A 72,089-nucleotide genomic window follows, 5' to 3' on the forward strand; every position below is an offset into this window, starting at 1 on the left:
TATATAGTGAATGCTGAGGTCAACTTGTGAGACAGATTGATGTACAACGGTCATGTATCATGCGTTGTCCAGAAAGGTATACAAGGCCGCCTACAATAGACGGAGGCACTACTTATCATGGAAAATTTTCTTTGCATATACCATTCATAGTGAAACTAATTAAAAGAAGCAAGTTGTGGACATATTTCAAGGAGTTCAAAGATCCCACTGTCCATTTCAAGCCTTTGCATTGTGTATTGTGTTTATATACTTGTTGGATTGCTTAGTTCTTTGTTCTTATAAAAACAAGGCATTGGAAGAGAACTTAAGAAGATGACATACTGGATTGCTTAAATCTTTCAATTTTATAGGTGGTTTCATAGTGTTTAAGTGAAAAGAACTCTATATGGTTTGGTTGGTTTTCTTTGAGTTGGTTGTGAGATTACAACTCTAATTGTAATCTTATATATGCAACATTATGATTAAACTCTATCTAATTGAAATCACGTAGTAACACTAGTTCGGTCCCAAAACAGGACACTTTAGTGTTCCTTCTTCTCAATTTTGTATAAAGTACTAAGTGAAACCCAGGAGATATCTCAAGAAATGCTTTTGTGAGGTTGTAATATCGAAGCAATAGTATTTCTCAAATGACATCATTAAACATTCGACCTTAAATTCATATAGAACTACACTCATCAAGATTCCGTGTGCACAACAGTAGTTGATGTTCTAAAATAGTTGGTATCATAGGCTTTAAAGAAAATGAATGGGATTTGCACAATATTTTGTGCTAAGTACTTCTGCTATGCATTTGTGTAAGTGCTACATGAGATACATTTCATGTTGCTAGTACATTAAATTATGTGAATCTGTGTGGGTCTAGAACTTGACTTGCATGTATCTAACCTTAGGCCAACTAAAACATGATCTTTATCAATATTTGCATATTTTCCGTCACATAACCGTACATTCTACCCATTTAGTACTTAAGATAGTAACACTTGACATGTTTTCAAGCTAGAAGTAATAGATTGTATTAGGTTTTCAAAATTTCTACATTTCCCTTTTCTCTTTTTCAACTCATTAGACACTTACTATAGATTTGGACATAGATGTACAAAATCCTATAGATATCAACATGACCTATCCAAATGCTTCCTATGAATGCAATTGTGCTAGGAAATGTTAAATTTTCGAAAGATTTCAAAGGAAATTTTTTTAAGATGGGCTTTGATTTACAAGATGTGACTTTGGAATCCCAACAAATATGTAATTTCTTGGTTTTGAACTATAGTCACTTTATTTCATAATTTTACACTATAACATCATCACTCATTGGCAAGGGGCCTCTGAGTCCAAATTTTCAAATTTTAGATGCTTTGTTCATAACGCATTATAGGCTAGAAAACTATGCTTCAAAACGTATAGTATTGTTTTCTCACATGTGTTTCCACCATTACAACTACAAAGATGTACAAAATATCAATTTTCTAAAAAGCTATAAGCACTTTATGAATTTTAAGACAAAACAACTTAAATTTTTGATGAATTTTTTGCTCTCAATATAGGATCAAATTCTAAAAACTTGTTCCTAGCTCAACAAAAAAGTTTGTAGGAAAACAAGAATGTCCAATTATAGAACTAGTGTAAATAAGAATCATGACAAGCTATGGCTTTTACCCCACATATATCCATCTCAATTTATGTGACATTTATTTTCAAGCTAAATAGACTTAGCCACATGCATTAAAATGTTACCACCCCAATCCTTGTAGCAATTTGTTGTGACAACACGTAGTATATGTATATGTGAAAGTTTGTTGGGAATAGTGTTGTTGCAATACACTTGAAGGGGGACTTACCAAATTCCCTAATAAGCCTTAATCTACACAAAGCTTTAACATTATTGTAATGTGCATTTTTCCAAATTACCTAACAAGTTGAATCATAATTAAGAACACCTCAAAGGTTGGGTATTTGTAATGGGTGTGTTAGAGAGACATGTCTTCTATGTAAGAAAATACCTTCAACTAAAAATCACAAGGAGACCACTTGTTATTGAGAATCATGAACGCACACAACATTTACTTTAAAATGGTTTGAGAACAAGCATAACATGTTTTTATGCTCACATAAGTCTGAGAATAGCTTTGAGAATATGATCACAACAAGAAACTCATAAACCACATGCACATCAAGAGATGTAATAGGGTTATCTAAGATTACTTGAGTCATTCAAAGTAGTGTAGCCAACATTGAATAGAATCACATTATACATGCTAGATGTTACGTGGTCAAATCTTATCAAATTAATCCCACATTTTAGACTAATAACATAGATATCTCAAGTCAATACACTACATCACATAATTACAAACCAATATGCAAATAACTAAATAGCACGCATAGAATCTTGCAAAAAAGAATATGAAAGTTCCATAGGAAACATACACGTGACAAGAAACACATTCGTTAAGAACAAAAACTCAAGCACTCTCTTATGAAGATCCCAATCTTAGAGAAGCTTAGAGAGAGAGAGAGAGAGAGAGAGTTTGTCTTCCAACACGAAGCTATAGAAGTGAGTAGGATAGTAAAGACACCAGAGGGGAGAGGGGGTGGGGGTGAGTGTAACAGCTCTTGCACATTGAGACAATTACATTGAGAAATCTTTCTTGAACAGAAATTTAAAAAATGAGAAAAGAATGAGCAATGACCATTAAAAGAATCAATTTTCTCATATTAACACTTTGGATCAAAGGTAAACAAGGTATAGGTGTATTTAATTATTCCTAAGTCATCAACATGTGCATTTATTGCTCCTCTAAATCAAGTACAAATCACTGAGTAATATAAGAGCCTCTCAAAGTTGCAAAACATAAAGCACCGACACAAGCAACGTTCAATTGCATCCTATTATGCTTGCTTCTGTAAAGATTGATGTAGATGAAGCCCTAGTTGGGCTAGGTTAACCTCCTCTCTCTCCAAGGTGGGCCCACTTCTATTATATTACATCTTGTTCCCTGCCCTGTCTCATCAACACACAATTACGCTTTGTAAAGCATTTGTTGTTGCTAGCTGGATTACGACAACTCAGAAGGCAAACAAGAAAAAGAGAAAGAGATGATGGTGCCTACAACACTTGCTAAACAAAGCTTCTTGCAGTTGGCTAACATCAAGCCTCTTCAATCATTGCCACCTTGTAGCATGCCCATCTTTCCAAGACCTTCATGCATGTCTATAGTGTCCCCTCAAGATTAAGCTTAGCCTCTTTTGCACACAGAGCCTCAGGTTGAGAGAGATGATTTTGACAAGCCTCATGCTTGCAAAAATTATCTTCGAATTGCAAAAGAACTCCAAGAGCCAGCTCTTCTTCCATCGGGCTAGGGACATGCATACTACCATTCTTAGACTCATGTAGTCCGGAGAATTCAAGACACGAAGAGTGTGCGCCACAAGGAGTGAGCACAACACTACCATGCTGAAGGCCCAGCTGTAGAATACCAAAAAACACAGCAGAAGAGGAGAAATCGATTTGCTTCTGCTTGAAGAAGCTTCATCATGAGGCAAGCAGTTTCAAGCTGAGAAGTGTAACTAACAGATCATGAGAGCAGACCCTCAGAAAAAGTTCAAGGTTGCCCTTGTTGCATTGGACTACTGCAGGACATCTTCGGAGCCAGCTTGCACACGACGACAGCCGGCCCTTTGCAGAGCTGTTGCACAGTCCGAGTATCTACACAAGGTGCGAGATGAGCTGGAGCGTGTGACCAGTAGTGAAGAGCTGAGGGAACAGGTCGCTGTACTTTAGTGACGGATGAGGACGTGCAGAAGATGCCGTTCCTAGATTGTGCAGTGAAGGAAGCTCTACGTCTACACCCCCTGCCCCTCTTCTGCCCTCGAGCGCAGATTGCACCATAGATAACTACTTCCAGCCCAAAGGGATGCAGGCGATTATCAACATGTGGGCCATTAGCCATTGGGGAGAACCCGATTGCTTCTGGCCGGACAGGTTTGAAATGAGTCGCTCCAGCCATGAGATGGGTGGCGGCCAGCACTAAGCATAAATTCTGCCCTTTGGCTTAATCCGGCAGGCACTTGGGCACGTCCACCGTCCACAGTGAACCTCGTCAAATTCTTTGACTGGGAACTGCTCCATGGCCTCAGCCCCTCCTCCATCGACATGATCGAGGAATCCATGCTAGCCTGCCACAAGAAACTACCCTTGCTTGCCATTCCCAAACTGAAACAATCCTCTCCACCTTGAATCCTCACTGTCTCTGATTTTTAATGTCATCTGCTGCATCCAAGCCGTGATGGGCCTGATATTAACAGTTTCTTGAACTTCATAAAAAAGGTAATAGACACTCAAACTAAAATTCATAAAATGTGAACTTCATAAAAAAGGTAATAGACACTCAAACTAAAATTCGAATTTAAAATGTATTCATTGGAACAAGTTTGAGCTCAAACGAGCTTGAAACGACGTACTGACCTAGGGGCCCTATCAAATTGTCTTTTTAGATATTCATTGTCCACCAAGTCTCTTGCCCTAAATTTTAACTCCTCATCCAATGCAAAAGTATTGTGTTCCATAACTAGGGTAAATTGCCCCTCTTCAAACCACTTCTGGCGGTTGGTTTCAAAAATATCCTTTTTCTCTTTGGCTGCTTCATCTGAAGCATCGAATTCTAAGGACTTGGGAATCTCCTGTAGGTTGATGCACTTGTATTCTACCCAACCTTCAGCTTCACCCTGCTTACAAACAAGAACCTCTCTCTCTCTCTCTCTCTCTCTCTCTCTCTCTCTCTCTTGCGCGCGCGCGCTCGCGCGTGCGTGCTTGGAGGTATTTCCCTCCCCCTTGGAGCCTCTCACCTATTCACCCATATGGACTACTTGATTCGAGAGCCATCACCAAGGCTAGCATGGCCCATATTTTTATAATAAATCGGGCCGTCTCATGCATCTAGACTACCTGACTGGAGAACCAGCAAAGAGTCTCTCTCTCACACATTTCATGTAGCACAAAAAGCCTCTCTCTCTCTCTCTCTCTCTCTCTCTCTCTCTCTCTCTCTCTCTCGGGATTGGACGAAAATAAAGAGAACCACAATCTACATACTCGGCACCTAGACCAAAATCTGCAAAACACAGTCAAGTAGCTCACCACCCGAGGTCACTGAGATGTCCTATTGCCACACATATGATCACAGATGCAGATACCACATAGAGAGAACTAACTATTTACAACATGGAGAATTCTGACTTTGACCAAGAGGTCGGCATGGACCATCTTCCTTGGGAGAGTGAGTCTGGGACTAACCAGAAAAACGCACGGATCAAATGCGTCTATGACCTCGACGCAAAAACCCTAACCCTAAAACCCGTCACACTCTCCATCATCAACCGGGTCATTCCCTGAGGTATTGGTGCACCTTGTCATCAAGTTTTACCTTGTTGTCTGGACCTGTGTCTTTGGTGGCAGCTTGCATTTTAGGGCTGATTTGAAGTTTTTAACACCCTCATCATCAACCGGTTCATATCCCATGTCGACATCTACGTCCAGCAAACTCTTCTGCATTGATGAAGACTTAAAGACTTGAACATAACTCTCAGGCCCAGTCCCCTACATCGACAATTACCCAAGCCCAGCCATCTACCATGACAACCACTCGGAAAAAACGGTCTGATCCACAAAGAGTTGAATGGTTGAACAACTTCAAGAAACACACGGATTAGAAGATCCCTGATCTTCCTCAGATACCTCACGAGTCTCACCTTGTGGTATCTCGGAACTACCACATATGGAAGGAAAGGATGCTTAACCTTCTCGAATCTTATGATTTGCAAGATATTGTTCTAACTACCACCCTTGAACCAGAAGAAGACGACGAAGACCGGCACTATGTGTGGGCCCGTACAACCGGAAAGGTACGATCTCTCATATTGTTGCAGACTGCAAAGATGAAGTTCTCTCTTCCGCGTTGTCCTGCAAGAATGCCAAGGAGATGTGGGACAAGTTGGCTGCAAATCATGATCGTGTTACACCCCTAGATCCATCCAAGTCATCCAGTATGCAAGAGCACGTCACCAAGGTGGAGGTGCTTCATGATCGCATCAACGAGCTTGAAACGACGTACTGACCTAGGGGCCCTATCAAACTGTCTTTTTAGATATTCATTGTCCACCAAGTCTCTTGCCCTAAATTTTAACTCCTCAAAAGTATTGTGTTCCATAACTAGGGTAAATTGCCCCTCTTCAAACCACTTCTGGCGGTTGGTTTCAAAAATATCCTTTTTCTCTTTGGCTGCTTCATCTGAAGCATCGAATTCTAAGGACTTGGGAATCTCCTGTAGGTTGATGCACTTGTATTCTACCCAACCTTCAGCTTCACCCTGCTTACAAACAAGAACCTCTCTCTCTCTCTCTCTCTCTCTCTCTCTCTCTCTCTCTCTCTCTCTCTTGGAGGTATTTCCCTCCCCCTTGGAGCCTCTCACCTATTCACCCATATGGACTACTTGATTCGAGAGCCATCACCAAGGCTAGCATGGCCCATATTTTTATAATAAATCGGGCCGTCTCATGCATCTAGACTACCTGACTCGAGAACCAGCAAAGAGTCTCTCTCTCACACATTTCATGTAGCACAAAAAGCCTCTCTCTCTCTCTCTCTCTCTCTCTCTCTCTCTCTCTCTCTCTCTCTCTCTCTCTCTGGATTGGACGAAAATAAAGAGAACCACAATCTACATACTCGGCACCTAGACCAAAATCTGCAAAATACAGTCAAGTAGCTCACCACCCGAGGTCACTAAGATGTCCTATTGCCACACATATGACCACATAGAGAGAACTAACTATTTACAACATGGAGAATTCTGACTTTGACCAAGAGGTCGGCATGGACCATCTTTCTTGGGAGAGTGAGTCTGGGACTAACCAGAAAAACGCACGGATCAAATGCGTCTATGACCTCGACGCAAAAACCCTAAAACCCGTCACCCTAACCCTAAAACCGGGTCATTCCCTGAGGTATTGGTGCACCTTTTCATCAAGTTTTACCTTGTTGTCTGGACCTGTGTCTTTGGTGGCAGCTTGCATTTTAGGGCTGATTTGAAGTTTTTAACACCCTCATCATCAACCGGTTCATATCCCATGTCAACATCTACGTCCAGCAGACTCTTTTGCATTGATGAAGACTTAAAGACTTGAACCTAACTCTCAGGCCCAGTCCCCTACATCGACAATTACCCTACATCGACAATTACCCAAGCCCAGCCATCTACCATGACAACCACTCGGAAGAAACGGTCTGATCCACAAAGAGTTGAATGGTTGAACAACTTCAAGAAACACACGGATTAGAAGATCCCTGATCTTCCTCAGATACCTCACGAGTCTCACCTTGTGGTATCTCGGAACTACCACATATGGAAGGAAAGGATGCTTAACCTTCTCGAATCTTATGATTTGCAAGATATTGTTCTGACTACCACCCTTGAACCAGAAGAAGACGACGAAGACCGGCACTATGTGTGGGCCCGTACAACCGGAAAGGTACGATCTCTCATATTGTTGCAGACTGCAAAGATGAAGTTCTCTCTTACGCGTTGTCCTGCAAGAATGCCAAGGAGATGTGGGACAAGTTGGCTGCAAATCATGATCCTGTTACACCCCTAGATCCATCCAAGTCATCCAGTATGCAAGAGCACGTCACCAAGATGGAGGTGCTTCATGATGGCATCAACATGGCAAGCGGCCATTTGATAGGAGAGGACATGGCGATAACTCCTCTCTAAACTTCGTGCCCGTTATTCCTCTTTCTAGACCTCTCATCACTTCAAGGATCATTACTTGGGAGGAGCTTGTTCCCCAGGTACTTGATTAGGAGGATCACAATGCCTTTAAACGTCAGGGTGGATTGCATGGTCTGGCAGCTTTTGACTCTTCAGATGTCCTAGTGGTGCCTCCTGCGTCAGCTAGACCTCATCAACAAGCCGGCGGACCCCACAATCCTCGACCCCCTGGTGCACTTGCTCCTCGAGCTCCACCCGTTCCAACAGTAGCACCTGCTCCTAGGCGACAACAACAGCGTTGCCATGCAGAGATTGATGCTCTCTAGGCCCGGAGACATTGTAATGATTGTGGCGAACTAGGCCACTATTGGAGGAGGTGCCCACGTAACCAAGGTGCTTCCACATCTTCCTCATCAACAGTTGACGCTGCAGCAAACCATCAAACTTTTTTCCCCCGCTTTTGTTGGAGATGTGGCAGTTACAATCACAGCATTTTCCGTGGCTTTTGCACCTACTGCGGGCGACACTATTCCCGCACGGAGGGAATGGGTGACATATGACTCGACATATAACTCCGTCACTGCATGACATCCACGACATGTCTCCTCGAGAGGGGGTTGTGTGCATCAAAGACAAGTCAGAGATCCCTATACAAGGTGTTACGAGGCTCTGGCGACGACTAACCTTAGTTTTGGCTTGTTTCCCTTGATTTTTATTTAATTTTTAAGACCATCTTTTTGAAGTCGCAAATGGCCGGGAATTGTATGTCAGTGTGAAACAGCCGATGGCCGAGAGTTTCACCCGCAGAAGTGAAGGTCAGGTCGCCACGAGTTGGACGCGCTGAAATCCGAGCACTAAAAGGGTGTCTAGGCTCAGTTCAAAGTCATTTAGGCCCCATGCAACACTTTATAAGTTGGTGGGTACCATGAATTTAACTCAAAAAGAGCAAATAGGACACATGGTGCCATCATATCAATTTGCCAGAGTCGGCATGAAGAGAGGGCGCCCAAAATCGATCTAAGAGAGTGGAGGGGCTGATTTTGACTCATTGTGAACTCCAAGGTGTGTGATTAGTGGGTGCAGGTGATCATAGCTTTAATGGAAATCTTGCCTTCTCCCGTGTTCTATGTAGCACGATAATTCTGCTCTCGTACACCTCTCTCCCCCTTTGAATATAGACACGTAATGCCTAGCTCAAGGGCTTTTCATCTACATGTACAGTTGTGGGGATTCATGCCCGTTTCCCAAGGCAAGAGCCTCTTGCACAGGTATTGGATTAGCTTAATTGCTAATCCCCCGCAGGTACATGGAACTCAGAGAGATTTCACATGAGAAATCTCGTCCGATTCATAATTCTTTGTTGTGACAAGAATATTCCTTCTGTGTCATTAATCTCTCACTTTCATGTTTTGAAAGAGAATAAAGCACGCAGTCTAATAGTCTCTCTCAGTACACAATCCCACACTCCAGAAATGAGTTACTCATTGCATGAAAAGGAATCTCAATCTGTCAATCCTTCTCCTAAGCACAACACGCATTTTTTTGCATGATAGAGATTTGATTGTTTGTAAGGATCATCACGACTTCAAGTTGCTCCAATCTGTACCGAGTACACCTTGGAGTGACCGTGAACTAGGTGGTTCCAGTCTTGTGAGCAATTTGGTGGTTTGATTGATTGTGTTCCTAGTAAAACTAACCCAATTGCAGATACGATCAGTCATGCAGGCCTAATCGTCCAAAGAACACATTCAGGAAGTACAACATGCATTGTCCGAGTCTCTCATTCACGACGGTCTCTTGTATTTTCGTCACCGTCTTTATGTGTTACCCTTTTATAGGAATGCCATATTGCACGATGCACATGATTCACTCACGGATGAGCACAGACGCATGAAAATCACTCTAGTAAAGATATAGAGTTTGCATTCAAGAAATCCACAATGTTTTATCATTATCAGCATGCTAATAATTTTTGCATGATCGTGCCTTAGAAGGGGACATAGTTATAGCAAAAACATTAGCATCAAGCATTGGTATTCCCTTTGTGGTTGCCACAGTTAATAGTTTTACGTCAAAAAGTCAAGTTTAGGTCGCATTTTTTGCATGTACTTGGTGAAAGTTTTGACACCTCATCACTTTTTTCATATGCATTCTATACGCAATCATTTAAGAAGCATAGTTTTTTTCCAGTCACTCGACAAGCAACAGATGTGTCTATGATAGTGTTTGAAGTGGTTTCAGGGAAATCTCTCAAAGATGATTCTTGAAGAAGGTGAACCCGAGATAGTAGACAAAGTTGAAGCATTGGAGCTAAAGCACATTATTCTGTCTCTCTTTCGGCGCGGCCCAAAGAAGCAAGCATTGCATACTTTCTTGAATTTGAGTATCGTGGGACCCACGCAGCAAAGTGGGCCGGTGAAGTGTTCTTCACAGACTCCCAAGAGTTGTTGGCGGACTATATGGAAGCCATACAGCTCGATACTAGTTCCTCACCTTGAAAAGGCAGGGATGTCATGTGCACATCTAACCCTATGTGCATGTGGACAAGCTGTACCTACTTCTAGTATTTAGGTAGCCTAGAAAGTGTTCTGGCACCTTTGTGAGCCTGTACGCAAGACGTGCATGTCCAGGCACTTACGGTAGCTACATACCCTCTTATTGCACAACCCATTAGCATTAGCATCAATACCCAGCACCAAGCATAAGCATTTTCACCGCATGGACTCATTTTCACCGCACCATTTTGAGCGGAACAAACACATTTACGCGTGTCTCAGAAGCTCCCGCACGCAGTGGGACAGTTCCCCTATAAAATGGATGAGTATCACGCCAGAAAACCTTTTGTTTCAAAATCCTTCGCGATGGAACTGTGCATATCTGTAGGGGATTAGCAATTAGCTAATCCGGTTCCTGTACAAAAATCTTTTGCCTTGGCAAACGCGCATAAAACCCCCAGAACTATACATGGTCATCTAAGAAGCCCAACTAGAGGGGCAATACCATATGTGCAAAGGGGAGTAAGAGATGTACGAAAGCAAGTCATTGCGCTACATAATACAAGGGAGAAGTCAAGCTTTCCATTAGAGCTATGATCACCTGCACCCACTACTCTCTCTCTCTCTCTCTCTCTCTCTCTCTCTCTCTCTCTCTCTCTCTCTCTCTCTCACACACACAAACCTCAATTTTGGGCGCCCCCTCTTGGGAAGAGCTACTGGAGTGTGTTGTGGCTTGCACGTTGCTCTCCTACTACCATTTGCTACTTTTGGTTTAATTTCTAGTACCCACCAACTTAAAAAATCTTGTCGAGGGGCCAAAATGACTTTTAATTCAGCCTAGTGTCACAAACTGGTGACGTGGTTGGCCCTCGGTGTAACAAACTTGGACACTCCAAGTCAAGAATCGACCACGACAGCACCAAATAACCGCTTCAAAACAATTCACAGTTCACAATAGATTTACACTGGCCCGATGGAGTTCCGTACCTAGAGATATTGGCCCCAAAGACTGGCGTCATTTTCGGTATTTCTTTTATTATTAATGTGAGTTTAAAGTACAAGAGTGGTTGGGTCTCACTCTGAGACTCTGCGTCCAGATGCTCTGCAGAGTGGAAGCCCAAACCACTTATTTATTTACAAGGGATGCCAAAAGCAGAGCCCCAAAAGCTTGAAATCAAAAGCCTAAAAATAAAGCAGAGGCTCTCTCTCTCTCTCTCTCTCTCTCTCTCTCTCTCTCTCTCTCTCTCTCTCTCTCTCTCAATAATAAAGCAAATAGGCCTTCTCAAAAGCTTCCCTTCAATTTGCGTAGAAAGAAAAGCGTTACTGCTGTCCTGCAGGAAATTGCGCCGCAGAAATCGGGTTTCCGTACAGCTGGCAGAATTTCCGCGTTTTTCGGGGTAGCCATGCCACGTCAGCATTTCAGCCTGTGACCTTTTAGGGTTAGGACAGAGTTAGGGTTAGGGTTAGGGTTAGGGTTTCTCCAGATTAGGGTCAACAGTCGGTCAATTAGGAGCAACCACTTCATCAGTTTGTGACATACCCCCTCTTAAGGTACGCCTGCAAAACAGACAGAGGCCATAAACTGTCTTAGCACACACTGACTGTTAGCACCTACATACTAGAAGCACACATCTAGCACATGTACCACATGTACCAATTGACAGTCACATCACACGACATTACAGGACATCACTCGACATCACATAACATTCAACATTCATTCGGATCTTAGATCATGATTTATCGGCAATGTAGCTAGCAATCGCATCTAGATCCAATCGGGACCTCATCAATGTCCAATTGACTAACCCCTATTGCAACCATGTCTATTCGAGATCAAGTAGACCAAAATGTTGCAGTCATTTCGTCTATCAGTTCCTGCACTTAAAAAGAAGTCAAGAACAAATCAGTATCATATTCAGGTATTCCATTTCATAAAGTCACACAACAGAGTACTGTCAGCTCTCAGTATTCTTGAAGCTCATAGAGACATCAGTGACTCTAGTATCAAAATCGAGAAATCTGTTGACAAAGGAGTGGAGTAACTCCCCTCTCGTGCATCCCACTGCACCAGATCTCCGGTCAGCTGAATTCTGGGTTCCATTGGAATAGACTATGCTAAACCAAAAGCCTCGAGGTAAAGTTTCACAATCTGAGAAGTATCTGCTAGGTCCTCCTCCTCCATCCACTTCGTATCTAATGCAGGATAGTTCTTGAACATAACCAAGAACCGCCTTCGGACTTTACCTTTATTCTTCGTATCCTTATGTGCCAAAATCTGTTCAGGAACAAGGATCTCCTCGTTTTCTTCCACTCCGGGTTGCTCATCAGACTCCCCATCATCAGGCACATCACCTTTGAAAGGTTTCAAGAGACTCACATGGAAAGCATTGTGAATCCTCCAAGTGTCAGGCAGTTTCAGTCGGAAGGAGACATCATTGATCTTTTCAGAGATCTGGAAAGGTCCGTAGTATCGCATACTAAGCTTTGGAAAAAAGCCTCTCCTTTCCCCTCTTCTTTCTCAGGCGTGCCTTATCAAAACGTAAGTGTCACGTGACACATCCAACCCTATGTGTCCGTGGACAAGCTACAGCATGACCAAGGTTCAGTTTCGTCGAGTCAGTCTAGAATAGGAAGTGATTTAGCACTTTTGTGAGTCTGTTCGTAGACCGTGCATGTCCAGACACTTAGATTAGATGCATATCCTCTAGTTGCACACAGCCTGACCATCAGATTCCCATCAGATCCCATCAGTAGCATTTTTACAGTGCATAGGCCTATTTTCCCTATTTTTGACATTTTTTACTTATTATTTTTAAGTGACTTTTGTTGGAAAGTAGGTAGGGCAATTTCGCTAAGTTAATATATAAGCAAACCAAAGTTAGCACTTTCTGGTAGAAGAGGCAGCAGGAGCACCTTGCTGAACAGGAAACTTCTCAGCAAGACCAACACCCGCAGTAGCCCTACCGTTTTCAGCCATCTGAGGACTTAGCATTTTTGCATCAGATCAGCCTTGGCGTTTTGTGCATAGCAGATCAACCCCGGCGTCATCACGACACAACAGATCAGCCTAGTGTTTTGCATTTGCAGAACAACCGGCGACGGCAACAGATTTTCAGCCCTAGGGTTTAGCATCTGCATCATACCTAGCGTTTTGCAGATTCTCTACAACGGAACCTCAAGAAACACCAGCATTTTCAGTTTTCAGCCCTTAGCACTAGCAGAAGAACCCCGAACCTCGCAGGTCTCACCTTCTTGCAGCAGTTCCTTACCGCACGGTCAGTTTCCACAAGGTTTACAGTTTCAGCCCGGAAAGCGCAGATTTCAGCATCTGCGTTTTCAGCGCGTCGTCGTCGCATCGTCGCCATCGACATCGTCATCGACATAGAGTCAGAATTCAGCAGATAGAAAATTTGCAGATTTCAGATTTCAGCCCGTCTCTCGTCATCCTCATCGTTGTCGACATCGTCAGCAAGTCCAAGCATTGTAGAGATTTGTGCAATCATAAGTAGACCGCTCTCCTGTGTGTTTGGTGGATCGAGCGTCGCTCGCTGCTGCTGCATCGTCCCCTTGCCATCGGCAGCCTCTACCCCCCCCCCCCCCCGCCCGCCCGCCTGTTGGTGCTCCACCCCCAGCCCGAGCTGCTCCTGCTGCGCGCTCCTCCTCACGCCCTCTACCCTATCTGCCCCGCCCCCCCCTGCATTGCCGCAAGCCTATTTGCCCCCTGCTGCGTGCAGCCTTGCCCACCTTATCCGCTCTTGACCCGCTGTCCTATCTCGCTGCCACCCCCCGCCCGCTACCCTCACCCGTTGCCTTTTCCAGCACCCCCCCCCCCCCCCCTCTCTTTGCTCTCCGCCTCTTTCCCGAAGGTTCCCTGCAACTGGCTCTGGCAGTGCTATTTTTTGGACAGTGCTCGACGCGTTTTGTTGCAGAGTATTTCCTCCTTTCGCTTCTCCGACACAGCAGTAGACACAGATGGAGGCTCCAACTCTGCCACAGAGGGACTCGTCCGAAGCCCCCTTGCCCGACCCCGCTGAGCCCACCATTCGACTTGCTCTTTCACCGACAGAGCAAGTGAGCCTAGCCGCAAAGGTAGAGCGCTTGCAAGCGACTTCTGTCATCTGCAAGATTCTCAGCACCCGACCCAGCAGAGGAGAGCTGCGTGACCTTCTCCAAGCCCGCCTTCTCGCAGAGGTGGGCAAGATCTTGGACGTACAGATACTCGGACGAGGTTACTATAAGCTCGAGTTTGAGACCTCCGAGATGGCGTCCAAGGTCATCGCCATGAGTCCATTGACCATCCGAGCAGCTCGAGCCCACTTTCGACAGTGGAGACATGGTTTTGACCCTGCTTCGGATGTTCTGGTAGAGGAGGCAGACATCCCCATCTCCGTCTGCTTCCCGGGTTTGCGGAGGGAGTACTTACCACTTTTGTCCAAGATAGGCTCAGCCATTGGGACTGTCCTGGAGGCACCTTGCACGGCAACCTCAGTAGCTGCCAAGGCGGCTGGCATTCCCTCGGTTCGCGTTCTAGTTAGGGACACTCACACGCTCCCGAAGGTCATTCTTCTGCCTCGGGTGATTGGGGGTTGGTTTAGACAGAGCGTGGAGTATTCGGGCCTCCCGAACCAGTGCTTCATTTGTCAATAGATGGGCCATCTTGCAAAGGCCTATTCACGGAGGAGGCCTCGACATACACCACAGACTCAGCCCCAGCCTGCAAGGGCTGGCCAGCAGCCACAGACAGAGACACAGAGCACACATGCAGAGCTGTAGCAAGTCCGTGGTCGACGACGGCAGGGGCCCTAATACCCCCAGGAGGTTCGGGGACGCAAGGGGACCGCTGTACAGGCGATCTGGCGCATTTTCAGGGCTGAAAACAGAGAATTCAGCGTGCTGCAGATTCTCGCCAGGTTTTGCAAAGTGCCCGTATGCGTCGGGAAAGTCATTTAATGCGTGGGAATACTGATCGTGAAGGGTTCTAGTACAGTTATGCTGCCGAAATCAAGCCAGAACAGTCAAAATTCATCCAAGGTTGTGCGAGGCAGCTTGGAAAGAACCACAGCGTTTATTCCCTCTTTTAAACAATAAAGAAATACCGAAAGGGGCGCCTAAGTTAGGGGCCAATCTGGTGTCGGTCTTCTCATACAGGTGCATTCTAGCATCTGTATCCCATTCCCCTCTCTTGTGTCATTATAGCACAGGTAGAATAGACGACTAATAATGGGTGAAAGCTAAATCAAGGTTTGAAGTAAAGTCTACCGCCCTTTTTGGATTGAACAGGCCGGTTTCAGCAGCAGCATCTCCTTCTTGCAAAAACTGATCCTCCTCTCTGAGTGAGGGCATGTGATGCTTTTATAGCTCCTGGCCACGGGCACGAATAGCTGCTCGCAACGTTGGCTGATGTGTTGCCTTATTTATCAGATGGCTGTCCACTTATTAAGTGGGCGACCGGCGTATTTTAAAAATAGATTGAACCTGCCCAAAAACTCAATAAAACCTTTTAAGTTAAAAACAATGCTTTCACAGCACTTCCCAGGCGTCAATAATTCAATACTTACCTTACCGGTTCATGTCGTTCCTCTAGTACCTCGAGGATATCCTTCACCATTCATCAAACTTACGAGCCATGTAAGAACTGGTTATTCGCGTCTTTCCGAGAATCTGTTAACTCAATTCCATCTTCTCAATTCCGAGAAGAATAATCCTCCTAGAAATCAATTTAAGTCTATGTCCTTGCACATAACCTTATGCTATTAGTCCTGAGGATATTAAACCTGTTGTGTCCTCTCGCATAGGGCATGTCGAGAGCATTAAGCTCATGTGAATCTTCTTGTGGCAGACAAAGTGTGCCATCTTACCAAAATAAGTTCTTATTCCGGAGCCTTTGCTTTGGGTAGGCCAATTGTTCTGATCCAAAGTTTCCTTATCCGAGACTCTATTAACTTGATTCCGTCTTCTCAAATTCAAGAAGAATAATCTTCCTAGAAATCAATCTAGGTATCTGTCCTTGCGCATAATCCTGCGCTGTTAGTCCAGAGGGTATTAAACCTCTTGTGTCCTCCCACATAGCGAATGCCCAAGTCATAGAGCATTAAGCTCGATGTCTTTCTTTCACAATTTGCAATCACCTTAAAGAAGATTCTTGTTCTGGGCCGTCGCTCAACGTAGGCGGACGGTTCCAATCCGAAGATTCCTTGTGCACGGCGGCACTTTCTTCCAATTTTTTCCTCCTGCGAGTTATTACCACCAGTAGTGTTTTCCAGACCCCATTAGAGTCTCTTCCTTATAGAATCATAAAAAATCATTCACCTTGCGAGCATCAATGACACCTTGCAAAATCTCAGGCAGATAGGATTCTAGCCATAGCATTTTCTGAACATACGTTCAAACCCGGTTCACAATAGAGCGAACCCTCTTTGATTCTCAGGGATGTTCTCCCATATGTAATTCTTACCATTTTGAAACGGTTGGCGAACTATATTCTTACGAACATAATAGTTCAAATTTATTCGAGCAGCGCGTAAATGCTACTTGACCTGCTCATGGAGAGACATATACCGCAACCAAACGTTGCTACTGTAATGGTAAAGGCACATAGTGTACTCAATGATCAACGACCATCAGAAAACCTCTTCTCTGTAGAGAAACTCAAATTCCCTTTACCAAACACATCTCAAATAGAAATTCTCGTGTCGGAATATCCTTGCACGCAAAAAGGCACTCAAGAGAGTATAACAAACTCCCGTCGAGATCCTAAAAAGGAAGTTGGTTCATCTCATTCTGTTCAGCAAAAAAAAATTTGATTGGTAGATGACCCACCTTAGCATAGGTCTACATCTTCGTGTGTTATCTATGTACCCAAAGATGTACATAAGTTTCACTGAGCCTGGGAAATTATCTTCTCTTCGTAAGATCCTTAGAGCGAAGACGCTCAACCTGTCGCTTAAAGAGTACTCAACTTTCATAAAAGCTTTTCTTTGCTTAAGCTCAAAATGGTTCCTTCATAATTTCCTACCCGCAATAGCGGGTAATTTGTTGGAGAACTACCAGATACCAGATCAATCATGGACCTTCCGGATGGTTAAGCAAAGCAGTTCATCGTATAAAACAATATTCTGACTCAACCTTACTCTCATAAACACTCGAGAGTGATTGTCCTGGTTAGACGCATGCATATCTCATGCATAAAAGCAATACGCAGTTGATGAGTTCCTCAAAGATTTAACTTTGATCAAAGACCTGCCCTCTCACTTAAAGTTTGAGGGTCTTCTATTCAAAAACTCAGGAGTTAGATTGAATTCCCTTACTCCAAACTTTCTCCGGATAGCAATGTATCCTTCGAGGAGAGGTAACAAAAATTCGTTGTTTCTGTGCTCAATGGTTCTTGTCCCACTGCGGGGATTGTATTCTATGTACACTAAGGTGTACACTTTCAGCTTTTATTGCTGACTCCACCATCTGCTGCAAAGTACCTTGCAGATGCGTTTACAAAATTCGGGCAAAAGTCCTTTGTTAAATTTATTCATCTTTCCTTCCTCAGAGAGGATCAAGAATGGAGCTACTTGGCAAGAGTGAACCACTACTTGCTTTGACTCGCTCGTGTTCCTATTGGGCAAACCAATCCCAATCTTCTTGAATGCCTCCCTCAAAGCGTAGAGGAAAAAAATTTGTCGGAAAATTCAGCCTTGAATTGTTGTTGTAAGTTCCTTGCTGAGCTTTGGTATACCACCAAGTACTTGCAATCCCCTTGAGGTGTTTGGTCACATGCTTCACCTTCGAAGCTTCTCAGAAATTGCCGTTTGCAAAGGCAACTTCAAACTGTCGAATGAAAGCGGTAGCTTTCGGGGCATCTTCTATTCCGTCAAAAGTATCAAACTTGACCGGAGTGTTCTAAGATCTAGAGACCTTCATATCCTTCCCGGAATGACGGGATTTCATGGCTATAGTTCTGGATTGACGTTCATGGATATTTTCTGGATTCTGAAGGATCTCGAGCATTCCGCTCCTTGGATTCTCTAGTTTCTTGAGCATCATGCTCTTGTCGCCTACTCAGAGAATCCCAAGTCTCGTGTCAACTTCTTGCAGGAAGAAAATTTATTTCCAACTCTGCGAGCTTTTCCTCAGGACTTAGGTTTCCGCCTGCTTACTTCTTTCTTGGCTTCTCATGGCTTCTTCCTGTATCTTCCCACAGTCATCCACCTTTACAGAGAAAGAGAGGAGACCATGCTCTGATACCACTGTCACAAACGTGAGTGCATAACAATATAAAATACATTCGGATAAATAGACTTTATCACTTATTACTGAAGCCAAAGGATATAGAGAGAAGTAGAGAGAGAGAGAGAGAGAGATAGAGAGTGAGAAGATCGACACAGTACTGGGGACCAGAAGATGGGCTCATCCCCCCCCCCGTAATAGTATCTTTATTATTCAGGAGAAGTCTATACAAGCACTTGAATCGAACGTATTACCACGTTCATTCTAGAATAAGACTTTATGGTTCCCGGAAGCCTCAGCTTCCAATTCCTAGGGCAAAACCTATTCCAAGGAACTTCCGTTCCTTATTCCAAATTCTTGAGAACCAAGGTTCTCGCCTATGGATCGCACCTTCCATATTCAGGGCATGACATCCCTGCAACTCTCTTTTTCAACTCTGTTTCCAGAGTCCTCTTCCTACAGAACAACTAAGCTTTCTCGGACACGAAGTTCTTACTTGGAAATCCCAACTTCCGAATCACAACTTGAGACACTACCTCTCTCCGATCCGTGGATCTACTTCCCAAACTCGAGTATGAAACCCTTGGGCTGATATGGCTCTAGTTCCTCAGAGCGCTTTTCTCCTGCGAAGGCTCATGCCTTCCCCTGGTCCTACTCCCTCACGAAGAGGAAGTACACCTGCAATCAAATACTCAGAGATCGTAACATGAAAATCATTACCTTCAAAGTCTTGACGCTCGAAACGCAACTCGGTTCTCGAAAAGCAATTCCCTGAAAGAGATCTCTACATAGAAAATCCTCCCTTCCAATCCTACACACAAAAGAGGTGTATTCTGGGATTCCTTCTAGTAAATCAGCCCCGTCTACGACGTTTATGGGCTGAAAACAGAGAAAAACAGTAGCTTGTCACGATGGAAACACGCTCCGTAGGCACTTCTTCGCGAGGGAACTCGCGCACTGGGTCTTGGCGACATCGGGTACACTTGGGACAGTCATGGGCATCACCGGCAAACGTGTTCTTTGCGAGTGAACTCTGCAGCAGCATCTCCTTCTTGCAAAAACTGATCCTCCTCTCTGAGTGAGGGCATGTGATGCTTTTATAGCTCCTGGCACGGGCACGAATAGCTACTAATGTAGAGATCGCAGCCGGTTTTTTTTTTTTCTTTTTTTTTTCCACTGTTCTGCCAGAAAAAGAGAAAGACAAAACAGTGCCTGATGTGTTGCCTTATTTATCAGATGGCTGCCCACTTATTAAGTGGGCGGCCGGTGTATTTTAAAAATAGTCTGAACCTGCCCAAAAACTCAATAAAACCTTTCAAGTTAAAAACAATGCTTTCACAGCACTTCCCAAGCGTCCCTGGGTGCAATCACATGCACAGTTGCAATGCAGACATAGACTTCCTCGCGGGAAAGCATCTGCTTTCCCGAAAAGCAATCCCGCTTTCTCAGAAAGCATCTGTTTTTCCTCAAAGTTTCCTGTGAACCCATCTTCATTCAAGTGCTTGCTTTTCCTTGTGCACAATTCTAACACAATTCGGAATTTCCTCTTGACTATGGATATTCCCTTTCCGATGCACCCATCACCCACCTTGTGACGCATCAGGAATACCCATCACCTAGTCCTTTCCTACCGAACTTACGGTACAATCTCCTTCATGATGCTCTATGTCACCCATCCTATGACGCATCAGAGATGCCCGTTCCCGATACTTCTTTCCGATACTCCCTGTCACCCATCCAATGTGACGCATCAGAAGTACCCGTTCCTGGTGGCCTTACAGATATTCCCGTTCACAGTGCTACCGCCATTACTTTGAATGACGCACTAGGAATACTCTGTACTCGGATGTCTCCAGTGAGAAAAACCCTCACTTAAAATTCCAATAATTCATTTAGAATTATTTTCCCTGGTGTTCCAAGCGAGAAAACCCTCTCACTTATAAATCCAATAGTTCATTTAGAATTATTTTTATGTCAGATAAAGCCAATTTAGCAACAGCCCGTTTAGCTGTTGCGGCGGCATCTGTTCTCTCTCGCTTCCCATGAGGATCGTCTCGTGGAACGTGCAGGGACTTGGTGGGCCCCAGTTTCAGCGTCAGCGGGGCCGACCGCGTCAAGAGCTTCAACGATGCCTTGTGGGAGGAGAGATTGATCTCCTTATGCTTCAAGATCACCATCTGTGTGAGACATAGTTACAAGGGACGGGGGGGACGGGCCCTAGGGCCGGGGGACGACCGTAACCGGAGCCGGGGACGGCTTGGGACGGCCGGAAGAGGTGCCGGACGGGCGGGTCGCAGGGGGACGACTGGATCGGACGGGGACGGACCGAACGGCCAGGAACGGCAGTTTTCAGGCGAAAAAAAATAGCCGTTTGGGATTGTTTTTGACCGTTTTAAACGGCTGTTTGCAACCCAACTGCCATATTTTGGGGGGACTTGGCCCTTGGGAGGCTATAAAAGCCCCCTTGGGCCTCTTAATACTTATTCCCTCAAGGCTCAAGCTCTCCTCTCTACTCATAGCCTGATCTCCACATTACGAGGATCAATGACATACACGACATACTTCAGAATTCTACTTGCCGAATTAATCTGAAGAGTGATTATCATCAAATTTGTATTGCTCCTGGAGACGTCCACAAGACAGCTTTCAAGACGGCTTTTTGGATTTTCACAGAGTACCGATCATTTGTGGGTCTTGCAAACACTGAGGAAGCGTAAATTGCTTATAAATGTGAAAAAGAGCGAGTTTTTCTTGCCTGAGATACATTTCTTGGGACACATCGTCTCAGCAGATAGGCTACAGATGGATCCAGCCAAAAGTGACACTATCCGCGATTGGCCTGACTTTTAAGAATGTTCATGAAGTTAGAAGCTTTTTGGGCCTGTGGTTCATTCCGAAATTTGCAGAGGTAGCTTCGCCTTTGCACTAACTGACTCAGGAAGGAGTCCCTTTCTCGTGGGGACCGACAGAGGTGACTTCCTTTCAGGCACTTAAGGAAAAACTGACTACTGGACCAGTGTTGGCTTTGCCAGAACTGCAAAAGCCATTCAAAGTATATTGTGATGCTTGTGGTCGTAGTCTGGGAGCGGTCTTGATTGAAGAAGGCCATGTGATTGATTATGAAGCAGAATGTTTTCAAGGCCAGAATTGATAGCACAGATTTATGAAAAAGAGCTCTTGGCAATAATCCATGCTCTTACTCAGTGGTGACATTATCTACTCGGAGCCGATGCCACAGTCTTTACTGATCATCAGAGTCTACGCTACTTCTTGTCACAGAAGCAGCTTTCGGAAAAGCAGATGCAGTGGACTAACATCTTGTCATAGTTTCACTTTCAGATTGTCCATGTTCAGGGACGAAAAAACTTAGTGGCAGATGCTTTGTCTCAGAAGCCCCTCGTCTTGGCTATTTCCGCAATCCACCATAGAAGCTTTGAGGGTATAGTTGATGTAACAGACTTGGATACTCCAAGTCAAGAATCAATCACGACAGCACCAAATAACCACTTCAAAACAATTCACAGATCACAATAGACTTGCATTGGCCCGACGGAGTTCCGTGCCTAGAGATATTGGCCCCAAAGACTAGTGCCCCTTTCGGTATTTCTTTATGTATTAAATCAATGTCAAAGCACAAGAGAGCGGTTAGGGTTTCACTCTCAGACTCTGCGTCCAAATGCTCTGCAGAGTGAGCCCTAAACCACGTATTTAAAGATTACAAGGGAAAAGTAGAGCCCCAAAAGCTTTCAAAAACAAAAGCAAAAATTCTCTCTCTCTCTCTCTCTCTCTCTCTCTCTCTCTCTCTCTCTCTCTCTCTCTCTCTCTCTCTCTAAAATAAAGCAATCAATTTTTCTCTCTCTCTCCTGGCCCATGCGTGGAGAAAAGCACCAATTTGCGTCGCTTGCTGGCCTGGAAAGCAACGCAATTTCCGCCGTGAATCCTGCCGCAATTTCCGGAAAGGTCCGTACTGCTGCCACGTTTTTGGTTTCAGCCAGCAGTTAGGGTTAGGTTTCCAGAAATTAGGGTTTCTGCAAATTAGGGTTTCTGGCAGAAATTAGGGTTTGCAGGAATTAGGGTTTCTGCTCTCGGTAGCCACGTCATCACTTTGTGACATACCCCCCTCTTGAAAGCATTGTAATCGCCCTCGATTACGCCTGCAAAACAAACAGAGGCCATAAACCGTCTTAGCAGACACTGACTGTTAGTACCTATGTACTAGGAACACACATCTAGCACATGTACTAAATCGACAGTCACATCACTCGACATCACAGGACATCACATGACATTCAACATTCATTCGGATCTTAGACCATGAATGTAGCTATCAATCGCATCTAGATCCAATCGGGACCTCATCGATGTCCGATTGACTAACCCCTATTTCAACCGTCTATTCGAGATCAATCAGACCAAAATGCCTCGATCAATCAGACCAAAATGCTGGAGTCATTTCGTCTACCAATTCCTGCACTTAAAAGAAGTCAAGAACAAATCAGTATCATAATTAGGAATTCCATTTTATAAAGTTATACAGCAGAATACTGTCAGCTTTCAGTATCCCTGAAGCTCAAAGAAACATCAGTGACTCTAGTATCTAAATCAAGGCATTTGTTGACAAAGGAGTGGAGTGACTCCCCTCTTGTGCATCCCACTGCACCAGATCTCCGGCCAAGCTGAATTCTGGGTTCCATTTGGAGTAGACTATGCTAAACCAAAAGCATCGAGGTAGAGTTTCACAATCTGAGGAGTATCTGCTAGGTCCTCCTCCTCCATCCACTTTGCATCCAATGCAGGATAGTTCTTGAACTTAACCAAGAACCGCCTTCGAACCTTATCTTTATTCTTTGTATCCTTATGTGCCAAAACCTGTTCACGAACAAGGATCTCCTCGTTTCTTCCACTTCGGGTTGCTCATCAAGCTTCCCATCATCAGGCACATCACCCTTAAAAGGTTTCAAGAGACTCACATGAAATGCATTGTGAATCCTCCGAGTATCTGGCAGTTTCAATCGGAAGGAGACATCATTTATCTTTTCAGTGATCTGGAAAGGTCCGTAGTATCGCATACTAAGCTTTGGAAAAAGCCTCTCCTTTCCCTTTTTCTTTCTCAGGCGTGCCCTCTCAAAACGTAAGAGCACCCAATCATCCTCCTTCCATTTCAAATCGCGACGATGGCGATCCGCTGCCTTTTTCTGTCGTTCTTGAGACTTCTGCAAAGTCTCGCGAACCTTGGCAAAAGCCGTATCCAAGTCTCGCGTATATTCATCCGCTTCGAAAATCTTATCTTTCGTGCTCAGGAAGGGTGGAACCTTCGCAGCATCTTCAACAATCTCAAACGGCGCCTTCCCCATCGAAGAGTTTATCGTGTTATTGTAGGCAAATTCCACCAAAGGTAGGTACTTTTCCCATTGAGTCCCCTAATCTGAGATATAAGACTTCAATAAATCTAGAACCACTGAATTTGCAATCTCAGACTGCCCATCAGTCTACGGGTGGAACGATGACGAGAACTGCAACCGCCTGCCAATGTTCTCCCAAATTGCCTTCCATAACAAACTCGTAAATCTGGGGTCTCTGTCAGAGACAATCGTCTCAGGCATGCCATGTAATCTGAACATCTGGGCCACAGACAGTCTCGCTAAGTAATCCGGCTTGACTGTTTTCTTCACTGGAATGAAATGAGCCTATTTGCTAAATCTGTCAATAACAGTCCAGATTCTTCTGTCACCACATTCTTCTGTCCCTGCACATGGACAATCTGGAAGTGAAACTATGACAAGATGTTCGCCCACCGCATCTGCTTTTCCGAAAGCTGCTTCTGTGACAAGAAGTAGCGCAAACTCTGATGGTCTGTAAAGACAGTAAAATCCGCTCCAAGTAGGTAATGCCGCCACTGAGTAAGAGCATGGATAACCGTCAAAAGCTCTTTCTCATAAATCTGTGCTGTCATCTCCGGCCTTGAGAACAATCGGCTCTCGTAAGCAATGCCATGGTCTTCTTGCATTAAGACGGCACCCTGACTACGACCACAAGCATCACAATATACTTAAAATGACTTCTGCAAGTGCAGCAAAGTCAAAACTGGTCCTATAGTCAATTTCTCTTTCAATGTCTGAAAGGGAGTCACCTCTGTGGGTCCCAAAGAGAAAGGGACTCCTTTCTGTGTCAAGATATGCAAAGGGGAAGCAACCTCTGCAGACTTTCGAATGAACCGCCTGTAGTACGAACACAATCCCAAGAAGCTTCTAACTTCATGGACATTCCTCAAATCGGGCCGATCACGTATAGTCTCTATCTTCGCCGGATCCATTTGCACTCCTGCTGTTGAGACAATGTGTCCCAAAAAGTGTATCTCTGGTAGGGAAAATTCACTTTTCTTTGCATTAATCACTAACTTGTGATCTCGTAATGCCTGAAAGACCTGAAGCAGATGATCTCTGTGTTTTGCCTCATTCTTAGAGAAAACAATGATGTCGTCAAAGACAATGCCCACAAATAGCCTGTACTCTCAAAAAATCCTGTCCATCATCCGGTTAAATGTCGCAGGAGCATTGGTTAAGCCAAAAGGCATCACCAAAAACTCAAATAACCCAAAAGTAGTCCGAAAGGCTGTCTTGAAGACGTCTCCCAGCACGATTCGGATCTGATGATATCCACTCTTCAGATCAATCCTGCTAAAGCACGAGGATCCTTGTAACCTATCGAGTATATCATCGATCCTAGGAATTGGAAATCTGTTCTTGATGGTGATTTTGTTAAGAGCTCTATAATCGATGCACATTCTCCAAGATTCGTCTTTCTCCAAACCAACAACATTGGAGAGCAATACGATACTAGGCTGGACAAGACCCTTTTCCAAGAGGTCTTTCACTTGGTTCATAACCTCTTCATTCTGTGCTCGGCTCACATGGTAAGGTGGTCGGTTCGGTGGTGTGCTTCCAGGTATCAGATCAATGGTATGATCAGTTTAGACATATTTGTCTTATCATTATCGCTCAATTCTTTCATAAAGATCGAGTAAACAAACAGACTGGATTTCATTAATTTTGAAATGGCCGAAGCCGATACAATAGGGACAAACTCGCCCTTCAGTTTAATATCAAGTACAATGGTTATGCCCTTCTCTGTAGTCAAAGTCGCTTTCCTCGCCCAATAATCGCCCAAGGCGTTGTTCTTGTGGTACCAGGGAATCCCTGTTCTTGTGGTACCAGGGAATCCCTAAGAGAACATCACAACCCTCCAAAGGCATTATGAACAAGTTCTCATGCCCCAAATACCCCTGACAATGCAACCGAAGTTTGCCAATGACAGGTGTAATGGCTACGTCCTTGCCGGGGCCGCTAGAACTGCCTCCGCAAGTGGTCCCATCCGATCGGGAGTGATCTCGAGCCGCACCGCCAATGCGGGTGAAATGAAGTTGGCCTTGGCTCCTCCATCAAAGAAGATCAGGGCCTCTTGATCTTTCACTTTACCCCATGCTCGGCAAAGTTCTGTACTCTCGTCCATGGTGTTGGGATCGGTACCCACACAATCAGGAACTAGTCCTGTTTTCATCTTGTTGTTTTTGCCACGTTCCTCAGCTGCTCTCGAACTCTCAGGCCTGTCGTCGTCCCTATCATTATGTTCTTTTTGTGCCTTTTTAGGGCACTTCGCGGATATGTCCCTATTCCCCGCATCCAAAGCACTTCCCCTCCTTGATGAAGCGAGCTCGCTCCTGAAGAGTAAGCTTGGGTCGTGCATCCTTTTGCTCTGGGTTGCTCTTTTTCTTTCTACTTTCATTCCCAGAAGTCTGTTCGGCTCGTTGTGTCATGGCCTCATCTGTGGGGTAGGTCAAACTGCCAGAGTGAATGGCAAAGCCCCGCTTCGCATGACTCATCAACTCCTGAATAGAAGCTGACTTCTGGTCCAAGCAGTGATCTCAGATCTCTGTAGGTAGACCCAAGGTGAACCGCTCAATCTGTTATCTTCTTGAATGAAGAGGCGGGTAGAAAAGAGCTCCAGAATCTCTCACAGTAAGCACTTATTGTATCTTTCTTGGTCATCCGAAGATGGTTCCAAGCAGCTCGTATATCGCGTTCATACTCTTGCATCAACGAAGAAGAAATAAAAAGCTTCTTAAATTTCAGCCATTTAACTGGCGCAGTCTTGTTTAAAAGAAGCGTGGACCACCAAGTGCGAGCATTCCCCTTAAAGTAAGGGGCAGCTCTCCGAATCTTGGAGTGCTCTGAGTAGCGTCCTCCCGCGAAAGCGATGTCAAACTGCTCTATAAAAGACAAAGCCTTCGAAGCATCTGAGTATCCTGAAAAAGTGTCAAATTTGATCAAGTGTCCACCTTCCTTAAACTCTCGGACTTTCTTGCTTTTATCTTCCAAAAAGTCATACTGGTTGGCTTTATAAAAATTCTTCTTGTTCGCAAAAAAGTTTCCGTCATCGGAGTCTGAACTGTCTGTACACGAGTCCTCAGTAGAACTGTCAGTCACTGGGCGAGATTTAGACTTCTTTGCCTTTTTCTTGCCCTTTCCAAAGCGTTGTTTCTTGCTTCGCTTTTTGCCTTTTCTGTCTTCTTCGCTCAAATCTGAAGAGCTAGAAGAACTGTCAGAAGAAGAAGAAGAAGAAGAACTGGGTACTCTTTCAAAGTGAACACGCTTCTTCTGTTTCTTTGCTTTGTCAAATGTCGACTGACGACCCAAATAACCCAGGAAGTCAGTGCCTTTCTTCTGCTTTTTGCCCTGCTTTTTGACTTTCTTTTGTGCGTCAAAAAGCTGAGCAATCCGTGCATCAACCACCTCTTCTAATTCCTTCTCTGAATATTTCTTGTGAGCAGAAGGTTTCTTGAGAGCGGGTTTCGGGGGTGGTGTTGTGGTTTTCTGCCACTGCTCGTGCACTTCCTGAAAAGAAGTCTCGCTCATATATTTTGCAAATTTTGGGTCCTTCGTAAAATTGAGCATCATCTTTGTTGCATCGCCGATCAATTGACGACGCTCCATCTCTCGTCGCTCCGCCCGAGTAGGCCGAGGCAGGCTATACTCTCTGCTGGAATCTTCGTTGTGATCCCTGTCCGCATCTCCAAATGCAGAGGGAGTCGACTGGTCCTTGCGTGAAGCCATAGGTGCCGCGGAAAAAAAAATTGGGGATCGGATTTCCCGTAGCAGAGAAATCGGCCGTGCTCTGATATCACTGTAACAGACTTGGACACTCAAGTCAAGAATCAATCACGACATCACCAAATAACCACTTCAAAACAATTCACAGATCACAATAGACTTGCACTGGCCCGGCAGAGTTCCGTGCCTAGAGATATTGGCCCCAAAGACTGGCCCCCCTTTTGGTATTTCTTTATAAATTAAATCAATGTCAAAGTACAAGAGAGCGGTTAGGGTTTCACTCTCAGACTCTGCGTCCGGATGCTCTGCAGAGTGAGCCCTAAACCACTCTCAAAGAGTAAAATAAAGCAATGAATTTTTCTCTCTCCTGGCCCATGCGTGGAGAAAAGCACCAATTTGCATCGCTTGCTTGCCTAGAAAGCAGTGCAATTTCCGCCGAGAATCCCGCCGCAATTTCCGAAAAGGTCCGTACTGCTGCCATGGTATTTCTTTATAAATTAAATCAATGTCAAAGTACAAGAGAGCGGTTAGGGTTTCACTCTCAGACTCTGCGTCCGAATGCTCTGCAGAGTGAGCCCTAAACCACTCTCAAAGAGTAAAATAAAGCAATGAATTTTCTCTCTCCTGGCCCATGCGTGGAGAAAAGCACCAATTTGCGTCGCTTGCTTGCCTAGAAAGCAGTGCAATTTCCGCCGAGAATCCCGCCGCAATTTCCGAAAAGGTCCGTACTGCTGCCACGTGGCATTTGCCGCCAAAATTAGGCTTTCCACCACATTTAGGGTTTCAGCCAGCAGTTAGGGTTAGGGTTTCCAAAAATTAGGGTTTCTGACAGAAATTAGGGTTTGCAGAAAAAAGGGTTTCTGCTCTCGGTAGCCACGTCATTACTTTGTGACAGTTGACCAGTACGCCACCGATCCGGATTTTTTCAATGTGTTTCCTCGGATACAAAACAGGGAGATAGTGCCAGGATATTCCATATGGGATGGCTACTTGATGAAGAAAACAATGTTGTGTGTTACATAGCCGTTCAAGGAAAAGGTTTTGACTGAGTGCCATTGTCCACCTTTTACGGGTCATCGTGGCATTGATACCACCTTGAAAGGTGTGGAGTGTTATTTTCTTTAGACCGAGACTGAAGAAGGATGTGGACGACTTTGTTCGCAGTTGTTTCGTATGCCAAAAGGTCAAGTTTGACAGGCATAAGGCACAAGGATTACTACAGCCGTTACCCATTACACCCTGTGGGAGTGAGCAGCGGAAAGAGTGTGAGCCACGCACACCGAAAACGTTGGAGAGAGAGAGAGAGGAGAAAAAACACAAGTGCTCTGCAAATGATGCTCTCAATACATTATCTCAATCTGAATGACTACAAGACCCTAACCATTCTATTTATAGAGTCTTAGGTTCAGGTAGGACAAAATGTGTAATTGGTGCAAAAAACATAAAAGCCCAAAAATGGCTAAAAATGTGTGCACCCAACCAGGCTCAGAAAATGACCGGTCGGACACGTGCTAAAAGTGTCCGCCCATGCAACCTACATGATTGAGAAGTTGCATGTTGAGCAATGCTCCTGTTGCCTCTTCTGCCAAAAAGTGCTAGCGCTAGGTTTGCTTATATACTCACTTAGTCAAATTGCCCTACTCAGTTCCCAACAAAAGTCACTTAAAATAATAAGTGAAAAATGTCAAAAATAGGTTCTTTGCACTGGAAAATGCTCCTGATGGGTTCTTATGGAAATTTGATGATCATGCTGTGTGCAACCAGAGGATATGCATCTAATCTAAGTGTCTGGACATGCACAATCTGCGAACAGATTCACAAAAGTGCCGGATCACTTCCTATTCTAGACTGACTTGACTGAGCTGAACCCTGGTCATGCTGTAGCTTGTCCACGGACACAGAGTTGGATGTGTCACGTGACATCCCCTCCTTTTCAAAGTGAGGTACTGGTAGCGAACTGTATGGCATCGAGGGAGATCGCCAACAATGTCTGGATGAATCCTGGGAAGGACTCTTCGCCAGCCCACTCTTATGTGTGGGTCGTGCGATACTTGAACTTCATAAAGGTCTGCAACGCTTGCTTCTTTGGGCCGGGCCGAAAGCGACAGTCTTTTGTGGCTCCTTCAATGCTTCAACTTCGTCTAGAGTCATGCGTCTACCTTCTTCAAGAATCTCCGAGGCTGAAAATTCCTGAAACCACTTCCAACACAAAAACATGAACATACCCATTCCATGTAAGTGACTGGAAAAAGACTATTCTTTCGAACAAACCGCTCATGGAATGCACATGAACAAAGTGACGAAGTGTCAAACCATTCACCAAACACACGCAAACAATGGGGTCGAATCTTGACTTTCTGATCTAAATCAATTAACTGTGGCAAAACACAATGGAAATGCCTATGCTTGATGCTCAATCCTTCTTGTGCTCTTTCTGTAATTGTGTCATGCCAAGGAAGAGACATGGAATGTGAATTCCTTGAATGCATACTTTTCAACTTTTCATGAGAAATCCGCATACATCCGTGCTCATTCATGAGTGAATCGTGCTCAACGTACAATATGGCATGCCTATGAAAAGGGATCACATAAAGACGCTGACTAAAATATAGGAAACAATCACGAATGAAACACTCGAGCAATGTGTGCTGACTAATCACTCAAACACATAGTACTTCTTGTGGGGATTCTCTGGACCTCGACTCAAGAGCCAAGATCGGTTCCTCGAGATCTATCGAATCTTCTTGTGGGGATTCTGTGGACCTCGACTCGAAAGCCAAGATCGGTGCTTCGTGATTGATCGTCTCTGCAATGAGGTTAGCTTCACTAGAAAAAGCATCCACTAACCCATCATCCTTGTGAACAATCACAACTTTGTCATGCAAATTATCATGCTTGTCATTATCATTCAAATCATCATGCTTATCATAATCATGCAAGTCATGTGTGTCATGCTTGGGAGAAGAGACGAAGAGAATCTCCTTTTCCGAAACTCTTGCATCTGTGCTTGCACTTGAGAAAAGAGTCGCAACATCTCTTTCATGTGTCGGTCGTTCATTGTTTTTCTTGCTTTGTTCTCGCGATCAAATTCTGCTTCTCCTTTTTCGCGTTCACGATCTATGGCTTGCATTCTTTCTGTGTATTTACACTCTATGGCTGCCATTCTTTCTTTGTCTTCTGCCTTTCTTTCTACTTCTCTTGCTTCGCGTTCTAACTTCCTGTCCAACATCATCTTGTCGAAAGCCTCTATAGGAGTTAGTGCAATCCTTGGCGTAGATGGGGAAGGGGGAGGGTCAGAAAAACCGCCTGGTGGGGAAAAGTCTTCTTTGCCACCCTCATGCTCATCACCTCCATGGGAAGTATCCATTCCGCTTCGAGCGATAACCATCCACTGAAGTCTTGGGTTCTTAAGTTCACGAGGAACTTGGGTTCTTGTGGGTCTTGGGTTCTTGGGGGTCTTGAGGTTCTTGAGGTTATGGAGTCTTGAGGTTCTTGAGGTTCTTCTTTAGCTTGCAATCTGTGTTAGAGAAGGATCTTCTCTTTACCCGTGCTCTACTCTTTTCTACGGGCGCACCCCTTGGCGGCCTTGCGCTCACACCAAGGTTGCTTTTTCCCACCTCACGTCGATTGGCCGGCCGCTAAGTGCACGGTCCGCTCTCAATGAGTGAAAAGAGACACAAGGGGAGGCTGGACAAGCCCTTCTTTCTTGGGATTCTTGTCACTCTTCAAAAACACGATTAGGAATCGACACGCCCAAGAGGTCTTGGGTTACGTGCGACCGCAACAAGCAAAAAAAAAAATTATGTGGTTCTTTCCTTGAGTGATACAGAACATTGCCAAAGCTCTGATACCAATGTAAGGAGGAGCGGAAGTGAATGTTGAACTTTGCTCAAGATGAATGCTCCGAACTGTGCTCAAGGTTCCTTTTACTTAGGGAAGGAAGAGCCTTCCGTTCCTTTAGTGAGAGAGTGCAATGGACACAAACAAAGTGAATGGACACTATGAGTGAAGGTGCTGAGACTGAGAGATAGAGAGAGAAGAGAATACGACACCAGAGATGTCAAACCCTCCTCCAAGGGCCCCACTCTCGATGGCGAGCGTGGTCTACTATTGATTGCACAATCTGGTACAATGGCTGATGCAATGAGTCTAAATGCTTGCTATGTCGAGGTTGACGGTGTGGACGACGAGGACGAGTCTAATGCTGAAAACTGAATGCTTGAAACACTGATTTGCTGCTGTTGCAAAAACGCTGACTTGCTGGTACAGAAACGCTGATCTGCTGCCACAAAAACGTTGTTTCTGCTGCCTTTTGACTTGCTGAATTTGCTGGTTTTTCTAGCCAAAAACGCTGGAGTATATGGCTGGAAAAGGTTGATATCTGCAGGGTTTTGAAGCGCTAAAGTGGCTAGCAAAACGCTGATCTGCAGGGTTGGAATCGCTGGTGCTTTAGGGCTGAAAACGCCAGGTACAGCAGGCTGAAAACGCTAGCTTTTAGGGTTGAAAAACGCCAGGTCCTTGGTTGGTCTTGCTTGTGAAGTTGCCTGTTGAGTAATGCTCCTGTTGCCTCTTCAGCCAGAAAGTGCTAGCGCTAGGTTTGCTTATCACTTAGTCAAATTGCCCTACCCAGTTCCCAACAAAAGTCACTTAAAAATAATAAGTGAAAAATGTCAAAAATAGAGAAAATAGGTTCTGTGCACTGGAAAATGCTCCTGATGGGTTCTAATGGAAATTTGATGATCATGTTGTGTGCAACCAGAGGATATGCATCTAATCTAAGTGTCTGGACATGCACGATCTGCGAACAGACTCACAAAAGTCCCATATGTTAGGGAATAAAGGCCTAAGTGCCTTGTACTTATAACTTATAAGTTAAAAAGACTTATAAGTGAGGGGGCCCAAGTGTGAATGGCCCCCTAGTCACTTACTCATATTCTCTAAGGTGAAGCCCAAATGATATACTAGCGTGGCTTTTTCCCAAATCCAACGAGCTCTCTCTCTCTCTCACGTTCATCTCTGTGTGAGCTTCTTCTCCGCCTCTCTTCCCTTCTCCTTCACTCTCATTGCATAGGACAGCAAGTGGGCTCTCTCTCCTGCTCCCCCACACATGGTATCAGAGCTTTAGGGTTTCCAAGAGAGCCATCTTCGCAACACAGATCAGAATTCTGTTTTTGCTCGCTGCGGGAAGGATATTCAACCATTTTCGATCAACTCTGTCGCGAAGGGATCCTCTCACCGTGTAGAATCGACCTCCGGTGACAGTTTCCCCAAAATTAGGGTTTCAAAAACTGGCAAACAGCAGCCTATTTCTGCTGAAATTGACCAATTTCGGGGTCAATTTGATGCAATTTCATTAGGGCAAGTCTCACAGGTCAATCTTACAGGTGTTTCCACCAACGAGGTTCTGAAAATTCAGCAAAACAGGTGTTTACAGGTCTGATTTTTGCCCTAAAACAGGGAATTTCAACAAGCAAATGATGTATACACCTTGTGGAAACCTTTGGTAAGGGTTTGGCAGTGAATGTACGCCGTTTTGGGGTGATTTCGCGTGAAATTTGCTCGCTGTTTTTCTGTAACAGCAAGCTGTTTTTTTGCCCGATTGCGCACATTTGGGCGTGTTTAGGTCGGCAAAACAGGGTTTCAGTGTTTGCAATCACTCAGAATGGCTTCTAGCAGTGAAAGTGGCAATTTGTTGCACATTCGCAAGCTTGAAGGTGCCCATAACTTTGCTATATGGAAGAAGCAATGTTATAATGTGATGTTGCAGAAGAAACAGGCGAAACCTATTAAGTTACAGGGTGTGAAACCGGTTGATATGGAGGTTGAAGAATGGGAAGAAGTGGACGAGTTGGCTCGCTCCACGATCATGCTTTCGGTGTCTGACAATTTACTCTTCAATGTAGAGAATGAGCAGACAGCATGGGGCATGTGGAAGCGTTTAGACGAGTTGTATGCACAACAGAGTGCTGCCAGTAAAGTGTATTGGCTTAAGAAGCTTATGGATCTCCGCATGAAGGAGGGCACGCACATGTCAGTGCACCTCAATGAATTCAATTCTATTTTCAGCCAACTGACAGAGCTGAAATTCACGATTGATGAGGAGTTCAAAGCTACTTTTCTGCTATGCACATTGCCCGAGAGTTGGGATGTATTCCGGACAGCTCTTAGTAACTCAAGTGCGTCACTTAAGTATGCAGATGTAGAGAGTTCTCTCTTGATGGAAGAGATGAACAGGAAGAACACCACAGGTGGGTCTTCTAATGCATTGCACTTGAGAGGCAGGTCTCAACAGAGGGAGAAATCTGACAGTAAGGACAGGGCACGCAGCAAATCTCGTAGGAAAGATGTTGTGTGTCATCATTGTGGAAAGAAAGGGCATTATAAACGGGAATGCTATGAGTGGAAGAAAGAGAAGAACAAGGGTGCTGAAACTGATGCAAAGGACAAGGGAAATGCCAAGAAGAGCACTGTGTTGATTGAGGAAATCAATGTTGCTAGTAGTTGTGACAGTGACAGCAGCACTGATGTACTCAATGCCTCTTCTGTGGATGCACATACCCTTGCTATGGGTTCTGATGTGGACATGCATACTTGGATTCTTGATTCAGGTGCCTCCTTTCATGTAACACCTCATAGGGATTGGTTCACACAGTACTCAGGTGAGGTGCAGGGCACTGTTTATTTGGGAGACAACTATGCATGTGACATTGCAGGTATTGGCAGTGTCCAGTTTTCTTTTGCTGATGTTATGACTTTTGTTTTGCACAAAGTGCGTCATGTGCCACAACTCAAGAAGAGTTTGATTAGTACAGGGCAGCTAGATGATGCAGGCTATCACACCACTTTTGGTGATAGCAAGTGGAAAATTTGTAAAGGGGCCCGGATTGTAGCCAAGGGTTGTAAATCGGACACTTTGTATCCTTTGCATGTATCTAGTGTGCGTGACCATGTTGTCGCCGTAACCGAACAGCCAAGTGTTTCTTTGTGGCATGGCCGGTTAGGACACATGAGTAAAAGAGGAATGGAAACTCTGTCTCGTTGTGGTTATTTGCCGTGTTTGAGGTATGCTGATTTTTCTCATTGTGAGCACTGTATTTATGGTAAGCACAGTCAAACACCGCACAAAAGGTCTCTTTCTTTGAAGTCTAACAGGTTAGACTTAGTGCATTCCGATGTATGTGAAATGCCACAGTTGTCCTTAGGGGGAAAGAAATATTTTGTCTCGTTTATCGATGATGCTACACGTAAGGTGAGGGTGTATCCAATACGTGCTAAAAGCGATGTTTTGGATACTTTCAAGAAGTTTCTTGCGTTTGTTGAGAATCAAACTGACAAGAAGCTTAGATCTTTGCGCTCAGACAATGGGGGGAGTATGTATCAAAAGCATTTATTGACTTTTGTGCTACTAAAGGTATTAAAAGAGAGCTCACGGCTCCTTTTAATCCCTCTCAGAATGGAGTTGCAAAGAGGTTGAACCGCCCGCAGGCAGATGGGCAATTTGAAATAGCCAATTCAATGGTTTTGAATTTGTTGAAGTCTTCTTCTTCGGATCAGAAGACTGAATGGGAAAAGTATTTGCACTTGATGGAGTTTGCCTACAACAACACATGGAAAAGGCACCATTTGAAGTGTTCGAGGGTGCTAAGAAGCTTCTTCAATTTCTAAGCACCTAAGACAAGATTCTTTTGAAGAATATTTTTGAAACAAAGTCTAGTAGGCATGGAAGGCCATCTAGCCGTTTAAAGGGGGAGAGCTCGTCCTCTTTTGGCAATGACCAGATCAACAATAAAACCAAGGAGTTCAAGGAAGGGAGTCAGGCCAAGACACCCATCGAGCCCTTGCGTTTGTACAACAGTTTGACATCGCTTTCTCTAGAGAGCGGTTCTCTAAACATTCCAGGGAGCGAAAAGGGGCATCTTACTCTGTTGGTCGCAGAGAAATACATGCAATGTAGTTAAAATTTAACTTTTTTTCACGTCAATTTGGATATTAGATGAATATGCAAGAGATGTCATCACGCCTTGGCATCACTTGAAAATGACTGAGAAATGAGTATTGCCAAAGGTTTTGGGATACTTGTGGAAGATTCTTTTGAAAGACCAGACTGAGCGGTTTTACTATGATTTGCTAAAGAGATTCAAGACTATGCTTTTAACCAGAAGTCTAACTCCATCCAGAGACTTATGGGACATGACTAAGCAACGATTTAAAATGCATGCTGGCTCATTGACTTATGGGACGGACAAGATAGTATCCACCTCAAAAAGGCAAGAGTCTGCCAGTGAAGAGAATGCATCAAGGGAACCAGACGACAGCTCATAATATGATTCTAGAGAATCAGAGGGTTCCGACAAACTAAGGGAACCATATGCAAGTTCATCAAAGGATTCCAGAGAAAGAGAAATCAACCGTGGCCTCAGCTTTGTGGCTACTTTGTCTATTGTCGAACCGGCGAGCGGTATCCTACTTGGACAATGTAGTCAATCAATCACTCAAGTGACTGCTCAACAAACTACCCTGCACAGCTTTTGGGAGACTAAGACACATTGATTTTGCATAAACTACTCATTGCTTTAGGCAGCAAGTAAAACCCTATCTGCCTCGATCGGAGGTGTGTGTAATCTTGAGTTGACGTGTCACAAGGCAATGCTTCTTGTTTCTAAGGATAATATGGTATTTTCCTCTATGTCCTTCTAAGTCCGCTATGAATCTCATCTAACGTCCTTGTTGCATGTATTGGAAGCCCGAGAATTCCATCATGCCATTGATACGTGCCAATTGAAGGTGGTAATGTTAGGCATAACATAAATGTAGGAATAAGTTGTGTGTGTATGTGAGAGAGAGAGAGAGAGTACCTTTGTGATTCTTGTCAAGGGTCCGGGATGCTTGAGGTCATTTTTTGGAATCCTCTTCCACCACTCCTCAAGAAAATTCTCTTGTTCTTTCAGGGCTTCTCGAAGGGACCATTTATCTACTCCATAACAGCGCCCCTCTAGTCTCCTTCCAGAACTTTCACGCTGGGCTCGGGTCATCACGCCTGCTTTTTCGTAGAAGGTATAAATAGGCCTTCTATTCCTGAAAAAAGCAGCATGCTCTGCCTCTAACTCTTCCTGTGCTCTCTTCGTATACTCCTCCCACTCTCTCTCCCCCCACATCGCTCTATCCAACTCTCCCTCCATAGCTCTCTCTCGGTCGCTCTTCAGAGGGTTATAACTTCGCTGTTATAATCCTTATTTACTCACTTTCGCTGTTATAACCTTATTTACTAACGTTCGTCTGGCCTATTACCAACATGCCCCTCTTCAAATTTCAGAAATTCTCAAAATACCCCCCTATTTTATCATTAATTTTTCAAATGTCCTTCAAGTTTTCAAAATTCCCAAAATATCCCTAGTTGTAAAATTAAATTTCTCCAAAGATGATCTATGATCAACAACGATTTGGGACCGTAGATCCCCTCCAAAAAAGAAGGTGTCAAATAATGCTAGCCAATGTCAATGACAATGGCACAAATAGCGCACGAGAGATTGACACAAGGACATGGCCACAGCCTGAGAATGCACACACACACACACACACACACACACACACACACACACACACAGAGAGCCCTCACAAGTTCATTGAGGTAGCCTCATCATGATAGCAGCTCACAGCGCCATCAATGCTAGCTCGCTCGCTCATTTGCGCGCGCGAATGTGCGCGCGCACACACACACAGAGCCAACTTGCCCTCGTCACTAAACGACACCTCATTCTTAGGGAGGATCCGTAGGTGAAAATCGGTGTTACATGTCAGTGAAGATCAGAACCGTTGATCTTGAATGAACTTGATGTAAAGAGACGTACTCACCTCCATTGTCACTTTGCAAAGCTTTAAGCTTTCTACCAGATTGGTTCTCTACTATCACAAGGACGTCACCAACTGCTAACCTAGTTGTTGTTTTCTTTCCAATGATTTTTATTTAATTTTTGAGACCCTCTTTTTCAAGTTGCAAATGGCCAGACATTGTATGGCCAGTGTGAAACAATAGTTTCACTCACAGACAGGAAATTGGTTAGCACTGAAATTCTAGTAGTAAAAGGGTATCTAGGCTCAATTCAAAGTCATCTAGGTCCCTCGCCGCACTTAATAAGTTGGTGGATAGTAGGAAATTAATTCCATAGAGGCACAGTGACAAGGTGGGGTCACCTGGAGAAATTCACCCGAGAACTGGGCTACATTACATTTTTGGGTATGGTCCCAGTGGTGAAAGATGGTCAGATGACTAGTGAGAGTCTAATGGAAGCATCTCCTAAAATTTACCAAATTGTTATTTTGGGCCACAAAATTTGTTCGCGTCATTAGATCCAGAATGACATAAGGAACATTTCATTACTCTGTCGCTAAGTCATCTGAGCAACCGATTGAGATATTTTTAGACCAGAAGGTCCAAAGCGGGGAATTAATGCATGAGTGCCACTTGGCACATTTTTGGGCAATTTTCAACTTAAGAGAGAGAGAGAGAAGCATTAAAGATAAGGTCGTCTACAGTAGACGAGGACACTGCCTTAAAGTAAAATTTGAACTTGCTCGTTCAAAATGTTATTGAACTATGCTCGGTGGTTCATAGTAGCAAATGATATAAATTGTGATTTAGGAAAATACTAAATTCTGGTTTATGAAAGAGAATAGGTCAAGAATATTGGTAGGTATATATTCTAAGTGAGAACAGGTGTCGAAAAATACTAAAATTCTGGTTTGTGAAAGTGAACAGGTCAGGAATATTGCCAGGTATATATTCTAAGCAAGAATAGGTCTCGCTTGAATTGGCAGCTTAAAAAGGACCTCTGAGACATACAACACTGGGCAAGTGTTGTTGATATCATAAGGTGCTTGTCATTGCATACCAATATTGCCGTTGTATTTTGTCAAGTTTGAGTAGTAATGCAAGTCTATGAGCTTAGATTATAGCATGATGGATATATTGCTTTTGAGATATCATCACAATATGATAAAACTAAGCATGCATGGTATAGAACAAAGGTTTGATCGGTATTCTTGAACAGAATATGTGATTTACAGTAGTAACTTATTGAAAAGTGTGGCGAAAGAGAGAAAGTATTCAAAGATCTGAACCAATATTTGTGAATGCTAAGGAGATATTAGAGAAGGACGGCTATAGGCTCGAGTATATTACAAGCACGAGATCGGTTGGTGTATCTGGGAATGGTCAATATGAAGGCTGTACTAGAATATGTGGCGTAAGATATGTGTACCTCCAATATTGTGGGAAATTAGGCGTGCACAACCTCAGACATAGTCAAATTATAACATCGGACCATCTTACTAGTTACATAAAGTTTCCATCAAAAGAGTTCAAAATTTTAATTATAAAACCAATAACTATATCTTGCCAATGATTTTTTCTCAAATGATATGAACAAAAAGACATTGCCAAAAAGCATTGTAGCAAATGGATTGACAAAAATAGCTTATTTAAAATCTAGTTTCAATAGAACAACACGAAACTTGGAAAGTAGACATGTATACATAAACAATTTGTGGCTTGTTCTCTTCAGTGGGAAAGAAAGACCAAAAGTGATACATCTTTCAGATCCGGGGGCTTTACTCCATATACATTATTGAAACTCATGAATCTAATCATTTCTATGTCTCTGCATAGCAAAAAGTGAGCTATAGTAGCTAAGTTTTTTTTGGGGCACCAATCCATAAGGCTTCGTATCTTCAGATGATAGTTTGATTATGTGGATGGGCCCAATGGCAAGATCAATAACCTCTTGAGGGAGACTTTTTGGTCGTGACAGCTCTGTGAAATCTCTGCTACTCCATATTTGGTTTTTTGGGCCATACAATCTCAAATGGCAGATGGCTTTTTGTTGGGGGCGAGGTGTCATGCCGAATGTTAACATGTGTGCCTATTCTATTAAGTCTTTACTTGGGTAGTGATTTAAACGATGTTTATAACTATGTTTTGAGAGTCGAGCTTTGCACCACGAAACAAATGGATTTTGTTACTAGACTCTACATGAGAATCGTACAAACATCTTTAAGTATGAGAGAATGCTTATAAAAGAGAAGGGATTCTCTTTGATACTTATGTTTCGTTGTCTCTTCATAGCTGCTACATTACAAAGATGGATGTTCTCATTTAAATGGTAAAACCACTTGTATAACCATATTCACATGTACACTTTGAGAATCTTCATTTGTATTTCTGAGGGCAATATACACTTTAGGCTTTGCATGGCTCTATCCATATGAATATGCATAGTTGAGAAGAATCCATCTACAAGATTTATAAAATAGCAAAAACATGATAGTGAGTATCATAGTATTGAGACATTTGAAATCCAAATGAAGAAATAAAATATAGAAAAGTAAGTAATTTTACCTTGAAATAAAAATAGTACAATAAGTAAGGATGGGATACGAGTAGTATTTGTATACATTGTATCAATGAATGAGGCAATATGTATGTTTTTTGAGTTTTTTGGTCGTGGAAAGGTTGCTTATCAATACATTTAGAGAAACGGAGTATTACTCGTTGTTTCGTTGCACTTTGTTTGAAGTTGTTTGGTTTTTTCTTCTAGTTCATTCCAAAGTTTTTTTCTTTTAAAATTGATGGTGTATTTACTTCAAGTTTATTGTGTAGTAGCTCAAAAGAGTATTGTTGTTATTTGTCTTAGTCTATATTATATTTGAAAGACTTGCTCATTGTTTCTTCAAAAACTTTTGTATATGCTTAGTACCAAATGAATTTGTATTGGTGTGATATTATTTTAGAGGAAGTTGAACACAATAGATAATTGATTATGACACGATCGGGCAAAACTGTGAGATATATAGTAAAAATTATTACTTTTAATAGTCGTAAAATAAACTTTCTTTGTCTTGAGCAACAATTTGTTTTTTTCTTAAACAATGTATTACAGTCTTCAATATTGTAAGTTTGTAATACTGATATATATTTCGAGGAAGCAAATTGTGTTCACAAATTAACGGAAGACACTTTTAAAAGATCCAAGAATACAATGTCTCTTAGAGCAAAGAAGGATCTCTTTTTTGTTCTGTATTGTTTTAAGTAGTATTAAAAAACAATCTTTTTCTATTGATAGTATATAGTACTATGATTTGTACTCAACTGTTTCAGTGGTCTTTCCAATTTTTTAAATCTATATGTAATTAAGTGAATTTATGTATGTAGTTATTGGTAGTTTATCTATGATTTGTATTTTGTTTTTAATTACAAGCAGTTATCTAAGATCTTGTTTTTTTTTTATATGGTAAAATACATATTGTTAAATGTTTGTGATTCTGATATGTATTAAGATTTTCTATTCCTAAGAATGTTGTGTTGTTAGAATATGAAGAATATATTTTTTGTCCTGTTGTATTGTTTTAATTAGTATAAAAAAGTGATTTGTTTTGTATTGATACATACACAGCATCATGATCCGACCAATATACAGGATGGTTATTTGTTTCGCGTGTTGTTTGTGTTCTTTTAGTCCATATGTGATCAAGCAAAACTTACATATGTAGTTGTTGGTAGTTTGTTTACAATTTGAAACTTATTATTTTTCATTAGTTATTGTAAGCTTAGTCGTTGATGAGATGGTGTAAGCATGTCGATGTTGAAATCACCAAGAATAAGTAATTACGGATCGTGAGAGAATGTAAGTAAAATTGTCTCAAGAATATCAAGAAATGGCTGTACATTTGTATTTAAAAATCGATAAATTGTTATTATTTGTAAGTGTCCTACTTTATTAGCTCTAAATGTTGCTTTGATAATGTCATTAAAAAAAGATTATATATAGTTTTTGAAATGAATATGATAGATTAATCATATATAATAGTCGTATTGTGTAAAGTTTGAGTTGAGATAAAGTTAAATTTTTTGCTCCAAAATGGTATAGTAAGATTCATTGTGTTGACTTCTTGAAGACAAATTATATCACTTGATTGTAGTAGAGGATGTAATTGTATATCACTATAGTATTTAAAGAATGATTTTGTGTTTAACGTTGTCATCATGATGCCATCTTTGTTTGGGGAGCTCAATTTTAAAATTATCGTATTCCATTTCGCTTCTGTATAAAGTTTGTGGGTTTCATTTTCTACGTCCTTGTCTAAAACGAAGTTTTTTTCATGCAAAAGATCCAGTAAATATAAGTATTCCAGTGTTCGTACACAGGATAAAGCTGTGTAGGTTAATCCATGTTTGTTATATTTCTTAGGAGAAAATGCCATTATCTCCAATGAGAGTCCTTGGGAACGGTGCAGCGTTCGAGTAGAAGCTTGCTGAAAATGGAAACTGTGTTATGTATGTTCATTTATTGGTGTTTGATCCTAACTGAAATTCTTTTGTTGTTGGAAATATGCATGTCCATGTAGGATCCATGGTAGAATTATAGAGGAATTTATACTTTGTACGTGTTTCTTGTCCTATTTTTTAATTTAAAAATTTGAATCCACAATTTTTTTTTGCGTTGTACATTGTCATAATCTTAAAATATTCATCTCCCATTTACAAGACCGTCAGCAATATCATAATTTTTTGCACATAATTTCAACTAGCATTGATGGTTTTCTTTTTAGGATGGTATGTAGTCCTGCAGTCTTATCTGGGTTGGTTAAAATTGTAGGATTAGTTATAGGAGGCATGTCTACTATGACAAGAGTAAAGGTTGGCCCTTCTGTTAATTGAAGAACATCATTATTATATTTTTAAGTTTCTTGTTGTGTATAAAATGTGAGGTACATGAATCTTGCTCAACTTTTTTTAAGCACAATGTGTTCAAAATCTTGATATCGGTTTTTGTCTGTTGATTAATTCTGGCTCTATTCAATATGTCTATGAAGGTCGTGTCATTTTTCCACATAACTTGTGTTAGTTCATATTGCATAAAGTAGTTTTTCCAGATATTTGGTGTAAGTGGATTAGTGTCTAAGAATATCCATTTATCTCTTACAGGAGGAAGTTGATATAAATCACCAAAACAAAAGATATGCAGTCCTCCAAATGGTAGATGGTAAATATGTTTGATTGTTTGGAGATGTTTAATTATGTACGAAAACATTCGTGCTCCTATTAATGAAATGTCATTGATGATAACAGCTTTCAGTTAGGTATAAGTCTGGAATCTGTGAGTTTTTTGATTTGTTGGTATATGCAGACCCAAATGAACCGTAACTTCATCAATATTATATGCTGCTTTACCCGTGTATACTAGTCTAAGAACTTGCAGCTTCATCAATTCACAATTACTATTGGAATTATGAAACCTAACAAGTTCTTCACTGATTGCTCTTAAGAGAGTTGTTTCACCTATTCCAGTTCCACCTGTTATAAAAGCAAATACTTGGCTTTGAGACTCATAATGTAACCTGTACTGTATATCATCAAAAAAGCATCGTTGTTGTGCATTAAGATTTTGTATCTGCTTATGTTTTTTAGATGTTTCGAGAGTTGAACCATGAATTGTTAGTATTTGGTGTTGCTCTTTTTTTTATTTTTTCTATCTCACTTTTCCAATTTGAGTGCCGAAATCAACAGTTTCTATATCCGTTGTATTCGTAATTTTGATGTAGGTATTGTCATCATTATTAGAGACTGAATGATTCTCTATATTTTTATTTAGTTCTTCAATGTTGTTCCATTGGTTTTGTATTATATTACTTAACTGATAGTTATATTGATCATAATTTGTTCGTATTTCATTTTCATTAGAGTCAAGTACTTCTTTCTAGGTCATATATCCATTTATAAGAGTATTTTCATTGTTTCGAAAAGGTAAGTGCATAAGTGCCATTTCTCTATAGTAGTTCTCAAGATCTCCGTGCTTTGTTATATCTGATTGATCTAATTACTTTTTCTTTTTTTTAAAAATATTTTTCATAATTATATTCAGCTCTAATGTTTTCTACTGTGAAATCTTCTAAATGGGGTGGTCCTTTGACAATACTTATCTATGATTGATTCTTTCATTATACTTGTAGATTCATCTCATAAGCATTCCTATTCTCGTGGATGTTTCAAAACAAAAGCACGTTCTTTTTTTGGTGTTGTATTTATGAATTGGAATGTATGTGTTGCATGGAAGAGGGGTCATGAAAGTATTATGTAAATCGCTTGTGTATTGGCACTTGCTGCATATCTAGTAATGCTGATCCAAGTTGTTTGATTCATTCAATTGTACTCGTCTTTTCTATTTTGCATGTTTTAGTATTTCTTGGAAGGTTTTTGTAAGAGTGTTATCGAATTTTGTTAAATACAAAGTACAATATTGTGCTGCTGTGTATGGCTCCAAAATGAATTGGGAGTCTATATTAGCTTCCCAAATATCAATAAGGTATTTTGCGAATGCATTTAATCATATATTTTGTAAGTTTCTCCTCAAAAAAATTATTGGCCTTTTGATTGTTAATTATATTGCTCTTAAATAAGTAGTTTCAATCATTTCTAGAGCGGAGAGGAATTGGCAAAAATTGAGGGCCTTGCTATCGTCGTATACTTCCAGTTATTGCTGAACTTTATTAGCATTTTTTTAATCACTGTTTTTTATCTTTTCTAGAGGTTTAATAATAATTGTATCCAAAAGTGGTAGTTTTGGAAATTTAAATCTACATCGCTTTTTACTATGTTTTTTACATACGTGTGTGTGGGAATGTATTTGGCTGTGCTGCAAATGTTTTGCCATTTGCATCTTATCGCAAGATATGTAATGATCTACAAAAGTGACTATTTCTTTTTCGTTCGTTCCATTGTAAACTGGAGGATTATCAATCCAAAGAAGACCGTGATCGTGTTCACTTCCATGTGATTGAAACTCAGTGACAAGAAAAAAATATTTGATTGTACCATATATAGATGGTGCACGCTTCAATGTGTCTCGTAAGCATGCTGTTCTTGGTTATAATATTGTGAACATGTAACTGGATCTTCTCTTATGTAGCTTTGTAAACTTGGTTATTGCTTTTGGATTGGTTAGTCTTTTGAGAGAGTTTGTAGTGCTTTTTGTAATGGCTTCCAATTACGTTCTTCGCTTGTAAATGTAACAAAAAAAGTAGGTGGTCCAAGTTGGGGGATCATTGCGACAACATTTTTCCGTAATTATTCATAGTAATCTAGAGAAATTTGTAATCTTTGAAGGTCTCTATAGCCAGTATTTGAATGCAATGTACTCTCAAGGTTTTCTTTTGTTTGAACGTCTTTGACACATAGTGTTCAATTGTTTAGTGTAGCTTTTCTAAGTCTTATCCATGTTGATGAGTGAATCTGATGAATCATTATTTATATTGCCTTAAAAAATATGTTTGTTATATGGTTAGCAAATCGTCGATCTTTGTTTGTGATTTCCCACTGTCAAATGTCTTGGTATGTATATCGATAGGGTCCATATAGCGTCTTTTTTCATTAGAAAAGGGAAGGAAAATTTAGTTCTTCGTAGTTTTTATCAACAAATATACCTAATGGTTTTTTGTTTTGGCAAGGTGCAATAGTTAAACACATCAAAAAAGTCATTCGAATCTAAAAAACTGTATATTAAAGTATTTGTATGTGGCTCGACTCCTTCTTTATGCAATTCGCCATTTTCAATATTGTGATTTTCGAAGTTTGTATTATTCAATGAAGTAAAATCACGTATATTGTTATTAGATTTTGAAGGTTGGAGACGAAGTTGTCGCTGAATAAATTCTTCATGAATTTGTACTGCATATTCTTTATATAGCGGAGTATAAATCAAATCAAGTAAAGTTTCAATTACATATCATGGTTGAAACTGGCCACTTTTATGAATTAATTTATATTCTAATTTTTATTTTATGGCTAAACCTATACTTGTGTTTTTAATGCTTATTTGAAGCAATATTTGCAAATTATGTCGATCGCTGTTGGAATATTGATTATACTTCCTCGTAGTAGAAATTGTCCATAATGCAAACATTGATCACTCTGGCCAAATGTATTTCTTGGTGCAATCAAATGTTCTTCAAGTACATTAAGAATATAGACCGATGGAATAGGCTCTTCCCCTGGAAGCATTCCTCTAATAACAAACTTCCCAAGAAGGGCTCTGCTCTACTGTGCTGGGTCTATGATCCCCAACACCCCCTGAGAACAAGGTAGAGTGATGACCTTCCATGCACTTTGGCCCGCACTACCTGAGTATCACACCCTGACCAAAGGAAATTCCTAATTAGCCTCTCTACCTGGCTGATGCTGGAGCTCAAAAAGATCAAACAAGATGTAATGTACCACATAATAGCCAACAACACCTGGTTGGCCACTACAACCCTGCCTGCCAAAGAAAGTCGTGCCAAGCTCCAATGTAATAGCTTCCTCTTGATAGACAGGAGGAGGGGAGAAATATGCTACTCAGGAGACAAGTCCAAGCCAGTCTGACAACCCAAGTAACGAGCTACAGTCCCTGGGGGAGTAAATATGAATCCCTCACTTGGCAGCCAATCTGCATAGGAGCACTGCCAATCGACAAAGCCACTGTCTTTCTCCAATTGATCAATGCGCTTGATGCACCTGTGTAGGTTGGCCTCCTTGCCCTCCAAGTACAAAGCTGAGTCGTCTGCAAACTCAACATCTAGTAGCTCAATGCCCCGAATAGGAAGCGCAAAGCCACGTAAACCAACCTGCTGTGAAACCAAAAATCTGCTCATCACCTCAACATAGAGTAGAAAGTGGAAGGGGGCAAGAGGGCAGCCCTATCCGACCGAGATGTGAGCATGAACCGATCTCCTCTACCTCTTGCCAAAAGCACCTGACCATGTGCACGTCTGTAAAGAGCTGACACACCTCTAATCCAGGCATTTGAGAAGCCCATCCTACGAAGAGTGCCCTCCAAAAAGTCCCACTCAACTCTATCGTAGGCCTTCTCAAAATTGAAGAAGTATCACCAAATCCTCACAATAGAGGCATGCGAGGATCGAAGCCTCCCAAAAAGTAAAATTTTTGTCAAGGATACTGCGCTTCTCGACAAAAATTATATGGGTCCCATGTATAATTCTCTCTAGAAGTGGTTGAATCCTCAAACTCAGAGCCTTGGCAATAATTTTGTAGGCTGAGTTAAGGATAGTTATGGGCCGCCACTTCTGAATCTCATCCAAGGAACCATCCTCCTTAGAAATGAGGTAAATCAAGCCCTCACTCATGATGTCAGGCATCTCTCCTATGTAAGATGTACTGAAAAGCAAAGCAAGAGCCAAGCAAGTCCCAGTACTCTTAGAAAAAACAATTCAAATCATCCTCACTTCTTGGACAGCTACCACGGGGAAGTGCTATGAGGGCCACGTGGATCTCCTCTAGCTGAAGAGGCAGCTCAAGCCTCTGGCTCATCTCCTCAGTCACAAGATAAGGCATGTGTGCCCAAACCTGCTCTCTGCATGCATCCTAACACTCCGACTAAGGCTTTGCTGACAACAAGTGTCATGATAAAAGTCAGTAGTAATTGCACGCAAGCCCTCTGGCTCTGAAGAAACTGACCCGTCAGGCCTTCTCAATTGGCTGACACTGGCGTGCCCATGCCGAGGTCCCACTATCTCAAAGAACGCCCCTATAACTTTGTCACCCACCTGGGTCCAGTGAGATGTTGTCGATGAAAAGCAAACTCATGACGCCTCTCCTCTATGCTGGCAAGCTCTTGGCAAGCCTGTTGCAACTGCTCCTCCAACCACGGATTTTCTGGGTGCTGCTACTGCATCCTCTGTGGGGAAGCACCTTGTTGAAGACGTTGCTCCTCCTCTCTTGTTGCAGCCAGGCGGGCCGTAGACTCCTGAAGAAAGAATCAACAAAGCTGAGCAAGTCCATAGGCCACTCTATCAACACGAGAGTCTTGCATGTCCAAGCTTTTTGTCCAGAGAGCCACCCCTCGCTCTCTGAGATCAGAGTCCAGCAAGATTCTCTCGAGAATTCATAGCATTGTGCTTCCCCTCCGCTATCTATCTGTCTCTGTGAGGATCCTGGTGCATGGTCCGAAAAGGATGTCCCAGTCAAGATACAAACTAACCCACCCAAGTCACAAATGTGGTCACCAGCATATAAGAAATATATCCTAGATAGATTCATTCCTCCAACTCTACGATTAGAATGAGAGAAAACTAGGCTGTCAGGGGGTCTCACAAAACATGAGTGTTGCCAAACATCAGAAACCCTCATAGTCATACAAAACCGCTCCCAAGCTTCTAGCTCAGCCCCATGTACCGTGACATGGCGACCTCCAATCCGATCAGAGTGTCCTCCAACATGTTGAAGTCCCCCCCACACATGACTTCTCTGCATGCGGCAAAGACTCCACAACCTGAGAACATAACTCTACCCATGCACTTGTCACATTGGGTGCATAAATGTTCAGGAAACCCATAAGGCAATCCTGAACCTACATAGTAATCCACTGATCTCTGCCTAGTACAATAATACCTCTGCCCACAATGGCCTGCTGCAAAGAATCTGCAATAGTCATACATACCCCTCTGTGGATGCGTCTAGGTCCAAATGCAACTGAAAAAAACGTCCCATTGCGATCATGCAAAATTTGACCACACCGTCTAATGCGGCTCTCACACAAATGATGCTCCTGTAGCATGAGAATGTGAATCTCACAACCCACAAGGAATCTCTGAAGCTCCTGACGCAGCCGACCCCTCTGACGTTGAAACTAGGGCCCTCCTAATCCTTGCACATTCCATGAGATGATCCTCATGTAGTTAGTGAGAGAAAGTAGATGCTGCAACAGCAACTAGCCTCGCTATCTTTGAGGTCGGTTTGGATGGGGAGTAATCCACATCCAAACGGCCTCTAGACAAGCGTGAATGGAGTGACTTTCCCGCCTAGGCCCAAGCCGAGCGTGAAGCTCGCAAGGCTATGTCCTCTGTCCAAGAAATTTCATGTACAAATACATAGCAAGGAGGGCTCTGAGTGTCAACAAATAGATGCACCACAATGTGCTTGCAACCCGCTACATCCGGTGGCATCACACTGAACTTGGCAAGAGGCCAAAGTTTATATACCAAATCTATCACCCCTAAGTCCCCTATGTGGTGGGAGAACTCAGTAGCCTAAACCTGGAGCCAATCAAGAACTATGTGTAAGGTCCACTCTGTAGGATCCCTACGGCACATCGGGAAGGAGAAACCCACCGCTGTGTCCAAAGCCTCAATGCCTCAAGCTGCAAGAAAGAGGGTGTGGACTGAAAAGCAAGCCTCCTCCAAGTTAGGAGAAGAGTCACCAGGAACCGTGTGAAGCTGAAGTCCCAGCGTCTACAAATGTCAAAGCTAGTCAAACCTCTAGGGCTAAAGATATCACCCTTTTCCTTGACCTTGTACTTTTAGAGTTTGACCGTATGCGCAACTAAACAAAAAATCTGTTCAAACTTCCTCTCGATACACTATAACCCCTTTTGACTAGTTAAAAACTCTACTGAGGTCACTCTTAACTTCCGCAAACAAATATTCCATCTCTTCACAGTAGACATCACTCAATGCTACCAAAATATACCTCTGAATGGAGAGATAGGGCTGAAGAATACTCTATTACAAATGATTGGGATAGCATTTAAGCATGCTAAGAAGAAAGGTTTTTCTACATTTCCCTCACTAGTAAACCAAGATGGATTAAAATACCCCATTCATCTCACCCCTTCCATTTTAATGAGGAGAAACTATTAAATAACATTACCTGGATTCTTGACAATTGTTCTATACTCTTTGGAGGCCAATGCTTTAAGCAGAGCTTAGGAATCCCTATGGGATTTTCTTGCTCACCTCTTATATGTAATTTATATTTAGCCTTCTTTGAATACAAATGGTTTCTCAGAACCATGGAAGATAAAGATGGCTATCACAAACTCTCCCTATTTAAACATGCTTACAAATATATGGATGACATCCCAAACCTCAACAAATTTTTTTTTCCAAAAGAGATTGAACTTATTTACCTTGACTGCCTCAAGATTGAAACAATTTATGGTTGTTTGTGGATTGCCGCGACGGACGTCCATAGCATAGCTCTCAAGCATCAACATAAAATTATCGATACAGGGGAAGCGACTCGAATGAGGCATGGAAACTCACTAGGGTGTCAATCCTAATGAAGTGAACTCAAAGAGATGCAACTACTAACTCTACAAGCAAATCAATCACACTAAAGCCAAGTAATCTTCCTTCTACACAGCTCTACAGTCATCATGCCAGTTCACCATGCAAATCTATTCGAAATCGCACGAAACTTGAAGGGAAGCTACAGGGGACTATCAGGAACATATCCTATCACTGTCACAGCATTCTGAGAAGGTACAACGATCGCGATCGTTCGTCCCAAAGTACGCAAAAACAATAAACGATTGATCCTAAAGGATCATTTTTAGGTCCCTAAAGCCTCTCCTAGGGTCAAAACAACATAAGATACGCATATAAACACTCAAAACAGCGATTTAAGGCCTAAACGGATGCGTTTGAACCCTTCACCGAATCTTGAATGCTTACACTTGAATGAAAGAGCAGAGTAAGAGGAACACAATGCAAGAAACAAAATTGAATTTGGATTACCGTAGCCACAAAAGCGATGATTACAAGTTTGAGCAAAGAGGCAGCTCTCTGTACGTAACGCAGTAGTCCCTTATCTTCAAAAAATAATGTCCCCTTTCCCACTAACCTTAGTGTATTATATACCTAGGGCTTTCTAAAGTGGCCGGCGGCCAACTTCTCATGGAACTTTACATACATCATTGGAAATTACATCTTTGATTTAGACTTGACATAGACGATTGTCATTGGCTTTTACAGGGTTTGATGTATTAAACATCGGAAAAATAATGTGACCACATCAAAACTTTGGCCGGCTGACCCAACGGGCACCTTGGCTAGGTGGGCACTTGTATGTTGTTATCACCTCCAAACACTCCCCCCTTCCTAGCTCGTGTCGTCCCTTGATACGACCATTTTTAGTCTGGTCTTCTTGTTGATGAGACTCCCCCCTTCCTTGATTGAGTTATATCTGGCATGTTTTGTTGTTCGAATGGGGTGCCCATTTGCCTTTGATTGATGAACATGTCTTCTTTGTGATTTGGATGTTGTGGACGAGGCATTTGTGCATGTTGTTGCACATCCTACTTTACCTTTTCATTTGTCAGCTGGTCGATGATACCTGCTTCTTTGGATACTTTGCGTCCTGGTGCAGTTGACTTTTTATTGGAGCTCGTATCTCAAAATGTTTGAGACTTTGATATGTGTGCACTGGCATCTCCAATTTGATCTTGTTTTCCACTTTGTCAATAGAGCTTTGTTGGTATCTTTGAAGAGAAGAGCTGCGCTTGTCAAAGCGTAGTTGAGAACAATGTGGCCCCGCTTTATCTCTTTGAGGATCGTGTAACAAATTCTTTATTGGTTTCATTTGATGGAAGGAATATATACAATAGAATAGTGATGGGTGTTTCTAAATTAGGGTCTAGAACCTGAATGACCAAAGGGAAAAACCCAGTGGGAAAAAATGCCTTTGGTATACGCTCTTATTGGGGTTGAACACTTGGAAGTTGAGTACCTGTTCATGCAAGGTCAGTGCGTGGGAGAAATAAAGTAAGAGTGCGTAATGCAAGTGCCAATTATGGGACACTCTACATGCACACAAGAGATCTTTCAAGAAAATCATGCGGTGTGAAAAATGAGTTGTTGGGTGCTTCAAGGAAAAAATGTAGCACATGTGATATCCAAGGACATCTCAATAGCTTCCACATGTCCCAGAAGGGTTTTTGATGTTGAAGTTTCTCCACTCATTACTCACTATGCATAGTGCGTGAGTGTCTTTTGGACTCTCTTCTTCACTTCACCAAACTTAAAATATATAGACTTGGACTCTTATGCTCATCTATACCAACATGAGCGACACAACATAAATATGCTCAACTCCTCCACCTTGAGCAGTACCTAGAATAGCTAAGACTCTTAGACCACAGAGAATATTACTTGAAGCTTTGGGACTAATGCCTTGCTCATTTAGTGGCTCAGCTGCCCGACTCTTCACTTTTATGCCATGTATTTTTAATGGCGACTTGGACTTACATGTTCATGGCCTGAAACCCAATTCCATAAGTTCTTGAAATTTAGGCCTCTTCCATTGTGTTGGTCTTTGGATGCCACCATTTTGTCGAGTAGGTTGGCATATTTTGGCTCCTCTTGACTTGCTTGTCGAGTGACTGATGTAGCCTTTGCTTTATCTTGCATGAGAAGCGGTTGTCGAGATGTGTGGGTTCTCTGTGATTGAGTTTCCACTAGCAATTTTGGAACCCATCTTGTTTTTGGTCCTTGTGTGACCGTCTTTGGCATTTTATCTTCTTCTAAAATTTGATGGACACTAGGCTTTGGTATCCAAACCTGATGATTTCCGTTGTAAAAGCCTTGCTTTTGTAATTGATGACAAGGTATCCATCTATAGATTACAGCAGCCTTGGTTGTAATTGGCTCCTATTGGCTTTTGGTTGTCATTGCTTGCTTTAGGGTAGAAGCTTGTGCTGCTTGATTTCTCTTCGTTGTTCCCGATTGAGCTACAATTTTTGGTAACCATATTGGAGTTTACCTTCATAAAATCCTTGTGCTTCGAGTAGCTTGACTGGGATCATCTGTTGCTTCACTTGTTTGTCTTGGGTAGCTTCGTTGAAGTTTGACTTTGCTACCCATACTTGTTGTGTTGCTTTCTTGGAAGGTCTTTTCTTCTGTCCTTTTTTGTTGTTCTTTCTCCTGCTTGAGTTGTTTTTATTTTGTTGATAGCTTGGCTCGCTCATTGTAGAACTTCTTTCTTGAGGTGAGTACATCCAGGCTGTTACTTTAGGCTTTTTGGCCCAAACATCAATGTTTCCTTTGAAGTAGCCTTGAGCAGTGATTGACTCATTTGATGCTACCCACCCTATCACCTTTTGTTGTTGAGGTTGAACTTGTGCTTCATGTATCCAAACTGGGTCTTTGACTTTGATGTGCTCTTTGGATACCAACACTTGGTTGACATTCTTTGGCTTCTTTTGGATGCTTTTTTGTGATGGAAACTTTGGTTGATAGACTTTTTGCCTTGGTTTCTATTGCATTGTTGGTGGTGTGGCTCTTGATGTAGAGGCTTCGTGGGAAATTTGATGGAAGCTCGTTGAAGGTAAAGTCATCTGGCGAGGTTGATATACTTCAATGTTTACCTTTGCTTTACCTTTTTCCGCGATGGTTGGCGATTTCTTCTCTGCATGGATTTGAGAAGCTTCATGGAGTCTTACCGTTGTTGTTGTTGAAGCTTTTGATTGTTGTCGAAAGAAGATGTTCCTCCAGCTTTCTGTCAGGACCAGACTCTCTGTGATATGATGGGAGTTGATTATGTGGAAAGTATCTTTATACTCCCCGGTACTCAATTTGAGTACGGCTTCTGCCACTCCAAAGCTAGGAATCGACATTTTTGAACTTGTGTAAACTGTTTCTTCTAGCTCATTGATTGGTGGCTTTCCCATCATGATCCACGACATTCCATAAGTCATTAGATTTTTTTTTGCTTTTGGATCTATCACAGCTAAACATGTGATTTTGAGTCCTGTTTCTCTGCTTGTGCTGAATTTGATCGCTGTAGGAGACAGTCGATCTTCTTTTCTATCCCTGTTCTTGTCTTGATCTTGTGCTTGTTGAAGATTTGTCGTTGAACTTGGAATCTTTTCTCCTTTATTTGCTTTCATTTGCACTTTTTCTCGAGTCTGCTTCTTTGAAATAGCTTTTGTCGATTCTTCAGGTATGTCAATGATGACATATTCTCGTTGTTGCTCTGCTTTCTTCATGTGCACTTTGGCATCATGCTCCATGACGTAGCTATTTGTTTCACCTTTTTTGCCTTCGCACTCACAAATCTCGTTAGCTTCCTTCAACACCTTTATCGTAAATACGGGAGTTATATCATACCCTTCCTCATCACAAAATTTAGTCGGGGTCACCTCATTCACACACACATCCAAGGTTGCCAATATTTGAGTCCATCCAAATGGCTCAAATAACTCCTCTGGAAAGGGTTCCGGTATGTAAGCTTCTTCGTCCATTGATCTTTCTAGGATGCAATCCTCCTTCACTAAGCTTCCACACTTCGAAGCACCACACATCCAAAGTTCTTGTTTGGTTTGTAGCCACGCAGGTATCTCTTTCCCATTGACTATAGTAGAGTCAATTTCCTCTAAAGGAGTTCTATTCACATCTCTATAGCTATGGTCTTGTATGCTTATTTTTGTGGTGATCTTTTTATGTCTCAAGTAGATATAGTCATAGCCCCAATCTTGAACCATCTTAAGTTGACGCATGAAAGGTCTTCCTAAAATGATATCAAAATTGTTCCTTTTTCCAAAATCTACTATTGCAAATGTATGTTCATATTCAATTCCACAAGAAGTCACAATAATTTGCTCTAGGATACCTAGAGGTTTTTCCGTGTATCCATCTGCAAGTTGCAGCTTCATTCTAGTTTCCCTAAGAGCTGGTCTACCCCATTTTTCCCAAATGTCTTTTGTGGCTATGGCTACTCCAGCCCCACTATCAAGTATAGCCAATGTTTTAACTCCTTTGTATTCCACAGGTAAGGTGGTCTTTCCTTCTTCTCCTTCGCAATATTCCCCCACCTTGTTTATTGGCACAGGTTTAGCATTTGCACTTTCTTGTTGAGTTTGTTTGATTGTTCATTTGAGGGTAGATCTTGAAGAGGTATCTTTAATCCCATCTTCCCCAAATTGTTGCCTACTTCATCCCATACATGTGGTCTAATCTTAAGCAGTTCAGATAGAGTAATGGTGCACTGTATTGGAGCTGACATCAACTCTTGCATACTCTTTGTATCCATCATCTTGGATATGGCTTTCCTCTGAGATGGCACCACTCTAGTCTCTGAGTCTACCTCATGTTCTCCTATGTAAGAGGGTAAGGTCTTCAAGGACTCTGGTTTGCTTTCAATTGAAACTTCTGTCCCTGCATCTTCATTTAGAGATTGAATGTCTCCTTGATAAACTCCATGCCCTATATTGACCTTAGTTATGGGTGCAGATTGGAAAGTCGCACTTCCATCTTTTGCACTTCTAATTGCTTCCCACAATTCATTTGGCCATGGCTCATCTATCTCTGGGATAGGTGCCATAAATTGTGATCTTGACCTTGCATCGTTAGTGGTGTTGGCCACTACTTGATCATCTAGTTGAATGTCTAGGTTGTTTGTTTCTTGTGCTGCAGTCTTTGCTTGCACATCCTTTTGTGATTCTAGCTCAATGTTTCTTGGAGTTAATGTTTCAACAACCTTTGCCTTAGGCATTTCAAATCCAACACTTTTTGGTTTTGTTTCTGGAGGTGGAATTGGTGCTTCAGGCTCCATCATTGCCTGTGCAGTTTTTACCAATTCCTTACACATTTTCAACCTCTTAGTCTCTACCTCAGCATGAGGATATTTCATCCCTCGTTCCTCTAGGGTTTGGTTGGGTTTCAATCTAGCCTCATATGCTTCCAGTGCAGCATCTAATGGCTCTAAGACTTTGTCTACCAACACAGATCCTCCGAAAGACACCTTCCTTGGTTTCTTATCGCTCACCACCGTTTTATTTTCCCGTTCTTGTTTTAACTGCTCCTTTGTCTCTTGTAATTTTGTTTGTAGTGCAGTTTGATTTGTAATTGTTTTTGCTTTAATTCTGTCTCTTTTGGCTTTCCAGGATTTTCTCCCAGTCCTCACTGACACACTAGTTTCCCCTTGTTTTGGTTGTCGATCTTTCTCCTCATTAGCTTGGTCCTCAGCGTTTTCTTTTTCTTGGGCTCTAGTCACTACCTTCTGAGGAATTTTGGGTTCTTCCTCTGATCCACTTGGAGAAAATAACACTCCCACAACATTCATTGTTGTTTTCCCCTGTTTGTTTGGGTGTTTTGGACAATTTGGAAAAACGTGTGTAATGGCACACTCCAAACAATATCCAATTATCTCTACACGAGAACAATTCTTAGCCCAATGATTACCTCCACACTTGTAGCATGGTCCCTCTTGTTGAGTCACTGGTGGCACAATTGATGGTTGTTCTTGCTTAGCCAGAATGGTCTCTGGTCTATGCTCTTGATTGGCTATGAACATCAGCGTATTCGTATCCATGAAGTATTGGTTTCTCATGGGTTGTGGCACATATGCTGGTTGAGTGTAGTTGACTATCCCTCTCCCATCATTCAAAAGATGCAATTTTTGCCCTAACACACATTGTGGCTTTGGTTGAGTGTTACACCATGGAGTGGGGTGATCCCCTCTGCAGGTATTGCATATCCTCAATTGAGGATGTCGTACATTTATGTTTTGCTTGTAGCCTTGGTTTATACTTCTGATCACCCCCTCGACCACTTGGTCAATGATTGGTTCCCAAGGAGTTTGAACATCTTGCTTTGTGGTGGGTTCGCTCTTTAGAGAAGAGGCAATACTAGTCGTGTTGTCTGTATCTTCAGTCACCTCTCCATAGGCCTTGCAATTGTCAACTAGATATAGAGCTTCTCTAGTGACTTGCTCAAACGTCGTGCATCCTTTCAAATGTAGGTCCTTTTTGAGAGTTTCATTCCTCAAACCCTCTATGAAGAGAACTGATAGCCTCTCATCTTGCGGTAGCTCTCTCATAGGACATCTCTCAAGGTATTCTTTGAAGCGAAGCAAAGCTTCCTTCACTCTTTTGTTCTTTTTTTGTCTGAAAGCGTAGATTTGGGACACTGTGTTGTGTTTGATTCCTTTTTTTGAAAAATCCTCTACAAACTCTTGTAAGAGTTGTGCTATGTTTGGAAAATCATCTCTATTTAATGGTTGGAACCAAGTCAAAGCTGTTCCTTCTAATGTTAACCCAAATCCCTCATACCGAGTATGGAAATCCGCAATTTTTTCAGCTCTCAAAACTTGTTTGAAGAGCGAGACATGAGAATATGGATCCCCTGTCCCATCGTACTTTGTTTTGACACATTGAGCCACTTGATATGGTCTTAATTGCTGTGGTTCAGTCACCAATCCAACCAATTTGTGGTCTCTTGCAAAGTCGGTTCTCGCTCTTCCCTCTCTTCTTGGAGAAAATCCCGGTGGAATCCTCTCTGATGTGTACTCTGGCATCATTTTTGGATGAAAGTAAGTGGAGATCGGAGTAGCCTTGTATGTGTATCGTTCTAAGTCAATTGGATTAACAAGTTTGTACTCATGTCCATACTTATCTACCATCAAAACTTGAACTCCGTGGGCATTTGTATATGTGAATGCATAGAGGTTCTTATGGGTGGTCAACTCTCTAGCATAGGGCTCTACACACTTGTAAAAGATATATTGATCCCCGTTTGTGAATCTATACAAGCCCTCATAAGTGTAATCTGTAAGCACTCTCATGGATTCATTGGCTTTGATGAATCTCACGTTTGGTTTGTTGATCAGAGGATGCCTCTCTTCTAAGTCTCTCAATCCCTCTGTTGAAGGCATTGCAACGTTTTTCACGTCTTTGAGTGGAGTAGAAAACCCTGGTGGTGAATGATTTATCATGATTAAGGTTCACTCAAATCTCTTAAGATTTTCTTTGACAAGCCCACTTTGGATTAGTATAACTTATCTCTTTTTGCCCCTGGTAAAGTCTCTCAAAAGTCAGGAATTTGGGACTCTTTTGGTCTTTGAAAACTAGTTTTGGGTACCCTAAAAGTTTTGATTTAAGAAACTTAGAAAAATGAAGCTCTAAAACCTAGAAAAATGCAGCTTGCAGGTCAAGGTGTGTGCCATTGCCCGCAAGCTTTCTTCCTAGCTATACCTGACTTAGTTTGGAGTTGTCTATCAAAAGTTAGAGCAGTTTTGGTAAACTGCACTTAAAACAGCACTCAAAACAGTTTCAGGATTAGGACACAAAGATATTTTTTCTTGTATCTTGGCTTCCAGAGGGTATTTTTCACTCAAACTTGAGATTTGGGATGTACTCAAGTAGGTCTACAAACTTATGAAGTCAAATACCCTCACTATATAGAGGTACACCGATCGCAATCGTTGACCCCATGTCCCAGATTTGGAAGATTTTTTCACAGTAGCTAGCCCTTGATGTCTTGATACCAAGTGTCTTTGTATTTTTGAATTTGGAGATGTTTTGACCAATGAAAACCCAAATCCCAGGTGGTTTTGCAGTTATTGGCCTGATTGTGTAACTGGGACTTTTGGCCACTTTCTTTTGCTTTTTTGACCTTGCTCCTTTTGGAAAATATGTTGCACTAAATGTCAGCTACCTACTCATAAATTTTCAATCCAAAATGTCACTATGGTACACCGATCGCGATCGTACTTTGGAGCCCAAATTGAATGAAATTTTAGGAGTTGATAGACATGGGTATGATTAGTCTATTCCCAAACCCACTTTGCATTTGGATCACAAAAACTTGAATTTTCTCAAAATTTTGGTATGAAGGATCAATGATCAGTGTTTGCCCTATTTGACAACTGTCTTTTGGTTTTTTGACCCTGGTTCTTTTGAGAAAGTTGTATGTCTAGTTATCAGCTACCTACTCACCAAGTCTCAACTCAAAATGTCACTATGGTACACCGATCGCGTCGTAGTTTGGAGCCCAAATTGAACCAAATTTGTGGATATGGTAGACAATGATGTGTACAGTCTACTCCCCAAATCTTTTTGAATTTGGACAAGAAAAAGTCAAGTTTTTACCAGATCTTGGTCTGCTGCAGTGGTTTTCTACTGTCTGCTATTTTTGGCTATTTTGGTCCATTTTTTGAATTTTAAAAATTCCTGGTATCTTATATAACCTAGGTGTATGTGTGGGTAAAGTCTGGTCAAAATCTGGGAGTGAGGTACACCGATCGCGATCGTACTTTGGGGCCCAAATTGGATGAAACTTCACCAGCTTGTTCACTAGGCTATTTTAAGACTACCTCCCAAATCTTTTTGAATTTGGACTCAAAAAAGTCAAGAATTTACAGTTTCTTGGTCTGAAGTGCCTGATTTCCTAAATCTGTCAATTTGACTTGATTTTGGTGTTTGTTTTGGGATTTGAAAGCTATCTGGGGTTGTCCTGTGTACAGGCTATCCCTCTGTATGGTTTTTTCCCAGTTTTGATGTGTTTTGGTCTACTGAAAGTCAATTTCTATGCCAGTTTAGCAGTTTTTTATTTGGATCTGTATTCAGTGGTTTTGACCAGTTTTTTGAGGTTTCTGGCTCTAGGTCCTTTAGACTTTTATGTTTGTATACACTTGAAGATCCCACAGATGAAATTTGGTCAAAATCTGGGACTGAGGTACACCGATTGCGATCGTAGTTTGGAGCCCAAATTGAACCAAATTTGGCATGCTTATAGACACTGATGTTTTAAGGCTATCCCCCAAGTTTTTTTGCATTTGGATCACCAAAAGTGAAGATTTTACAGTTTCTGGATCTGTCAGGCTAGTTTTACCCAAGTGGCCTGATTTCCTTGATTTTTGATGTTTTTGGGTGTAGTTGCTTTAGACAAACTTGTTTACAATCTTATCAGGAAGGCACATGTCAAATCTTGTCCAATTCAGACACTGAGGTACACCGATCGCGATCATAATACAGTGCCCAAATTTGATGAAATTTTACAAGCTCTCTCTGACAAGTATTTCCCAGTGCTTGGTGCTACCACTTTGTGATTTGAATCAATTTCAGCTCTGTTTGGTCAGATTTTCTAATTTCAGAGTCTTATGGCCCTTTTGCCAAAGTTATGGTTTTCTGGTGTTTTTGACTCTATCTTTTGCCCCAAATCTGACTGGAATGTGATTTACTTATCCTACTCCTAAGTACAGAAATGAAAGAACATAAGAAAATGAATCAAACAAAACAAACAGGATAAAAAACGGATGATGGATCAGTACTCAATCAATACAAAGAAATTTGAAGAGCAAACATGCTTAAAGCAACCTCACTCACAACTCCCTATATCTCTCAAGAGTAGATCTAGCCAGTCCCCTGACCCTAGACTCCACTAAGCACTAAACCCCTGTCTAGATGCTTCACTGAAATGTAAATGGAATGGAAATTATCTTTTGGAACAATAAGAAAACTCTGAATACGCACTTGGTCACTCATCACCTAAGATTCATTTCCCGGCAGCGGTGCCAATGTTTGCGGATCGCCGCGACGGACGTCCATAGCATAGCTCTCAAGCATTAACATAAAATTATTGATACAGGGGAAGCGACTCGGATGAGGCATGGAAACTCACTAGGGTGTCAATCCTAATGAAGTGAACTCGAAGAGATGCAACTACTAACTCTACTAGCAAATCAATCGCACTAAAGCCAAGTAATTTGCTTATGTCCTTCTACACAGCTCTACAGTCATCACGCCCGTTCACCATGCAAATCTATTCGGAATCGCACGAAACTTGAAGGGAAGCTACAGGGCACTATCAGGAACATATTCTATCACTGTCACAGCATTTTGAGAAGGTACAACGATCACGATCGTTCGTCCCAAAGTACGCAAAAACAGTAAACGATTCATTGGAAATTACATCTTTGACTTAGACTTGACATAGATGACTGTCATTGGCTTTTACAGGGTTTGATGTATTAAACATCGGAAAAATAATGTGACCACATCAAAACTTTGGCCGGCTGACCCAACGGGCACCTTGGCTAGGTGGGCATTGTATGTTGTTATCACCTCCAAACAATGGTCAAGGTTTTACTACAACCTCTGGCTTCTTTTCTACCTTTGCACAATTCCTTAACTTTACAGTTATACTTCATAACCCTTGTAATGGAAGCTATGACTATCGTTTCACTTGGAAAAGAGACCTATTGAATATCCCTCCCGTAAAATTCATAAAAAGGAATAGTAATTGACCTCATAAAGCTGCTCTTAATACATGCATCAACCCCCTTTACTTGGTTTTATACTCTTCCTCTCACTGCTTCTTAGCATGGAAAGACATCAAGCTTCTTATTTACAAATGCTGCCTTGATGGATTCAAGAGGAGTGACTTTAATATCACTCATTTCTTAAGAACAGGTGAGCTCTTACCAACGAAATGGCGCGCACCAAACAAACCGCGAAAGAGCATCAAAAGTCCGCCAGACAATGGTGGTCTAGCGTACGAGCCAACGGTGAAGTTCCACAAACGTGGAAAGCTTTAAGAGCTTCCATTATGAAGTAGTTTTTGGCCACCGATGCCAAAGACAAAGTACTCACCGAGTGGCAAAGCTTGAAGCTCTCTCCCTATGAATCCATCCACAAATATGTAGACAAGTTTTGGGACCTACAACTCAAAGACACTGTCTTCAAAAAGCTGGATTTTGGAGAGCAAAAGCAACAATTTTGTGCGGGCTTAACCGAAGAAATGGCGGAGTATGTCAACTCCCAAAGCCATGCACCAGATTGGTGGTAATACATCATGCTATGGTGGCCTCTCGAATCATTTTCCAAACAGGGGCTAAGAGGAATTCTAAGCCCCCTGAAAACAAGGGTTCCAATGAGCCTAAGGGGAAGGACAATGTCCAAAAGTCTCCTAAGGGCAATTCCAACAAAGCTAAGGAGAAGGGAGTTTACAAAGGAAAAAATAAACTCTCTCCTAAAGAGCTTGAGCATTATCGCAAGGATAACCGTTGTTTCAAGTGCGGCGAGCAAGGGCATGCTTACTGCGCTTGTCCCCAAAAGAACAACCACCATGAACCTCCTAGAGCTACCTTGGTCAAAATCCAAGAGGAGGAAATTCACCACAAAGGATCTCCTCTATGCCATGCTTGGGGAAAGGTAAGAGAACATGATGCTTTTATTCTCTTTGACCCTGGTTCTACTCACAATTTTATATCTATAGAGTTGGCCATCAAGCTAGGCATACAAGCCTACGAGATGGGAGATGTCCTACCCGCAGACGGTGCTTTCAAGGGGCAAGAAGCTTCAATCACTCCCTTAATCGGGAAATTGATACTCCATGTCCAAAGCTATGTGGACAAAGAGGACTTCTTTATCTCTCCTCTCAAGCATGAGGATGTAATCCTAGGGGCACCATGGTTTGATTGCATGGCTGCCAATGTTAAATTCCCTGAAAGGAGAATCTCCTCTAAGTTCAGGGAAAAAGATATGTATATAGATGCTAACGAAATGGGTAACACTATACCCATTGTACATACACCAGCTTTCAACAAGTCAATAAAGAGCTCAATTTCCATGTACATGATTTTTGTTAAAGATTCTCAAAATGAACCTAATGTTTTAGCAAAAGAGAATATACACAATCGAAAGGAATTAGAGTGATCCAATTTTCTCAAGGGGTTTCAAGATGTCTTTATTGACGGCATCCCTTGTGAGATACCTCCTAAACGAGGTAATGATGACCATGCAATTGAACTTCTTCCAGGAAGTTCACCACCTAACAAACCTCATTATAGAGTTTCTCAAGCTCAACAAGAGGAGATTATGCGGTGAGTGCATGAGTTAGTTGAGAAGGGCATGGTTAGGCCTAGCTCATCTCCATTTTGTTCTCATGTCCTACTAGTGCAAAAGAAAGACGGCACATATCATATGTGTGTCGACTATAGAGCACTAAATAGGATCACTATCAAAAATAGGTTTCCCGTTCCACGGGTAGAAGACCTATTTGATAAGCTACAAGGGTCCACCTACTTCAGTACGATTGACCTAAAAAGTGGCTATCATCAAATAAGGATAGTTGATCAAGACATTGTAAAGACCGCATTTTGCACTACGTTTGGTTTTTACAAATACATTGTCATGCCTTTTGGCTTGACCAATGCACCAGCCACATTCAACCACTTGATGGAGAAGCTATTCAGGCCTCGCTGAACCTTTACTAGAGTGTTCTTTGATGATATCATCATCTACTCTAATTCATTAGACGAACACAAGCAACACCTCCAGGTAATATTTCAAGTTCTAAGAGAGAATAAACTTTATGTTAATTAAAAAAAAAGTGAATTTTTCTTACAAGAGATTCAGTATTTAGGTCACATTATCTCTCAAGATGGCATCCAAATGGTTCCATCAAAGTTAGAGGTAATAAAAGGATGGCCTAAACCAAGGAATCTTCATGAATTAAGAAGCTTTATAGGTATGTGCGCATGCTATAGACGCTTCAAAGAAAAAGTTCTCACTAATAGCAGGACCATTACATGACCTAACAAAGAAAAACGTTAGGTACACATGGTCTGCCAAGGAGAACAATGCTTTTGAAAAGCTTAAAGAAAAGCTTATCTCTCAACCTGTGCTTACAGTACCGGATCTCTCAAAGCCATTTGAGGTCCAATGTGACGCTTGTGGTGATTGCCTTGGAGCTGTTTTGCTTCAAGAAGGGCACGCATAGGCTATGAAAGTCTAAGGCTCGATCATGTTGAGAAATCTCTAGGCATATATGAAAAGGACCTCCTTGCAGTTCTACATGCCTTAGACTCATGGAAGCACTATTTATTGGGGACTCCTTTCATTCTGAACGGATCACCAAAGTCTTAAGTACTTCATGACGCAGACCAAGCTTTCCGACAAACAAATGAGGTGGGCAAATTTCCTTTTGCAATTTCATTTTCATATTGCTCACATTGCTGGCAAGCATAATCAAGTAGCCGATGCACTCTCAAGACGGCCGAGAGTGAATGTGGTTTCCATAGCAACTCACAATGATCTATCTTCTATGATAGATGAGTATGCTATTGATCTCGATTTTAGAGATGTGATTTCAGCCCTTGCACTAGGGAAGAAAGAGGAACATTTACTTTACAAGATGGTTATCTTCTCTACTTGGATTGCTTCAACCTTTGCCAATCCCTAATTCACCATGGGAGAGCATATCCATGGATTTTATCTTTGGATTTCCTAAGTCTATCCATTTGAATATGGGAATATGGACAATAGTAGACAGGTTCAAGAAACAAGCTCATTTTATACCTGTCAAAAAGACTATCAAAGCCCATCAAATGGCAACCCTCTTCATTTCACAAATCTTCAAGTACCATGGCTTGCCAATGTCCATAGTGTCAGATAGAGATCCTAGAATGACCAGTAATTTCTGGAAGGGTCTCTTTGAGAATTTAGGAACAAGGCTAAACTTCTCTTCGGCCTATCACCCGCAAACGGATGGCCAAAGTGAAATAGCTAACCTAACAATTCTCGATCTACTAAAAGCCTATGTAACGGAAGTAGATCAAAGATCCCAATGGGAGAAGTACTTACCCTTAGCGGAGTATGCCTACAATAACACTTTACATACTTCCACGGGAAAAGCACCTTTTGAGGTGATAGAAGGAAGATAAAAAATTCCCTTGCTACTTAAGGTACAAGGGAAGATCTTCGCTGCAGATGAGTACAGCAGAGACCTACAAGAATCTTTTCAAAAGATTAAGGATGCTATCTCTATCTCATAGCAAAGGTAAAAAGCTGCTGCTGACAAGCAAAGAAGAGCCCAAGCCTTTAAAGAAAATGATTGGGTCTTACTCAAATTTCCGAAGGCTCGATTAAGGCACACAACAGGCAAGAATCCTACAAGACACCAAAAGTACTATGCTAAGTTAGCAAAAAGGTACTATGGTCCCTTCCAGATTCTTAGGCCAATCAATGAGATGGCCTATCAACTCAAGTTGCCTAATCATTGGCTCATACACAATGCTTTCCATGTGAGCCTATTAAAGCCTTACAAAGGAGATCCACCTCAAGAACCAACTACTAAAGACCCCCCGGAGATCGAGGACTAAGAAGAGGTGTTGTAGCCCGAGTCCATTCTCCAACATGAAGACAGGGTACTAAGAGGCAGTAAGACTATCCGACGATATCGTATTAAGTTTAAGAATTATCCTTTTGAAGATGCTAGATGGATGCAAGGCATACAATTAAAGGATAACCTAAACCTTGTCAATGCTTACAATGCTTCCCAAGAGTAAGCAAATGTACAAATGTTAAAATGAACAAAATTTGTGTCTTATAAGACTCTCTTTTTCTTTATTGTGCACAAACATGAAGTAGTATGCATGCTTAGATCAAGTTTGCAGAGACGACGTCTCCCGAACACCAAGTAGAGCTTGTCACTCTACTATGGAAGATGATAGGACTAATGTGCAGACATGCTTGCAGCAGTCTCAGGCTCTCAAGCACCAAATGGACTAGTCATCCATTGTGGAACGATGTCGTAGGGTAACATAGGGATCCTCTACCCGCTACAAAGAGGACTAATAAATATGCTTTATCTTCTCTATCCCATAGTCGAGGACGACTATGATTTCAAGAGAGAGGTAATGTCATAATAATCAATATCTAATTCTCCTAAATTATTTTCTCATGCTAAACTGATCATTTAATATGGGGAAGTTCCAGGGGAGAAAAAGCTAGAATATTGGTTAAGCTAGCAGACCGGCCACAGTAGGGATCCAAAGGAGGGAAAATAGGGATCCAAAGGGGGGGGCATCTGCAAAAGAGCTATGTGCAACAATGGGATTAAAAGACCCTAAGGTTCAGCCCACTAAGACTTCCAAAATTCAAAGGTTGTGTCCAAAGGTCAAACATTGGGGGAATTGGATGCTTTGTGTGTGCCCCAAAAGTCTTTATCAATCCCTACATAGGAGGGGGCAAGCCTTGCAAGTAGGGGATGAGAGAGAAACTCACACACACACACACACACACACACACACACACACACACACACACACACACACACACACACAAGCTCCCTTTACACAAAGGGAATGAGGGACACATGCCCTAGCCCAGATGCCCACAAGGTGTACCCAATTCCTATTGGATGGCCGTGGAGGTGGACCAATGAGAATTAGGCTAGAGTAAATCTAGTTTAATTAATTTAAAAACACTTAATAAAAGAACCAATAAGAATTAAGCTCTCTAGAAGACTATTGGGCAGTCTCCCAAGGGGACCAATGAGCATTCGGCAGCCCAATGGCTTCCCTGATTCCTATTGGCCAGGAGGCAAAGGGGTCCAATGAGAGTTTAGTTGCATTTATTAATTACCTGAAGCTCTCACAAAAGGGGAAAGGGGAACACATGTCAGAAGGCTATCACTTATACTGCTTAATTCCCATTGGCTAGGCATGGGGAGGTCCAATAGGATTGTAGCAAGAGTAAATTGGAAGGGGGGTCGACCAAGAGAGAGAGGGGGCTGATTTTTGCAAGGCATTATCACTCAGACAATCTCATGTGTGAAGCAAAGAAGACTCTCTCTCCTTCTCAAGCTTTAATGGAAAGCTTACCACCTACTCCAAGCTTGTGAGAAGGGAGGCCTACACCAACAACTCTTGGCTTTGTGATGCAAATCCAACCAAGAGCCAAGATTCAATGCATGATCATCTCCTCTACCATGCTCATTAGTAAGCTAAGCTATGCTAATATGAGTGATTATGTGAGGAGATGTACATCTTTCTTGGAAGAAGACTCCTTCTTCCTCTCAATCTACTCTCATACCCTACTAGCTCTCACCATCTTCGAAGGTGTGTGAGGTCTTGGGTCCGAGACTATGAGGGAATTGATGTTGTGTTTGATAATTGTTTTTCTTAGTGCATGAAGTTTCCATCTTCATTGCACTAGCTAGTATTGAAGGAACACAAAGAATTGTATTGTAAAATGTCTCTCTTGATGGGAGAAACCATAATATGAAGCCTTTTGGAGGGGGGATCGGCTCCATGCAAATCCGGTCATCAACTGTTGTCAATTGCTTAATTCCTCTCTCTTTTGAAGTAGTGTTCATGCTATCTAACTAGGTGTTATGCTTTTTGTTGCTCTCTCCACCCAAGCACTCTTGTCATTCTCATTAGGAAGCTATTCTAATGAAATGCTCACTATGTTCATGCTTTTTTCCGCTACACACAAGTTACTAGATCATTAAATGTTGTAGTCCTTACTTGCATCCTTCCAAACAAGACAACAGATACATTAGCGTTGAATGTGTTTTACAGGTATCAAATGGACTATACCAGTTGTTATCCATGTCCATCTTAAAAAGGTTTTTTAGAAACTTTCAAGCCTAGTTGAAAGTATTTATAAAGGTTTCTATCACCCAAAGTGTAAGGTTTATCTATGTTTTGAAAGGCCATACCACCTTTGAAACCAAGTGAACCATCTCCATTTGATGAAGCTCCATACCTACTTTGCCATAAAGCAAGAGCAGCTTAAATAAAATTTCTTTTAAGAATATCAAACAAGTTTTTTATGGCATATAAAGTTTAACCCCAAATAGGGTTTTTGGCATTCTCCTTCCTCAATTTTTATATGTTACTTACCTTCATTCTCTGATGAGCAAGCCAATTATTAGGGATCCTTAGATATAAACATGGTATCTAGCTAGACCAAGTGTTTGAAAAAAAGTAAGTGTGTGTGTGTTTTTTTATGCTTTTTTTTAAAGCTTGTTTATAGGAATGCTGAAACCATATAGCATTATCAAAAAAACCAGTAAACCACCAAGTCTAGCATTAGTATGCATCAGATGGGGATCCCACCCAGAACAATCCACCGAACATCTTCTATCCAGAAAGTCAGTACGCAATCAGGAAACAACCCGGTTTCTTACAATAATACATGCGCTAAGTGAAAGAAAACAATTAGTACCTTTATCAAGTCCAAAAAGACCAGTAAACAATAAGGTACAACTAGTATGCGTCAAGCCAATCGGCTAGCCCCCAACCAATGTACAATGCAGAGCCACCGTAAGCAGTAGCAGGATCATTACCTCATGTTTGCTTAGCCCATTCGGCCCTTACCATATGAACCTAGCCAACCACATAATGGTTAAGCAATAAGGAACATCAATCCTCAAAAGTGTCGTAATTTGTTTAAGCAAGGCCAACCACACGGTGGTTTATTATACTAGGCCAAGTGGCCGGTTATGCTGCCCAATATTTTCCAAGTTTTTGCTTATGTACCGTCATCAACAATAAAATAAAATACAATGAATACCGGGTAAGGAAACCCCATTATCTCAAAAATTTGAACATTATGTACCTACAGCTAGTTATGAATAATGAACAGCGGCAATCAAGCCACTAACAACACCATAGTCATGTCCCAAAACAACCTTTCCAACTGTTTATCATATGATGCTAGTCATAGCCGACCACTGTAGTGGACCTTACCAAGCTGAAGAACAAGGAACAACACCCCTTTAGTAATGCTTGTCACTGTCAAACCGAGCCAACCATACAGTGGTCCAACCATTTACATCATGCACTTCTAAGTATAGCCATCCCAACCATTTAAGTAAATCACTGCTAAGTGCATGCTTTTTTATGCAACGGTGCTTACCATTTAAATAAAAAAATGACAGAAATGAGATCGTTGATGCTAAGTTTAGTGACCAACATGAGCTGGTTGTGTTGTAAGCTCCATGTTTGGTGCAACAACGGTTAAAAAAACACGCAGACCTCACACTTAACACAACTAAAACACACGCAGATCTAAGTGAGGAGCAGAATGCACCCTCACCTCTTTGCACCAAACATGTAAGCTCCATGTTTGGTGCAACAACGGTTTAAAAAACACACAGACCTCACACTTAACACAACTAAAACACACGCAGATCTAAGTGAGGAGCAGAATGCACCCTCACCTCTTTAAATAGAAGAAGGAAGGCCACCATCACTCATGGCTAGCTGGTTGCAGAGTGTATTGAGTAGATCGAGCTCCCCCTGTGGATTTGCGGATGAGTAGCCGCCTGCAATGCAGTCCGACATAGTAGGGCTATTATAGCACCTCACGGCATGGTAAATGAGGGAAATAAGTAGTTAATTTAGCCACGTCTTGTAACCATCGTACCCTTTTAAGGGTCTTATCCCATATCTATCAAAAAGGTGTGGGTCTTTTTATAACCCCACAGTGTCGACAATCTATGGCCTGATACACACTATTTGAAGCTTTTAAAAACTACCAGCAAGTAGTGAAGTGTGTGTGTGTGTGTGTGTGAGAGAGAGAGAGAGAGAGAGAGAGAGAGAGAGAGAGAGAGAGAGAGAGAGAGAGAGAGAGAGAGAGAGAGAGAGAGAGAGAGAGAGAGAGAGAGAGAGAGACTTTGTATGCCAATTTGTGTGTGTGTGTGTGTGTGTGTGTGAGAGAGAGAGAGAGAGAGAGAGAGAGAGAGAGAGAGAGAGAGAGAGAGAGAGAGAGAGAGAGAGAGAGAGAGACTTTGTATGTGATATGCATGTATAAACACAGGCATTACAAAGCACGTGTAAACCGATGCATCACATGGTAGGTGTAAACATAGGAATTGGGGGGAGAGAGAGAGAGAGAGAGAGAGAGAGAGAGAGAGAGAGAGAGAGAGAAGAAGAAGAAGAAGAAGAGAGTTTTAATGTCATAGGAAACTATCCCAAGAGACCTTAAATATCTAGTCGGTGAGGAGAGAGATTTAGTATCCAAGCATTCAAATGTGGTTAATTTACCTCTCATTTAGCTTCCATGTGTACATTTCCAAGTTCTTAGGTAAAGGTTCATCTCAAGAATTTGTAAATAGGCAAGAAAGAAAGTGGCAAACTGAGTAAAAGAGAGATCTAAGGCGAAGATCTAGCAGCTACCTTTAGTTGCATCGGTACATTGAGGATAGTGGCATTGTCACACACATTATCGAGTTTTTCTATGATAGCTCCAAGTGCACTCTTCTAAGTTTATTCAGAGATAATTCAAGGTCTGTCTCCTAACTATATGCAATAGCAAGGTGGAATCACACTGAAGACATATATATCAATAAACCATATTGATAGGTAGATAAATTGACATGGAAGACCAATTTGTGACAAATAGCTCCAAAAAGGGTTACAACTTCACGTATCAAAAGCAATGCTTCTTTTTTTTCAAATCTCACAATATGTGAGAGGTTATATTCATATGAAAAAAAACCATTACATTAGCATCATGCTCAATCCAAGCCATGGCCACATATATTCCATTGAAGGTTAACATTTAACCCTCAAAATGTGGTGGACCTGAGGCTAAGAGTTATCCACTTGCATTCTTTAGAGGTTATGTTATTTCCAATCCCTTGGATAATAACCTTGCTAGCTTTGGCTCCCAAGAGATTCTGGGCAAACACATGGCCATTCTTGGCCTTCCAAACATGGTGACAAATGAAGAATCTAACCACTTGAGTACATAAGAGGAGCGGTAGGCTTTCAATTCCGTTCTCTCCAAAGAATAGATCATTCTTGGGGAACCGAATCTTCCAAGTCTTTTGGATCATTTTGCATACTTTCCTTGTCAGACCTCTAACTCCTGAACATTCCAAGAACAAGTGGGCACGTCCACCTTAGTAGTTTTATAGCTTGAACACCTATCGGAGCCGATACCTCGAGCTAATACCTTGACACCTGTTGGAAGGGCCCCCCATAATACCTTCCACAAAAAGATCTTCATGGACAAGGGAAGCTAAGGGTTCCATATGTTCTTAGTAGATGCCAACCCCCACTGAGCCTCTGGCCACTGCTTGCCCCATTATTTATTAAGCAGGGCAAACCAGTCAGCCGTATGCATCATGCCTAAATAAATACCCTTGGTGTATGGTTTTAGAAAGTGGCTATTGTGTGGCCATTGCCATGCTTTCCACTCAAAGCTAGGAGCACTAATGGGCTTTATTAGATTGCCTAGCCTATCCAAAACTTTGTTCATCAATAGCCTCTCCGTGCATTAAGGTGGAACTGGGTAGCCACCAGGTTTGCCTCTCTCCAATTCAAGCTGATGTTATCCCATAAGTGGGTAAGATGTTGCACTCCTTTGTTGTTCACCTTTCTAGCAGTTTCCCTCCAGCAAGAATTCAAAAGTAGCCCAGTTACCTAAGAGATCCAAGGGGACCAAAGATATAGATTTTTGGAAGTATCTAGTAAGCTCCCCCTACTCCAAGACCTTTGTTGCCCTATTGCTCTTGTGCACCATCTATCTTACAGTGCCGCTCATCTTCCCGTGAGTCCACTGAGGGATTGAAGTTTTTCATGAACTTCAATCCCTTTCCACACCACCCCTCTAAGTAGAGCTTTGCTGGGTCCATCAAAGCATGAATCATAATAGCTCAGGCTTGGTTTTGTTTCGTAATCAAGACCACAAACTTGGCACACAGGGCCTCTGCATCAACGGCCGGGTTGAGGATCCCTACCCACCTTGCTCTATTTGTCTATCAACTACGTCCCATTTTGCCCATTGAAAAGGAGTTAAGGTTTTGGTGTTATTTTTCCATAAAACCTTTTAATTGGTTTCAAGAACTCTTTATTTTGAGGAGCGGACTGACAAAGGCAATGTAGGGGATCATGAAGGAGTTGATCAGTTTGATGTGGCTAGGGAAAGGTAGCAACACATACTCCCACCTTCTCGTCTTGCTCCTGACCTTTTCTAGGACCCATTGGAATCTTTGACCATGCATTAAGCCCACCAGAGAAGCTCCAAGATGCCAAAAGATCTTACCTTTGAAAACAATCTCTCCTATCCACAAAGATGGGTCAAATGATTTCTTTTTTGCCAGAGAAATCAGCCTTGATGTTTCAATATTGCACTACAACCCTGAGGCGGCGTCAAAAGTCTGCACAATCTCAAGAGTCTTCCAGACAACTTGAGGGCAAGCTTTTAATAAAACTCATCCGCAAATAGCTTCGCAAGGAGTTAGTTGCTGTTGGGTAGGGCCAAACCTTGTATTTCCCCTTTGGTAGCACAATCTTTGAGCATCATGGGGTATGAGCCAATGGAAAACAACAAGGGGGCAAGAGGGCATCCCTATTTAATTGATCTTTTTAGAAGCTCAAAGTGGCTACCCTCTCCCATAGAGTGGACTAGTCTGCCTATCCGAGACCCAAAGCCCAGTGATTTCATGACATCTTCTATGAATGACCACATAATCCAATCATAGGCCTTGTGTAGGTCCAACCGGAGTAAGATGCACTCTTGTTGAGTGTGGGAAGCATATTCAATTCCAACCATTGCAGCCAAAATATTATCGTAGATAGATCTGTCTTTGATGAATCAGAGAGTCTCTAGCTTCATCCACCTCCTAAGAGTGTGTCTCAGGCTAGCCTATAACTTGGCTCAGATGCTACAAACGAGAACATTGATGGAAATGCTAAAAGCAAGTGCTTCTTAATGTTTATCACATGTTCTTCTATGCTTACTCATGTCTATTGAACTTTTGGACCTTTTCAATATATTAGATAAGTGCCATGTCCAAGTGCCCATCTACACACTCATCACCCTTACAACTAACGATGAATCAAGAGGTTTTTGATTTACTGTATTGAATTAATTTCCACAAAGTTAAAAAAATGGGCAATACACATCTTGTCAAGCTAGAGGAGCGCATGTCAGAATTGGGTTCTTGCCAAAGCCTTAGAATTTTCCTTCTAAGCAACAATAAGGCTTCTTCATGGAACCGGGGATTAGAAATTTTGATTGCTAAACATTTTCCCACAGTAGAATAAAATGTAAATTTAAATATTCGCATAATGTGGCAAGCCCATATTTCTATGGGTCACTCCCGTGTGTGTCTGTGTGCGTGCGTGTGTGTGTGTGTGTGTGTGAGTGAGTGAG

General features: G+C 42.1%; 1 protein-coding gene across 2 annotated transcripts; it reads right to left on the reverse strand.

Moving 5' to 3' along the window:
* Positions 1 to 2,744: 2,744 nt before the first annotated feature.
* On the reverse strand, positions 2,745 to 36,825 carry LOC147417479 (uncharacterized). Of its 2 annotated transcripts, none has more exons than XM_086506833.1 (2): positions 36,444 to 36,814; positions 2,745 to 3,007 (listed from the first exon to the last, which is right to left on the reverse strand). In XM_086506833.1, exons 1-2 carry the CDS (start codon positions 36,765 to 36,767, stop codon positions 2,984 to 2,986), a joined length of 348 nt encoding a protein of 115 aa, XP_086362959.1. In that variant the 5' UTR covers positions 36,768 to 36,814; the 3' UTR covers positions 2,745 to 2,983. The 2 variants fall into 2 exon arrangements, with proteins under 2 accessions (XP_086362959.1, XP_086362958.1); XM_086506832.1 differs by lacking the exon at positions 2,745 to 3,007 and adding an exon at positions 3,016 to 6,368 and having other exon boundaries at positions 36,444 to 36,825.
* Positions 36,826 to 72,089: the final 35,264 nt, after the last annotated feature.

The sequence above is a fragment of the Adiantum capillus-veneris genome, chromosome 30, assembly GCF_014529385.1.
Source record: "Adiantum capillus-veneris isolate H3 chromosome 30, ASM1452938v2, whole genome shotgun sequence".
In the NCBI taxonomy this organism is placed as follows: Eukaryota; Viridiplantae; Streptophyta; class Polypodiopsida; order Polypodiales; family Pteridaceae; genus Adiantum; species Adiantum capillus-veneris.

Excerpts from the sequence above, each read along its gene's own strand:
- LOC147417479 (XM_086506832.1), bottom strand. The coding sequence starts at position 4,013 with ATGGCTGGAGCGACTCATTTCAAACCTGTCCGGCCAGAAGCAATCGGG.